General features: G+C 42.9%; 2 protein-coding genes across 2 annotated transcripts; one reads left to right on the top strand and one right to left on the bottom strand.

Moving 5' to 3' along the window:
- Positions 1–27247: 27247 nt before the first annotated feature.
- LOC129864100 (carbohydrate sulfotransferase 3-like) lies at positions 27248–42009 on the bottom strand. Its single transcript, XM_055936704.1, has 4 exons — positions 41521–42009; positions 29932–30169; positions 29408–29587; positions 27248–28528 (listed from the first exon to the last, which is right to left on the bottom strand). The coding sequence occupies exons 2-4, from the start codon at positions 30009–30011 to the stop codon at positions 27451–27453; spliced, it is 1338 nt and encodes a 445-aa protein (XP_055792679.1). The 5' UTR covers positions 30012–30169; positions 41521–42009; the 3' UTR covers positions 27248–27450.
- A 481-nt stretch (positions 42010–42490) lies between these two features.
- On the top strand, positions 42491–66966 carry ghitm (growth hormone inducible transmembrane protein). Its single transcript, XM_055936693.1, has 9 exons — positions 42491–42593; positions 45765–45908; positions 57338–57440; positions 57650–57761; positions 59755–59896; positions 63135–63243; positions 63630–63818; positions 64247–64418; positions 66212–66966. The coding sequence occupies exons 1-9, from the start codon at positions 42492–42494 to the stop codon at positions 66294–66296; spliced, it is 1158 nt and encodes a 385-aa protein (XP_055792668.1). The 5' UTR covers position 42491; the 3' UTR covers positions 66297–66966.
- Positions 66967–72089: the final 5123 nt, after the last annotated feature.

Raw genomic sequence — 72089 nt, 5'->3', positions numbered from 1 at the left:
CATAAAACCCAGTCATATCTAGACTACTACTATTACTACCCCATAAAACCCAGTCATATCTAGACTACTACTACTGACCCATAAAACCCAGTCATATCTAGACTACTACTAATACTACCCCATAAAACCCAGTCATATCTAGACTACTACTACTACCCCATAAAACCCAGTCATATCTAGACTACTACTACTACCCCATAAAACACAGTCCTATCTAGACTACTACTACTGACCCATAAAACCCAGTCATATCTAGACTACTACTACTACCCCATAAAACCCAGTCATATCTAGACTACTACTACTACTACCCCATAAAACCCAGTCATATCTAGACTACTACTACCACCCCATAAAACCCAGTCATATCTAGACTACTACTAATACTACCCCATAAAACCCAGTCATATCTAGACTACTACTGACCCATAAAACCCAGTCATATCTAGACTACTACTACTGACCCATAAAACCCAGTCATATCTAGACTACTACAACTACCCCATAAAACACAGTCATATCTAGACTTCTACTACTGACCCATAAAACCCACTGGAGTGCAGTTTATTCAAGTTAATGAGTCATATATCATCGTTATTTTGTGGTATGTGAGACATATCTTTTGTGTGTTCTTTTTTAATTGGTTTAGTCACATTTTTACACTTTTTTTTTGTCTCCCATTTTTTAATTCCATGATTAAGGTCCTTATAGATACTCAGCTGTTCCTGATTTTTCTACTGTAATAATGCCCCTATTCTATATTCCACCATTTTAACAGGCCTATTGTAGATTATAGAGGATGTTTTAGTGGCCACACCAGATACTGACTGTTACTTTGATTTTGACCACATGTCTTCAGTCAGTCTAGGTCGGACAAGCCCATGACATGTCTTCAGTCAGTCTAGGTCGGACTAGCCCATAACATGTCTTCAGTCAGTCTAGGTCGGACTAGTCCATGACATTTCTTCAGTCAGTCTAGGTCGGACTAGTCCTTGACATGTCTTCAGTCAGTCTAGGTCGGACTAGTCCATGACATGTCTTCAGTCAGTCTAGGTCGGACTAGTCCATGACATTTCTTCAGTCAGTCTAGGTCGGACTAGTCCATGACATGTCTTCAGTCAGTCTAGGTCGGACTAGTCCATGACATGTCTTCAGTCAGTCTAGGTCGGACTAGCCCATGACATTTCTTCAGTCAGTCTAGGTCGGACTAGCCCATAGCATGTCTTCAGTCAGTCTAGGTCGGACTAGCCATGTCTTCAGTCAGTCTAGGTCGGACTAGTCCATGACATGTCTTCAGTCAGTCTAGGTCGGACTAGTCCATGACATGTCTTCAGTCAGTCTAGGTCGGACTAGTCCATGACATGTCTTCAGTCAGTCTAGGTCGGACTAGTCCATGACATGTCTTCAGTCAGTCTAGGTCGGACTAGTCCATGACATTTCTTCAGTCAGTCTAGGTCGGACTAGTCCATGACATGTCTTCAGTCAGTCTAGGTCGGACTAGTCCATGACATGTCTTCAGTCAGTCTAGGTCGGACTAGCCCATGACATTTCTTCAGTCAGTCTAGGTCGGACTAGCCATGTCTTCAGTCAGTCTAGGTCGGACTAGTCCATGACATGTCTTCAGTCAGTCTAGGTCGGACTAGCCCATGACATGTCTTCAGTCAGTCTAGGTCGGACTAGTCCATGACATTTCTTCAGTCAGTCTAGGTCGGACTAGTCCATGACATGTCTTCAGTCAGTCTAGGTCGGACTAGCCCATGACATTTCTTCAGTCAGTCTAGGTCGGACTAGCCATGTCTTCAGTCAGTCTAGGTCGGACTAGTCCATGACATGTCTTCAGTCAGTCTAGGTCGGACTAGTCCATGACATTTCTTCAGTCAGTCTAGGTCGGACTAGTCCATGACATGTCTTCAGTCAGTCTAGGTCGGACTAGCCCATGACATTTCTTCAGTCAGTCTAGGTCGGACTAGCCATGTCTTCAGTCAGTCTAGGTCGGACTAGTCCATGACATGTCTTCAGTCAGTCCAGGTCGGACTAGTCCATGACATTTCTTCAGTCAGTCTAGGTCGGACTAGCCATGTCTTCAGTCAGTCTAGGTCGGACTAGCCCATGACATGTCTTCAGTCAGTCTAGGTCGGACTAGTCCATGACATGTCTTCAGTCAGTCTAGGTCGGACTAGCCCATGACATGTCTTCAGTCAGTCTAGGTCGGACTAGCCATTTCTTCAGTCAGTCTAGGTCGGACTAGCCCATGACATGTCTTCAGTCAGTCTAGGTCGGACTAGCCCATGACATGTCTTCAGTCAGTCTAGGTTGGACTAGCCATTTCTTCAGTCAGTCTAGGTCGGACTAGCCCATGACATGTCTTCAGTCAGTCTAGGTCGGACTAGCCCATGACATGTCTTCAGTCAGTCTAGGTCGGACTAGTCCATGACATGTCTTCAGTCAGTCTAGGTCGGACTAGCCCATGACATTTCTTCAGTCAGTCTAGGTCGGACTAGCCCATAGCATGTCTTCAGTCAGTCTAGGTCGGACTAGCCATGTCTTCAGTCAGTCTAGGTCGGACTAGTCCATGACATGTCTTCAGTCAGTCTAGGTCGGACTAGTCCATGACATTTCTTCAGTCAGTCTAGGTCGGACTAGTCCATGACATGTCTTCAGTCAGTCTAGGTCGGACTAGTCCATGACATGTCTTCAGTCAGTCTAGGTCGGACTAGTCCATGACATTTCTTCAGTCAGTCTAGGTCGGACTAGTCCATGACATGTCTTCAGTCAGTCTAGGTCGGACTAGTCCATGACATGTCTTCAGTCAGTCTAGGTCGGACTAGCCCATGACATTTCTTCAGTCAGTCTAGGTCGGACTAGCCATGTCTTCAGTCAGTCTAGGTCGGACTAGTCCATGACATGTCTTCAGTCAGTCTAGGTCGGACTAGCCCATGACATGTCTTCAGTCAGTCTAGGTCGGACTAGTCCATGACATTTCTTCAGTCAGTCTAGGTCGGACTAGTCCATGACATGTCTTCAGTCAGTCTAGGTCGGACTAGCCCATGACATTTCTTCAGTCAGTCTAGGTCGGACTAGCCATGTCTTCAGTCAGTCTAGGTCGGACTAGTCCATGACATGTCTTCAGTCAGTCCAGGTCGGACTAGTCCATGACATTTCTTCAGTCAGTCTAGGTCGGACTAGCCATGTCTTCAGTCAGTCTAGGTCGGACTAGCCCATGACATGTCTTCAGTCAGTCCAGGTCGGACTAGTCCATGACATGTCTTCAGTCAGTCTAGGTCGGACTGTCCATGACATGTCTTCAGTCAGTCTAGGTCGGACTAGCCATTTCTTCAGTCAGTCTAGGTCGGACTAGCCCATGACATGTCTTCAGTCAGTCTAGGTCGGACTAGCCCATGACATGTCTTCAGTCAGTCTAGGTTGGACTAGCCATTTCTTCAGTCAGTCTAGGTCGGACTAGCCCATGACATGTCTTCAGTCAGTCTAGGTCGGACTAGCCCATGACATGTCTTCAGTCAGTCTAGGTCGGACTAGCCCATGACATGTCTTCAGTCAGTCTAGGTTGGACTAGTCCATGACATGTCTTCAGTCAGTCTAGGTTGGACTAGCCATTTCTTCAGTCAGTCTAGGTCGGACTAGCCCATGACATGTCTTCAGTCAGTCCAGGTCGGACTAGTCCATGACATGTCTTCAGTCAGTCTAGGTCGGACTAGCCCATGACATGTCTTCAGTCAGTCCAGGTCGGACTAGTCCATGACATGTCTTCAGTCAGTCTAGGTCGGACTGTCCATGACATGTCTTCAGTCAGTCTAGGTCGGACTAGCCATTTCTTCAGTCAGTCTAGGTCGGACTAGCCCATGACATGTCTTCAGTCAGTCTAGGTCGGACTAGCCCATGACATGTCTTCAGTCAGTCTAGGTTGGACTAGCCATTTCTTCAGTCAGTCTAGGTCGGACTAGCCCATGACATGTCTTCAGTCAATCTAGGTCGGACTAGCCCATGGCATGTCTTCAGTCAGTCTAGGTCGGACTAGCCCATGACATGTTTTCAGTCAGTCTAGGTTGGACTAGTCCATGACATGTCTTCAGTCAGTCTAGGTTGGACTAGCCATTTCTTCAGTCAGTCTAGGTCGGACTAGCCCATGACATGTCTTCAGTCAGTCCAGGTCGGACTAGCCCATGACATTTCTTCAGTCAGTCTAGGTCGGACTAGTTCATGACATGTCTTCAGTCAGTCTAGGTCGGACTAGCCCATGACATGTCTTCAGTCAGTCTAGTTCGGACTGCCCATTTCTTCAGTCAGTCTAGGTCGGACTAGCCCATGACATGTCTTCAGTCAGTCTAGGTCGGACTAGCCCATGACATGTCTTCAGTCAGTCTAGGTCGGACTAGGCCATGACATGTCTTCAGTCAGTCTAGGTCGGACTAGCCCATGACATGCCTTCAGTCAGTCTAGGTCGGACTGCCCATTTCTTCAGAACAGGGCACATTCAGTGTGTGTTCTGGTCTCTAGGTGTTGACTCTGCACCCAGATGCGTACGTTGTGTTATCTTCGCCGTTCCCAGCCATTCCTCAGGAAACCAGCCAGGAAAACTTCACACACTCATGTTCCAGACACGTCCCTGGGCCTGTATCCATGAATCGTCTCAGAGCAGGAGAGTTGACCTTGGATCAGGTCCCCCCCTCTGTCCATGTAGTCTCATTCATTAAGATCTCAAATACAAAGATGATCCTAGATCAGTGCTTCTGCTTTGAATTGCTTTATATGAATACATGCTCTTGTCAATACCTGATTTTGTAGCACATTAACAATCAAATCCTTTGTAACCGAGTTACTTCCTCTGTAGTTCTCTTAAATCGGTTTAGAGTCATTTTTGGTCTATCATACATTTTATATCACTGAAGGTTTGTATCTTAAGCAGGATATCATGATAGTTAAATCCACTTGTACCAGCCAAATACAAGAGATAAAAGCCCTCAGTCTCCTTCTGTTTATTTTGCAGGTATTATAAATAACAGTCTAAAGAGAATGCAGTGTTTCTAAAGGACACAATGTAGTGCAGCTTTTCCAGCCTGGCGTGGAGTTTGTTTAAGAAACGTTTCCTGCACTCTGCCGGGTCTGTGAGCTGATACAAAGCTTCAGTCTTTTCCCTTTACCTAGGAGCCCAGCACCTCAATGCCATCTGTTGTGTGTACAGTAATGCATGCTGTAGACAGGAGAGGGGCCTTTTAAAAGCCTTGTAGAAATGTGCTGCTCCTGTAAAGCTAATTCTCTCTATCCCACGCTACTGTGGGATAAAGACAACTCAACTGTAGTTTCATCTGTCCACAGAATATATTTCCTGTAGCGCTGTGGAACATCCAGGTGCACTTTTGCAAACTTCAGACGTGCAGTAATGTTTTTATTGGACAGCAGTGGCTTCTTCCGTGGTGTCCTCCCATGAACACCATTCTTGTTTAGTGTTTTACGTATCGTAGACTCGTCAACAGAGATGTTAGCATGTTCCAGAGATTTCTGTAAGTCTTTAGCTGACACTCTAGGATTCTTCTTAACCTCATTGAGCATTCTGCGCTGTGCTCTTGCCGTCATCTTTGCAGGACCGCAACTCATAGGGAGAGTAGAAACAGTGCTGTAATTTATCCATTTATAGAAAATTTGTCTTACCGTGAACATCAAGGCTTTTAGAGATACTTTTGTAACCCTTTCCAGCTTTATGCAAGTCAACAATTCTTAATCTTAAGTCTTCTGAGATCTCTTTTGTTCGAGACATGGTTCACATCAGGCAATGCTTCTTGTGAATAGAAAACTCACATCTTGTGAGTGTTTTTTATAGGGCAGGGCAGCTCTAACCAACATCTCCAATCTCGTCTCATTGATTGGACTCCAATTAGTGTTTGGAGAAGTCATTAGCCAAGGGGTTGACATCATTTTCCCAACCTACACTGTGAATGTTTAAATGATGTATTCAATATAGACAAGAAAAATACAATAATTTGTGTGTTATTAGTTTTGGCACACTGTGTTTGTTTATTGTTGTGATTTAGATGAAGATCAAATCACATTTTATGACTAATTTATGCAGAAATACATACTTTTTATTGCCACTGTATGTGACTTTTGATGACGTATCACATTGAGACAATGTGAACTCGTCTGGAAATCCTTCCAGAGACTGAATCACTTTACTTAGACCACCTTGGTCGCTGTTCAAAATGTTTGTTTCTGTTAAAAATAAATGTGTGATTCAGACATCTGTGTGACAGAGGCAGCGCTGAAAATATGCTGCTATTGGCTGAGAGAGAGCTGGAAGGAACCACAGTTTAGTTAGAGTTGAAGTTGAATAATAATTACAGACTGTAATGGCATGTCAATGTCGCTCCACATTGTGTTGTCATAATAAAGGAGGCAATGGGCTTTGTAATCCGTCCCACCGAGCCTTAGATGGTTTGACTAAGTCAATGGTTGCATTGCAAAATTGCACCCTATTCCCTATATATTGTCTAAAGGAAAGTCTTGGAAAGAATGAGTAGAGTTCAATGCATCTATTTTGAAAGTGTGTGGGCACCAATCACTCTGTAAATACAGGGCAGAGAATTGGTAGGAAAGCCACACGTGCAAATAACTTTCAGCAACACACGCCGTTTGGTTTTGGGTGCCGAGATAGAATAAGAGAATGTCATGGACATTTTATTGGTATGAGACCCAGAAATCCAGCATCAGTATGTCCATGACTATCACTACATGTTTCTGGCTATCGACAGCTCCATTAAGATAATAATGACTAGCTCCATTAAGATAATAATGACTAGCTCCATTAAGATAATAACGACTAGCTCCATTAAGATAATAACGACTAGCTCCATTAAGATAATAACGACTGGCTCCATTAAGATAATAACGACTAGCTCCATTAAGATAATAACGACTAGCTCCATTAAGATAATAACGACTAGCTCCATTAAGATAATAACGACTAGCTCCATTAAGATAATAACGACTAGCTCAATTAAGATAATAATGACTAGCTCCATTAAGATAATAATGACTAGCTCCAATAAGATAATAACGACTAGCTCCAAAAAGATAATAACGACTAGCTCCATTAAGATAATAACGACTAGCTCCATTAAGATAATAACGACTAGCTCCATTAAGATAATAACGACTAGCTCCATTAAGATAATAACGACTGGCTCCATTAAGATAATAACGACTAGCTCCATTAAGATAATAACGACTAGCTCCATTAAGATAATAACGACTAGCTCCATTAAGATAATAACGACTAGCTCCATTAAGATAATAACGACTAGCTCAATTAAGATAATAATGACTAGCTCCATTAAGATAATAATGACTAGCTCCAATAAGATAATAACGACTAGCTCCAAAAAGATAATAACGACTAGCTCCATTAAGATAATAACGACTAGATCCAATAAGATAATAACGACTAGCTCCATTAAGATAATAACGACTAGCTCCATTAAGATAATAACGACTAGCTCCATTAAGATAATAACGACTAGCTCCAATAAGATAATAACGACTAGCTCCAATAAGATAATAACGACTAGCTCCATTAAGATAATAACGACTAGCTCCATTAAGATAATAACGACTAGCTCCATTAAGATAATAACGACTAGCTCCAATAAGATAATAATGACTAGCTCCATTATGATAATAACGACTAGCTCCATTATGATAATAACGACTAGCTCCATTAAGATAATAACGACTAGCTCCATTAAACTATCCTCTACAATCTACAATAGGCCTGATAAAACATACTCTATAACCTACAAAAGGCCTGTTCAAACATCCTCTATAATCTACAATAGGCCTGTTAAATACTGCAGTGCATCTCCTCCTCATGGACTGCACCAGATTTGCCAGTTCTTGCTGTGAGATGTTACCCCACTCTTCCACCAAGGCACCTACAAGTTCCCGGACATTTCTGGAGGGAATGGCCCTATCCCTCACTCTCCGATCCAACAGGTCCCAGACGTTCTCAATGGGATTGAGATCCTGGCTCTTCGCTGGACATGGCAGAACACTGACATTCCTGTCTTGCAGGAAATCACGCACAGAACGAGCAGTATGGCTGGTGGCATTGTCGTGCTGGAGGGTCATGTCAGGATGAGGCTGCAGGAAGGGTACCACATGAGGGAGGAGGATGTCTTCCCTGTAACGCACAGCGTTGAGATTGCCTGCAATGACAACAAGCTCAGTCCGATGATGCTGTGACACACCGCCCCAAACCATGACGGACCCTCCACCTCCAAATCGATCCCGCTCCAGAGTACAGGCCTCGGTGTAAATCTCATTCCTTCGACGATAAACGCGAATCTGAACATCACCCCTGGTGAGACAAAACCGCGACTCGTCAGTGAAGAGCACTTTTTGCCAGTCCTGTCTGGTCCAGCGACGGTGGGTTTGTGCCCATAGGCAACGCTGTTGCCGGTGATGTCTGGTGAGGACCTGCCTTACAACAGGCCTAAAAGCCCTCAGTCCAGCCTCTCTCAGCCTATTGCGGACAGTCTGAGCACTTATGGAGGGATTGTGCGTTCCTGGTGTAACTCGGGCAGTTGTTGTTGCCAACCTGTACCTGTCCTGCAGGTGTGATGTTAGGATGTACTGATCCTGTGCAGGTGTTGTTACTCGTGGTCTGCCACTGTGAGGACGATCAGCTGTCCGTCCTGTCTTCCTGTAGCGCTGTCTTAGGCGTCTCACAATACGGACATTGCAATTTATTGCCCTGGCCACATCTGCAGTCCTCATGCCTCCTTGCAGCATGCCTAAGGCACGTTCACGCAGATGAGCAGGGACACTGGGCATCTTTCTTTTGGTGTTTTTCAGAGTCAGTAGAAAGGACTCTTTAGTGTCCTAAGTTTTCATAACTGTGACCTTAATTGCCTACCCTCTGTAAACTGTTAGTGTCTTAACGACAGTTCCACAAGTGCATGTTCATAATACGTTTTATGGTTCATTGAACAAGCATGGGAAACAGTGTTTAAACCCTTTACAATGAAGATCTGTGAAGTTATTTTGGATTTTTATGAATTATCTTTGAAAGACAGGGTTCTGAAAAATGTACATTTCTTTTTTTGCTGAGTTTATATGTGGTCCAACAAAGACAGAAAATAAGATTCACACTTATTTTTAATATGCGTTAAGTTAACAAAGTGGTTGGGTTTATATAATAAAGGAGTTAGCACTGAAAGAGAGATCAAAAATAAGTTTCAGCAACCACTTATTGTTAAATATACAGTAAGCATACCTATAGTAGTTATTATGTGTGCTTCATGGCGTCAGCAGTTAAAGGGTTTGATATAGTTCTACAGTCCTTTCTGCACGCACGACAGACACTGAGAGGTGGCCTATGTTAACATCCTGTTGTAAACCCTATATCTGATATTCACATGTTCACCTAAGCACTGTGCTCTCACTCTCTGTTTCTCTGTCTCTGTCTCTCTCCTAGTCTCTCTCTCTCCTATTCTCTCTCTCTCTCTCCGTATCTCTCTCTCTCCCTGTATCTCTCTCGCTCTCTCTCTCTCCCTCTCTCTCTGTATCTCTCTCTCTCTCTCCCTCTCTCTCCCTGTATCTCTCTCTCTCCCTGTATCTCTCTCTCTCCCTGTATCTCTCTCTCCCTGTATCTCTCTCTCCCTGTATCTCTCTCTCTCTCTCTGTATCTCTCTCTCTCTCTCTGTATCTCTCTCTCCCTGTATCTCTCTCTCCCTGTATCTCTCTCCCTGTATCTCTCTCTCCCTGTATCTCTCTCTCTCCCTGTATCTCTCTCTCTCCCTGTATCTCTCTCTCTCCCTGGATCTCTCTGTATCTCTCTCTCTCCCTCTCTCTCTGTATCTCTCTCTCTCGCTTGCTCTCTCTCCCTGTATCTCTCTCTCCCTGTATCTCTCTCTCTCCCTGTATCTCTCTCTCCCTGTATCTCTCTCTCTCTCCCTGTATCTCTCTCTCTCTCCCTGTATCTCTCTCTTTCTACCTGTATCTCTCTCTCTCCCTGTATCTCTCTCTCTCTCTCTCTCTGTATCTCTCTCTCTCCCTCTCTCTCTGTATCTCTCTCTCTCGCTTGCTCTCTCTCTCTGTATCTCTCTCTCTCCCTCTCTCTCTGTATCTCTCTCTCTCACGCTCTCTCTCTCTCTCTCTCTCTCTGCATCTCTCTCTCTCTCTTTCTCTGTTTCTCTGAAGTGATTGCAACCACAACAACACTTTCTTTTCCTGTTTATGCCACAAATCAGGGCTGCAACTCTGCAACTGAAAGAGGTTGATTCTGTTTTTACAGTCCTCAGACATTGAGAGTGACTGAAAATGAAAGTGTGAAACAATGTAACAGTGATAACTGCATTTCTAGACATTTGATTTAAGAGTAGTCTAATGAGATATTACTGTAATGAGTTACTATTGTCATGTCGTTTTTTTAAAGCGGTGTAACAATAATTAAAGATTGGTCATTCCGGCTCCGACAGGGATTTTAACTTACAGTACTTTATAACAATAATCAAAGATTGGCCATTCCGGCTCAGACAGGGATTTTAACTTACAGTACTTTATAACAATAATCAAAGATTGGCCATTCCGGCTAAGAAAGGGATTTTAACTTACAGTACTTTATAACAATAATCAAAGATGGGCCATTTTGGCTCAGACAGGGCTTCTAACTTACAGTACTTTATAACAATAATCAAAGATGGGCCATTTTGGCTCAGGCAGGGCTTCTAACTTACAGTACTTTATAACAATAATCAAAGATGGGCCATTTTGGCTCAGGCAGGGTTTCTAACTTACAGTACTTTATAACAATAATCAAAGATGTGCCATTTTGGAGCAGACAGGGATTTTAACTTACAGTACTTTATAACAATATTCAAAGTTTGATTCCTTTGAAGATTTAACAGAGTTTCTGTAAACAAATACCATTTCATTTCCAGGCTTAACATCAAATTGGCCTGTCTGGCTTTAATAACATGTTACCATTAAGACAGTAGCTCTGAGTCTGAGTGGTAAAGCGATAATGAAAAACAGGTTTCATTGCAGAAAACATGATTTAAAGCTACAAAATGCCAGCCAACAATGACATCACATGTAAAGTGTCCATAAAAGGCACTAGCCTACAGATTTCTAAACTCAAAGCGTCATAGTCTGATTCTGTCTATTCAAACATGACTTTATCATTTTTATCAACCTTCAATTAGCAAAATATTCTTCAAACAGCAATTATCTAATAAAAGAACAGGCCCCTGTCCTTGAATTAGGTGACGCAAGTATTTGTCTGTCTAGCCAAGTCTAGATTTCCCCTCCATTTAGTATCGCTGTGACACAGATGCCAGAGGATGCTATGACTTTGATCTAATCCGCCCACTGCTCCTCCTCCTTTTCATCCTCTAGTAACTTTGAGGAGATATAATCATATAACAAGGAGGAGATATAACCATATAACAGGGAGGAGATATAACCATATAACAGGGAGGAGATATAACCATATAACAGGGAGGAGATATAACCATATAACAGGGAGGAGGAGGAGATATAACCACATAACAGGGAGGAGGAGATATAACCATATAACAGGGAGGAGATATAACCATATAACAGGGAGGATGAGATATAACCATATAACAGGGAGGAGATATAACCATATAACAGGGAGGAGATATAACCATATAACAGGGAGGAGATATAACCACATAACAGGGAGGAGATATAACCATATAACAGGGAGGAGATATAACCATATAACAGGGAGGAGGAGGAGATATAACCATATAACAGGGATGAGATATAACCATATAACAGGGAGGGGGAGGAGATATAACCATATAACAGGGAGGAGATATAACCATATAACAGGGAGGAGGAGGAGATATAACCATATAACAGGGAGGAGATATAAAAATATAACAGGGAGGAGATATAACCATATAACAGGGAGGAGGAGATATCACCATATAACAGGGAGGAGATATAACCATATAACAGGGAGGAGGAGGAGATATAACCATATAACAGGGAGGAGGAGATATAACCATATAACAGGGAGGAGGATATATAACCATATAACAGGGAGGAGATATAACCATATAACAGGGAGGAGATATAACCATATAACAGGGAGGAGGAGGAGATATAACCATATAACAGGGAGGAGGAGATATAACCATATAACAGGGAGGAGATATAACCATATAACAGGGAGGAGATATAACCATATAACAGGGAGGAGATATAACCATATAACAGGGAGGAGATATAACCATATAACAGGGAGGAGATATAACCATATAACAGGGAGGAGATATAACCATATAACAGGGAGGAGATATAACCATATAACAGGGAGGAGGAGGAGATATAACCATATAACAGGGAGGAGATAAAACCATATAACAGGGAGGATATAAAACCATATAACAGGGAGGATATATAACCATATAACAGGGTGGCGCCACCCGCCTCCCGGGTGGCGCAGTGGTCTAGGGCACTGCATCGCAGTGCTAGCTGCGCCACCAGAGTCTCTGGGTTCACGCCCAGGCTGTGTCGCAACCGGCCGCAACCGGGAGGTCCGTGGGGCGACGCACAATTGGCAAAGCGTCGTCCGGGTTTGGCCGGTAGGGATATCCTTGTCTCAGTATGTGAATGTAATAAAATGTATGCACTCTACTGTAAGTCGCTCTGGATAAGAGCGTCTGCTAAATGACTAAAATGTAAATGTAAAATGTAAACAGGGAGGAGGAGGAGATATAACACTATAACAGGGAGGAGGAGATATAACCACATAACAGGGAGGAGATATAACAATATAACAGGGAGGAGGAGATATAACCACATAACAGGGAGGAGATAAAACCAAATAACAGGGAGGAGATATAACCATATAGCAGGGAGGAGGAGGAGATATAACCATATACCAGGGAGGAGGAGGAGATATAACCATATAACAGGGAGGAGGAGGAGATATAACCATATAACAGGGAGGAGGAGATATAACCATATAACAGGGAGGAGATATAACCATAAAACAGGGAGGAGATATAACCATATAACAGGGAGGAGGAGATAAAACCATATAACAGGGAGGAGGAGATATAACCATATAACAGGGAGGAGATATAACCATATAATAGGGAGGAGATAAAACCATATAATAGGGAGGAGATAAAACCATATAACAGGGAGGAGGAGATAAAACCATATAACAGGGAGGAGATATAACCATATAATAGGGAGGAGATAAAACCATATAACAGGGAGGAGATATAACCATATAACAGAGAGGAGATATAACCATATAACAGGGAGGAGATATAACCATATAACAGGGAGGAGATATAACCATATAATAGGGAGGAGATAAAACCATATAACAGGGAGGAGGAGATAAAACCATATAACAGGGAGGAGGAGATATAACCATATAACAGGGAGGAGATATAACCATATAATAGGGAGGAGATAAAACCATATAACAGGGAGGAGATATAACCATATAACAGGGAGGAGGAGATATAACCATATAACAGGGAGGAGATATAACAATATAACAGGGAGGAGATATAACCATATAATAGGGAGGAGATATAACCATATAATAGGGAGGAGATATAACCATATAACAGGGAGGAGGAGGAGATATAACCATATAACAGGGAGGAGATATAACCATATAACAGGGAGGAGATATAACCATATAACAGGGAGGAGATAAAACCATATAACAGGGATGAGATATAACCATATAACAGGGAGGAGGAGATACAACCATATAACAGGGAGGAGATATAACCATATAACAGGGAGGAGGAGATATAACCATATAACAGGGAGGAGGAGATATAACCATATAACAGGGAGGAGATATAACCATATAACAGGGAGGAGATATAACCATATAACAGGGAGGAGGAGATATAACCATATAACAGGGAGGAGATATAACCATATAATAGGGAGTAGGAGATAAAACCATATAACAGGGAGGAGGTGACATAACAATATAACAGGGAGGAGATATAACCATATAACAGGAAGGGGGATGAGATATAACCATATAACAGGGAGGAGATATAACCATAAAACAGGGAGGAGGAGATATAACCATGAAACAGGGAGGAGATATAACCATATAACAGGGAGGGGGATGAGATATAACCATATAACAGGGAGGAGGAGATATAACCATGAAACAGGGAGGAGATATAACCATATAACAGGGAGGAGATATAACCATATAACAGGGAGGAGGAGATATAACCATATAACAGGGAGGAGATATAACCATATAACAGGGAGGAGGAGATATAACCATATAACAGGGAGGAGATATAACCATATAACAGGGAGGAGATATAACAATATAACAGGGAGGAGATTTAACCATATAACAGGGAGGAGGAGATACAACCATATAACAGGGAGGAGATATAACCATATAAAAGAGAGGGGGAGGAGATATAACCATAAAACAGGGAGGAGGAGATATAACCATAAAACAGGGAGGAGGAGATATAACCATAAAACAGGGAGGAGATATAACCATATAACAGGGAGGAGATATTACCATATAACAGGGAGGAGGAGATATAACCATATAACAGGGAGGAGATATTACCATATAACAGGGAGGAGATATAACCATAAAACAGGGAGGAGGAGATATAACCATATAACAGGGAGGAGATATAACCATATAACAGGGAGGAGGAGATATAACCATATAACAGGGAGGAGGAGATATAACCATATAACAGGGAGGAGGAGGAGATATAACCATATAACAGAGAGGGGGAGGAGATATAACCATATAACAGGGATGAGATATAACCATATAACAGGGAGGAGGAGATAATACAATATAACAGGGCAGGGAGGCAGGGGGGGGGGGGTTTGGATTGCGATTCCCTTATTTCACTGGAACTCGTTCTAAGGAGTAGGAGAGCTTTAATTCAGTGGAAAGTGGTAGTTTCTGTGCTATATTTGCCCCACCCGACCTTCCAGAGGAGGACTCCACCCTCCCTGCCTCCCCACATAAAGCCACGGCTGCAATATAGGAGTTTATGAATGCCCTGCTTCACCTCAGTACGTTTCTCCCAAGAGGACTCAGATCTCTGATTCCACGGAAAGGGTGTGGTGTGTGTGTGTGTGTGTGTGTGTGTGTGTGTGTGTGTGTGTGTGTGTGTGTGTGTGTGTGTGTGTGTGTGTGTGTGTGTGTGTGTGTGCGTGTGCGTGTGCGTGTTTGTGTGTGTGAGCTAAGGGAGAGATGCATAATCAACCAGTCTACTTGAGATAGACCTACAAAAGGACCAGTGATTTTGTGAATGTGTGGTTGCGTTGATTTAGGGGTGTTGCTGTGGTAGCCTACATATGTTATGGTGTATACAGGAACACGCTGTTTATGACTCCATGTGTGTGTGTGTGTATGTGTGTCCTTGCCTGAGTGTGTGAGCGTGTCTGTGAGAGTGTGTGTGCCTCTAATTGTGTCGGTGCCCCTGCATCTGTGTCACAGACGATAGGCTCCCCTTGGTTTATGTAGGCAGGCGTTGTCAGGTGGAGGCAAAAATCACTCTGACCATATTATATGTAAAGCTGGAGGAAATTGCTAGGTTGGGAAGACTTAAATAGCTAGGCCAGCACCATTGTAAACATGCTGTTAGCTGAGCAGCTGGCTCCTACAACCACCGTGCTTCCAGCTTCCTCCAAGGCAAGGTTGGTGGGTTGGTTGGAGGGTTGGGCTATGTACAAGCACATGCTGTGGACAGAGGTCAAGGGTTGGGCTATGTACAAGCACATGCTGTGGACAGAGGTCAAGGGTTGGAGAGTTGGGCTATGTACAAGCACATGCTGTGGACAGAGGTCAAGGGTTTGAGGGTTGGGCTATGTACAAGCACATGCTGTGGACAGAGGTCAAGGGTTTGAGGGTTGGGCTATGTACAAGCATATGCTGTGGACAGAGGTCAAGGGGAAGTAAAAATGGGATACGCTCAATGAAATTCATTCTCTGACTGGAGAAAATGAATAAGTCACACTTATTAAACAGAAGTGTGCCACAAACCCCAAACTGTCAAGTCTCCTGTCCCGGTTCTCACAGACCTCTTGGTTGGGGGTTCTTTCATAGAGCTTCCATGAAATGACCAGTCATTCAAAAAGTAGGCTACTGTTTGATTCTACTGTTAAGTCATAATAGAAAATGAATTGCATGTCTGAAACAGAACCATATATCTAGAATGTATATTCACATTCTAAACATATTGCTCTGATTCAGGGCTCTCCGACCGAGAGGTGAACAGTACTACATTGTTTCAGAGTGCGTGGCAAGGAATAAGTTAGTCCTAAATATTTCCAAAACTAAAAGCATTACATTTGGGACAAAAATCATTCACTAAAACCTAAACCTCAACTGAATCTTGTAATAAATAATGTAGACATTTAGCAAGTTGAGGTGACTAAACAGATTGATTCAACAGTAGCTAAGATGGGGAGAAGTCTGTCCATAACAAAGCACTGCTCTGCCTTCTTAACAACACTATCAACAAGGCAGGGCCTACAGACCCTAGTTTTGTCGCACCTGGAATAATGTGTGATCAAGTACCACAAAAAGACTCAGGAAAATTGTAATTGTCTCAGAACAGGGCAGCACGGCTGGCCCTTGGATGTACACAGAGAGCTAATATTAATGACATGCATGTCAATCTCTCCTGGCTCAAAGTGGAAGAGAGATTGACTTCATCACTACTTGTATTTATGAGAGGTGTTGACATGTTGACTGCACCAAGCTGTCTGTTTGAACTGCTGGCGCACAGCACGGACACCAACGCATACCCCACAAGACATGCCATCAGAGGTCTCTTCACAGTCCCCAAGTCCAGAACAGACTATGGGAGGTGCACAGTACTATATAGAGCCATGATTACATGGAACTCTATTCCACATCAGGTGGTTCGACCGTGATCTAGCAGAGTTACTCCACCTCAAGAACTGCATTTGGTGAAAGGCTCGGCACACGCATACTCAGGCTGACTGGCTCTCCTTCAGGCAAATCAGAAATAAGTGCACTCGGCCTATCAGGAAGGCCAAAGTTAGTTACTTTAAGGAGCAGTTCTCTCTCTGTGGGTCTAACCCCAAGAAGTTCTGGAAAACGGTTCAAGAGCTGGAGAATAAACCCTCCTCCTCACAGCTGCCCATGTCCCTTAATGTTAACGATGTGGTTGTTACTGACAAGAAGCACATGGCTGAGCTCTTTAATCACCACTTCATTAAAAAACTTCTTAGGGATAGGCGTCCCGTCAACTGTCCCGTCAACGGGACAGTTGTAAATCATGCTGCGCCTTGTGTCAAGATCGCAGATTCTAGAGAAACAACAAATGTCTGTGCATATAAGTGTCTTATATCGGCTGAAAGGTTAAATTATTGTTAATATAACTGCACTGTCCAAGTTACAGTAGCTATTACTGCAAAAAAAATGCCATGCTATTGTTTGAAGGGAGCTCCTAACAACAAAACACTTTTTCCACCGCAATAGGTTTGATAAATTCACCTCTGAAGGTGAAATGCATACTTACATTCTGAAATCTTGCTCATATCCTAAAAAGGGTCCATATAGCATGCACAATCGATTTTGTATTTCCACTCGTTCAATCTGCAAAGAAAGTAATCTGTGAAAATATAACCCTAAACGTTGTTTCAACCGGTCACATCATGTCCGTAAGTATTCCTCAGAGATCCTAGAATGTAACCAGATTTCACTATATCATTAGGGGTGTAGTATATCCTATAGGACACCGTATTTGGTCAGAGAGCGATGCCTTCATGGCACGCCGATGACATGGGTGGTCTTCATTTGACCGACTGTATCTTTGTCAAATAAGCACCAATCGGGGTCAAACAAAGCTAGCTAAATAGCCAATGAGTTGGGCTTTATGGGAGTATCCTGAAACCCTGTGTCTGTTGCGAAATGCAGGTGCTAACCTTTTGCGACAGCATGCATTTTCCTTTTGGACAAAATTTATAAAAGATTTATGAAGTAATGAAACTGGTTGTTTTGCAAATGTTGAACTTATAATATGGCTACTAATACTGGAAAAGCTAAATCAAAGTCCAAGTATACAGATTTGACCATATTCTTTCAGAAAAATGTAATATGAATGTAAAGGTCTCCTTCACGATTTGCCCAAAATTACCTGGGTGACTTCGCACTAAATGTCATGGAGAACGCTCGTACTTCAAGTTATCCTTCTGATCCTTTGCACATACACTGCTGCCATCTTGTGGACACCATCGGAATTACAACCAGAGTGATGGCTAGAACTTGGACCTTTCTTTTGCATTTCAAAGCCGGTGGAAGAAAAAAAACAGTTTATTCTGTATTTTCTTCTACCAGATCTATTGTGTTATATTCTCCTACATTCAATTCACATTTCCACAAACTTCAAAGTGCTTTCTTTCAAATGGTACCAAGAATATGCATATCTTTGCTTCAGGTCCTGAGCTAAAGGCAGTTAGATTTGGTATGTCATTTTAGCCGAAAAAAGGGGGCTATCGCTAAGAAGTCAGGATTCCTATTTGACTCAGCCATGCCGCCAACATTTCCTCATCTCCCATCCCTTCTAATGCGACTATCCCCGATGCTTCTCCCTATTTTTCTCCTGCCCCGCTACAAAGTTTCTCCCAGCAGGCAGTCACTGAGTCCAAGGTAATAAAGGAGCTCCTTAAACTTGACCACCAAAAAACATCTGGGTCAGATGGTTTAGACCCTTTCTTCTTTAAGATTGCTGCCCCTATCATAGCCAAGCCTATTTCCAACCTTTTTAAGTTGGGAGGTTCCCATTGCTTGGAAGGCAGCCACTGTTCATCCTTTATTTAAAGGGGGAGATCAAGCTGATCCTAACTGTTACAGGCCTATTTCTATTTTGTGCTGTTTATCAAAACTGTTGGAAAAACTTGTCAATAATCAACTTACTGGCTTTCTTGATGTCTATAGTATTCGTACTAGTACTTGGGAGTATGGCTAGACAGTACACTGTCCTTCTCTCAGCACATATCAAAGCTGCAGGCTAAAGTTACATATAGACTTGGTTTCCTCTATGTAATCACTCCTCTTTCACCCCAGCTGCCACACTAACCCTGATTTTGATGACCATTCTACCCATGCTAGATTACAGAGACATCATTTATAGATCGGCAGGTAAGGGTCCTCTCGAGTGGCTAGATGTTCTTTACCATTCAGCCATCAGATTTGCCACCAATGCCCCTTATAGGACACATCACTGCACTCTATATTCTTCTGTAAACTGGTCATCTCTTTAAACCCGTCGCGAGACCCACTGGTTCATACTTATTTATAAAACCCTCTTAGGCCTCACTCCCCCCTATCTGAGATATCTACTGCAGCCCTCATCCTCCACATACAACACCCATTCTGCCAGTCACATTCTGTTAAAGGTCCCCAAAGCACACACATCCATGGGTCGCTCGTCTTTTCAGTTCACTGCAGCAAGTGACTGGAAAGAGCTGCAACAAACACTCAAACTGGACAGTTTTATCTCAATCTCTTCATTCAAAGACTCAACCATGGACACTCTTACTGACAGTTGTGGCTGCCTCACGTGATGCAATGTTGTCTCTACCTTCTTGCCCTTTGTGCCGTTGTCTGTGCCCAATAATGTTTGTACCATGTTTTGTGCTGCTACCATGTTGTGTTTCTACCATGTTGTGTTGCTACCATGTTGTGTTGCTACCATGTTGTGTTGCTACCATGTTGTGTTGCTACCATGTTGTGTTGCTAGCATGTTGTGTTCCTACCATGCTGTGTTGCTACCATGTTGTGTTGCTACCATGTTGTGTTTCTACCATGTTGTGTTGCTACCATGTTGTGTTGCTACCATGTTGTGTTGCTAGCATGTTGTGTTCCTACCATGCTGTGTTGCTACCATGTTGTGTTGCTACCATGTTGTGTTGCTACCATGTTGTGTTGCTACCATGTTGTGTTGCTACCATGTTGTGTTCCTACCATGTTGTGTTGCTACCATGTTGTGTTCCTACCATGTTGTGTTCCTACCATGTTGTGTTGCTACCATGTTGTGTTCCTACCATGCTGTGTTGCTACCATGTTGTGTTCCTACCATGTTGTGTTCCTACCATGTTGTGTTCCTACCATGTTGTGTTCCTACCATGCTGTGTTGCTACCATGTTGTGTTGCTACCATGTTGTGTTGCTACCATGTTGTGTTCCTACCATGTTGTGTTCCTACCATGCTGTGTTGCTACCATGCTGTGTTCCTACCATGCTGTGTTGTTGCCTCGCTATGTTGTTGTCTTAGGTCTCTCTTTATGTAGTGTTGTGTTGTCTCTCTTTATGTAGTGTTGTGTTGTCTCTCTTGTCATGATGTGTGTTTTGTCCTATATTTATATATATTTTTTATCCCAGCCCCCATCCCCGCAGGAGGCCTTTTGCCTTTTGGTAGGCCGAAGAATGTGTTTTTAACTGACTTGCCAAAGTTAAATAAAGGTTAAATAAATAAATACAATAAATACAAAGTAACTGATGCAAGCAGTAGGGAGGAGGAGATATAACCATATATCTCCTCTAACCAGATTTATAAAACAGATAAAAATACATTTTATGGAACAGCGTGAAGCAACACAAACATAGGCACAGACACATACATACACACACACAATAACACATGCATACACACAAACACTACATAGATTTTGTATCGTATATGTGTGGTAGTGGAGTAGGGGCCTGAGAGCACACAGTGTGTTGTGAAAGCTGCGATTATATTGTAATGTTTTTAAAATTGTATAACTGCCTTAATTTTGCCGGACCCCAGGAAGAGTAGCTGCTGCCTTGGTAGCAGCTAATGGGGATCCATAATAAACCCCAGGAAGAGTAGCTACTGCCTTGGTAGCAGCTAATGGGGATCCATAATAAACCCCAGGAAGAGTAGCTGCTGCCTTGGTAGCAGCTAATGGCCAGGAACAGGGTTGGAGAGTCCTGCTCTGGCCAGAAACAGGGTTGGAGAGCCCAGCTCTTACCAGAAACAGGGTTGGAGAGCCCTGCTCTGGCCAGGAACAGGGTTGGAGAGCCCTGCTCTTACCAGAAACAGGGTTGGAGAGCCCAGCTCTGGCCAGAAACAGGGTTGGAGAGTCCTGCTCTGGCCAGGAACAGGGTTGGAGAGCCCTGCTCTGGCCAGAAACATGGTTGGAGAGCCCAGCTCTTACCAGAAACAGGGTTGGAGTCCTGCTCTGGCCAGAAACAGGGTTGGAGAGCCCTGCTCTGGCCAGAAACAGGGTTGGAGAGCCCAGCTCTGGCCAGAAACAGGGTTGGAGAGTCCTGCTCTGGCCAGGAACAGGGTTGGAGAGCCCTGCTCTGGCCAGGAACAGGGTTGGAGAGCCCTGCTCTGACAAGAAACATGGTTGGAGAGCCCAGCTCTTACCAGAAACAGGGTTGGAGAGCCCTGCTCTGGCCAGGAACAGGGTTGGAGAGCCCTGCTCTGGCCAGAAACAGGGTTGGAGAGCCCTGCTCTGGCCAGAAACAGGGTTGGAGAGCCCTGCTCTGGCCAGGAACAGGGTTGGAGAGTCCTGCTCTGGCCAGGAACAGGGTTGGAGAGCCCTGCTCTTACCAGAAACAGGGTTGGAGAGCCCAGCTCTGGCCAGAAACAGGGTTGGAGAGTCCTGCTCTGGCCAGGAACAGGGTTGGAGAGCCCTGCTCTGGCCAGGAACAGGGTTGGAGAGTCCTGCTCTGGCCAGAAACAGGGTTGGAGAGCCCAGCTCTGGCCAGAAACAGGGTTGGAGAGTCCTGCTCTGGCCAGGAACAGGGTTGGAGAGCCCTGCTCTGGCCAGAAACATGGTTGGAGAGCCCAGCTCTTACCATAAACAGGGTTGGAGTCCTGCTCTGGCCAGAAACAGGGTTGGAGAGCCCTGCTCTGGCCAGAAACAGGGTTGGAGAGCCCAGCTCTGGCCAGAAACAGGGTTGGAGAGTCCTGCTCTGGCCAGGAACAGGGTTGGAGAGCCCTGCTCTGGCCAGGAACAGGGTTGGAGAGCCCTGCTCTGGCCAGGAACAGGGTTGGAGAGCCCTGCTCTGGCCAGAAACATGGTTGGAGAGCCCAGCTCTTACCAGAAACAGGGTTGGAGAGCCCTGCTCTGGCCAGGAACAGGGTTGGAGAGTCCAGCTCTGGCCAGAAACAGGGTTGGAGAGCCCAGCTCTGGCCAGAAACAGGGTTGGAGAGCCCAGCTCTTACTAGAAACAGGGTTGGAGAGTCCTGCTCTGGCCAGAAACAGGGTTGGAGAGCCCAGCTCTGGCCAGAAACAGGGTTGGAGAGCCCAGCTCTGGCCAGGAACAGGGTTGGAGAGCCATGCTCTGGCCAGAAACAGGGTTGGAGAGCCCTGCTCTGGCCAGAAACAGGGTTGGAGAGCCCTGCTCTGGCCAGAAACAGGGTTGGAGAGTCCTGCTCTGGCCAGGAACAGGGTTGGAGAGCCCTGCTCTTACCAGAAACAGGGTTGGAGAGCCCTGCTCTGGCCAGAAACAGGGTTGGAGAGCCCAGCTCTGGCCAGAAACAGGGTTGGAGAGTCCTGCTCTGGCCAGGAACAGGGTTGGAGAGCCCTGCTCTGGCCAGGAACAGGGTTGGAGAGCCCTGCTCTGGCCAGGAACAGGGTTGGAGAGCCCTGCTCTGGCCAGAAACAGGGTTGGAGAGCCCAGCTCTTACCAGAAACAGGGTTGGAGAGCCCTGCTCTGGCCAGGAACAGGGTTGGAGAGTCCAGCTCTGGCCAGAAACAGGGTTGGAGAGCCCTGCTCTGGCCAGAAACAGGGTTGGAGAGCCCAGCTCTTACTAGAAACAGGGTTGGAGAGTCCTGCTCTGGCCAGAAACAGGGTTGGAGAGCCCAGCTCTGGCCAGAAACAGGGTTGGAGAGCCCTGCTCTGGCCAGAAACAGGGTTGGAGAGCCCTGCTCTGGCCAGAAACAGGGTTGGAGAGTCCTGCTCTGGCCAGGAACAGGGTTGGAGAGCCCTGCTCTTACCAGAAACAGGGTTGGAGAGCCCAGCTCTGGCCAGAAACAGGGTTGGAGAGTCCTGCTCTGGCCAGGAACAGGGTTGGAGAGCCCTGCTCTGGCCAGGAACAGGGTTGGAGAGTCCTGCTCTGGCCAGAAACAGGGTTGGAGAGCCCAGCTCTTACCAGAAACAGGGTTGGAGAGCCCTGCTCTGGCCAGGAACAGGGTTGGAGAGCCCTGCTCTTACCAGAAACAGGGTTGGAGAGCCCAGCTCTGGCCAGAAACAGGGTTGGAGAGTCCTGCTCTGGCCAGGAACAGGGTTGGAGAGCCCTGCTCTGGCCAGAAACATGGTTGGAGAGCCCAGCTCTTACCAGAAACAGGGTTGGAGTCCTGCTCTGGCCAGAAACAGGGTTGGAGAGCCCTGCTCTGGCCAGAAACAGGGTTGGAGAGCCCAGCTCTGGCCAGAAACAGGGTTGGAGAGTCCTGCTCTGGCCAGGAACAGGGTTGGAGAGCCCTGCTCTGGCCAGGAACAGGGTTGGAGAGCCCTGCTCTGGCCAGAAACATGGTTGGAGAGCCCAGCTCTTACCAGAAACAGGGTTGGAGAGCCCTGCTCTGGCCAGGAACAGGGTTGGAGAGTCCAGCTCTGGCCAGAAACAGGGTTGGAGAGCCCTGCTCTGGCCAGAAACAGGGTTGGAGAGCCCAGCTCTTACTAGAAACAGGGTTGGAGAGTCCTGCTCTGGCCAGGAAGAGGGTTGGAGAGTCCTGCTCTTACCAGAAACAGGGTTGGAGAGCCCTGCTCTGGCCAGAAACAGGGTTGGAGAGCCCAGCTCTTACCAGAAACAGGGTTGGAGAGCCCTGCTCTGGCCAGGAGCAGGGTTGGAGAGCCCAGCTCTTACCAGAAACAGGGTTGGAGAGCCCAGCTCTGGCCAGGAACAGAGTTGGAGAGCCCTGCTCTGGGCTTAATGAATGTCTCCAATGTTCGTGGCTAGTTTGCTTCAAATCGGTTTGAGATTTCTCCATATGAATAAGCAATGCTACACTAGACATAGAACATATATTTGAAAAAAATGTCACCTTACAGTTTCAAACACATCTGACAGCAAAACAAGGAAACAACAAAAGTAGACTTGTCAGTATTCCATTTACTTGTACAGCCAAACAACCACATACAACAATAGTGAACTCCACTGAAATGAAAAGCAAAGGATTTAACTTAACACCAGAATGAGAAAAGGCATAGGCATACACATAGACAAAACCATAACGCCTCCCAATGGGCAACCTGTTCCCTACATAGTGCACTACCTATGACCAGATCCCTATGGGGCAGTGATCAAAAATAGTGCACAATATACGGAATAGGATGCCATTTGGAACGTAGACCCAGTCTTTTAGTCCCCTGGTCCTCTTCTCGTCCATCATCACCAGCCAGGAGACTTGTGTCAAAGGACAGAAAGCTGCTGATAAACACACAATTCTGCAAACCAGCTGCAGGAGGAATGTATGTGTCTATTCCCTATGGTGCATTATGGGGAACGGGGTGCCTTTTGGGACGCACATTGTCTGTACATACAGGACCGCTGAAGACATCTGTTTTTACAGAATGAGTCGCTACGCTCACCATCCACTTCCACCACGTGAAACACTAACAGCCAATTCAAACTAAAACAGTAACATGCATGTACAGATACTCGCTCACCTGGCTGATGTGGTCACGAGGCAGGCCTGGGTTCAAATAGTATTCGAAATCATTTCAAATACTTTAGCTGGTGTTATTAACCAATAGAATAATCTCAAAACAAGCCAACCCCGCCCATATGGCACTGCCGGCAGGCTAAAGCAAGTGCTAAAACCGTATGAAAGATTTCTACTACTGTTTGAACCCAGGTCTGGAAGTAAGTGGTCCCATCAGTTAGCGGGGAGAAAACTATCCATCTATGTAGCATGTGCAAAAGCCATAGCCATAATCTCTCAATCTCAATACAAATAAAATAATATATTAAATTAACATGAAAGAACATCCCTTCTTTATAGGCAAATGCTATAGAAAATACAAGACCAAAACATTGGAATGTCCTGCTACTGTCTTGCTATCTACACACACAGAGCAAGACATTCATTTAACTCCCTTCTCTACAGCTCAGTTCAAAATCAGCTACTGTTATTAACCCGTGGCTTGCTTGACAGAAAAAAAAATACACTTCAACAGGGAAACTGTTCAAGGACTCAAGCTTGGCCACCCTACAACCAGATTTAAAAAGCTTGAATTAGTTGGGGTAAGAAGGTGGCAAAGGTGCATAACAAACAACTTTACTACCATGTAGTACTCATATAACAAGGGGTTTTCTACCATGTAGTACTCATATAACAAGGGTTTTCTACCATGTAGTACTCATATAACAAGGGTTTTCTACCATGTAGTACTCATATAACAAGGGTTTTCTACCATGTAGTACTCATATAACAAGGGGTTTTCTACCATGTAGTACTCATATAACAAGGGGTTTTCTACCATGTAGTACTCATATAACAAGGGTTTTCTACCATGTAGTACTCATATAACAAGGGTTTTCTACCATGTAGTACTCATATAACAAGGGTTTTCTACCATGTAGTACTCATATAACAAGGGTTTTCTACCATGTAGTACTCATATAACACGGGGTTTTCTAACATGTAGTACTCATATAACAAGGGGTTTTCTACCATGTAGTACTCATATAACAAGGGGTTTCTACCATGTAGTACTCAAATAACAAGGGTTTTCTATTATGTAGTACTCATATAACAAGGGTTTTCTACCATGTAGTACTCATATAACAAGGGGTTTTCTACCATGTAGTACTCATATAACAAGGGTTTTCTACCATGTAGTACTCATATAACAAGGGTTTTCTACCATGTAGTACTCATATAACAAGGGGTTTTCTACCATGTAGTACTCATATAACAAGGGTTTTCTATTATGTAGTACTCATAGAACAAGGGTTTTCTACCATGTAGTACTCATATAACAATTGTTTTCTACCATGTAGTACTCATATAGCAAAGGTTTTCTACCATGTAGTACTCATATAACAAGGGTTTTCTACCACCGTATTACTCATATAACAAGAGTTTACTACCATGTAGTACTCATATAACAATTGTTTTCTACCATGTAGTACTCATATAACAAGGGTTTTCTACCACCGTATTACTCATATAACAAGGGGTTTTCTACCATGTAGTACTCATATAACAAGGGTTTTCTACCATGTAGTACATTTACATTTACATTTAAGTCATTTAGCAGACGCTCTTATTCAGAGCGACTTACAAATTGGACTCATGTAACAATTGTTTTCTACCATGTAGTACTCATATAACAAGGGTTTTCTACCATGTAGTACTCATATAACAAGGGGTTTCTACCATGTAGTACTCATATAACAATTGTTTTCTACCATGTAGTACTCATATAACAAGGGTTTTCTACCATGTAGTACTCATATAACAAGGGGTTTTCTACCATGTAGTACTAATGTAACAAGGGGTTTTCTACCATGTAGTACTCATATAACAAGGGGTTTTCTACCATGTAGTACTCATATAACAAGGGGTTTTCTACCATGTAGTACTAATGTAACAAGGGGTTTCTACCATGTAGTACTAATGTAACAAGAGTTTTCTTTTGTTAAATGTCCCTGTAAAAAGTTAAGGTAGTACTCGCTTTTGTATTCATTCATTTTTATTACTGTAAGAAATTGTATTAGATATTGGTAACTTGTTCTAACAACTTCTCAACATTACCTATAAGTTGACACAACATACACACCCCCTCTTTCTCTTGGACATATGCTGGACACATAGGACATATACACGGCACCCACAATTCCCCTCCCCCATGACAATCACACAGACACACCCAACCCATGGTTGGACCTCAGGACAAAGAACTCTCAGGAACCAATGGAACGTGGACACCAGGCCTGATCAGGACTACCCAAGACCCAGACCGACCAATCGGAAGGCCAGACTCGCAGATCAACCTACTTTGCTTGTTGTCTATATATAAAACTGTATGACTGTGGAAACTCCCTCTTTTCCAAATGACCCCATACGGATCGGATAGAAAAGAGCCGTGCTGCACGCTTTGCATAATATTTTTACACTTGAATAAACCTGCCTTATTATAAAATTATCCACCTCGTCCTATGTCTCCACTTGGTCTCCTGTCTCAAGTAAAAAGAATTATCATCAACATTACACACAAAAATGTGTATTTCCTTCTACACCGTGGAGTGTAACATGTTATCATTTAATATGTATCTATAAAGGGTCTTATACATTACTCTGTTGTATACTAGTACAGTCCCCAATAAATATCCTCACAACTATCACTTCATAATCGCATCTGTTTGTCCACTTTGTCTGATGAGCATAGTTCAGAGTTACCGTAAAATGTCTATGAAAAATTTTGTATGAAAATCTTTTCTTCGATCAAACTGATAGACTTGTCCGTCAGCATCGCCTCACTGTTCACAAACCTGTACCCAAACAGTTTCATCGTGGGTCCACAAACTCTCTGCACCACCTGGGCCAGTTTGTACGGTATGCTGAACCTCCATTTCTCTACTTGCTCGGAGGAGTTCTTCTGTGTTGAATAAACTCCACTCGCCTCATTAGAAGCCTGGGTGTTCTTTAGTACCCAGTCCTTCACCTGCGGAGTGAACGGGATCCCCGTGAACTTGTACATCTCCGCTGCCTTCCTCATAGGGAATCTGGCGATGTCCTCGTAACGTACTAGCATGTACCTCCGCCTCAGCCACGACGGCTGTCTCAGGCCAACCTCCGCAGACATCCTGATGTTGTCGCAGTTCCCTTTCAGCTTCCTCACCTCGTCGTCGTCAACGGGCACGTCTCCGTCCACGGCCCACTTCTTCCAGTTGTTGTACTTGGCGGAGAAGGCCACCATGCGGGAGGCCAGAACCGCCCTGGGGTCCCTCACCAGCTGGATGAACTTGATATCCAGACGAGGGTCCTCAGCGAGGGGTCTCAGGGTCTCCAGCTGACGCACCCGGACGGATTTAATGGCCCTGTGCTCCTTCTGCTGGCATGACTCGGACGCCATGGTCAGGTTGAGGGGACCACACTTCCTGGTCCTGCAATGGTAGCGTTCAAAGACTTTCTTAACGAACGGGCTACAGACGGACTCCTCACAGAGAGAGCTGCTAGATTCTCTCCTGAACAGGGCTGAGGTGACGTGGTCGACAGGAAGTGGGTCAATAAAGCTCTCCAGAGGGGTGAAGTCACACAGGAAGAGCCCCTGGAGGACTTCCCGGTAGGCCCGGGCGGCGGCTGTGGCGTTGGTCCCGCCGCCCTCTAACGTCAGCGACCTCTCGACGTGCCACAGCGGCTCGAACAGGTAGAACATGTTGTCTCCCTGCTGGTTGAAGAACTCGCCCACGAAGGAGGAGCCTGTCCGCGTGGTGGCCAATAGGAGGATGTGTTTTCTGTTTCCTGCTGACCCCATGACGTCTGACCTACAATACAGTACAAATTACAAAACTTTATTGTCCAATGTCAATCAGATCGGATACATTATTTTAACGTTATTCCAAACCACTTGGACATCACACATACAAATACTGATGAGGAGTGGGGACACCATTATGCTAGCTTTAGGAATGTCTTTACTGAGATCAAACATGATTAGTTACACACAGCATTATAGGTACTGTAGTATCAATCAATCAATCACATATATTTTATGAATCCCTTTTTATATCAGCAGTTGTCACAAAGTGCTTTTCAGAAACCCAGTCTAAGAAACCAGAGAGCAAGCAATGCAGAGGCAGAAGCACAGTGGCTAGGAAAAACTCCCTGGAAGGCAGGAACCTAGAAAGAAACCTAGAGAGTAACCAGGCTCTGAATGGTGGCCAGTCCCCTCCTGGCTGTACTGGGTAGAGAGGAACCAGGCTCTGAGGGATGACCAGTCCTCTCCTGGCTGTACTGGGTAGAGAGGAACCAGGCTCTGAGGGGTGGCCAGTCCTCTACTGGCTGTACTGGGTAGAGAGGAACCAGGCTCTGAGGGATGGCCAGTCCTCTCCTGGCTGTACTGGGTAGAGAGGAACCAGGCTCTGAGGGGTGACCAGTCCTCTCCTGGATGTACTGGGTAGAGAGGAACCAGGCTCTGAGGGGTGGCCAGTCCTCTCCTGACTGTACTGGGTAGAGAGGAACCAGGATCTGAGGGATGGCCAGTCCTCTCCTGACTGTACTGGGTAGAGAGGAACCAGGCTCTGAGGGATGGCCAGTCCTCTCCTGGCTGTACAGGATGTAGATTTAAGAGTACATGTGGCCATTAAGGCCAGACTGTTTGTCTTATTGTATGATAAATAGTATATCATGCTACACACACAGACCTCTGCTCGGTGTAGTTCTCCAGGCGTCTCTTCATGAGGCTGAAGACAGGGTCCAGCTTGCTCAGGGTAGTGAAGGAGGAGTCATTCAACTTCAGGAGACCCAGGGCTGAGGCTGGGGCAGAGTTACTGGGCTGGAGGGGTGTCTGGGGGGTCTGCTTTGGGGTGAGCTTGTCTGAAACCCTACAAGACAGGGTTGGCAGTGTTAAACAACATGTTTTAGACTTTTACAAGACCATCTTATCCACAGACAGTGGAATCAATTAAAGTCAGTAAACAATCAATGCAATTGAAATCGAGACAACATGACTACTTCATCCAATCAGACTGCTTGGAAAACACAGCATGACACTTGATACCGCTTTGTGAGTAGCTGAAACGAATGTCCCAAACACACCGCTCTGAATAATGGTGAGTCTGTTCCAATCTGAGGGAGATCAGTACAGACAGACAGGCCTAATGCACACACACACAAACACACACACAAACACTCTCTCTGTTGATCATGGAGATGGGCTTAGGTTTACCGTGAGATAATGTTGTTTTCCTTCTCAATGATGACCAGTGCCACAATGAAGACAAGGGAGATTGTGTATTTCATCCTCATTCTGTGATGTAGCTGTGTCGGGATCTGCTGCTGTCACGGAATGTCTTCTTAATAGCTTCTGCCAATCTTCTTCTCTCCTCCAGACTCCCGCTGCCTATTCAAAGAGTCCTCCAGTTGTTCGTTGTTGTGTTTTCCATCGTCTACACGGCTGCTTCATTCTGCAAAATGAGATTAGCATTACTAAACTGTCAGTCACACTTTCACGCTACAGTACTGTAAACAAGAACACAATCTTTAAAAACTACTTAAACTGTTATAGTATAGAGGACTTCAATTGTTATAATATAAATTACTTACATTGTAATAGTATAGATGACATAAATTGTTATAGTAACGTTTACATAAATTGTTATAGTATAGTTGTGTTAGATTAAATCTTCTGAAAACGAATCTGTTGATAACCAGTCAAATAGAGGAGAAAGTATCACAGGTTCTACATACAGTATGCTATAGTATAGCTTGATGTAAACGTATCAGTGCCTTGTCGCTTAGTCAGCATGTTGGTGGTTTGAGGTGGGAGTTTAATAGCTGTGTTTATGGGTCATTCTAGCTTCCCGTCAATTGGAGTAGGACCCATTTTCAGAGACGATAATATCATTTCATACCACAGTGGTGTAAGAATAGAAAGCGTCAGAGTGGTTTCACAGGGGGAATTTAATCTGCTACTTCCCTTGGGCATGCCTGTGTTTTCTTTAGGGCTACAGGGGGATTTCAAGAACCCAAGCACAATGTTAGTGTTAAAAGCTGGTGTCCCTCTAGAGATAAAACAGTGTTTGCTCAGACTGAGCCTCTCTCTGTCTATCTAACCAATTACAATAATATTTAATATTGCATATAGGTCGATCGTATTGCATCTACATGGCCAAAATAGCATAAAAATGTGTTGTAACATGACCCATACACAGAGGAACAACATATCTAGGCTTTGAATGCAACCAATACTGTCAAACATTACATGGCCAAAGGTATGTGGACCCCTGCTCGTTGAACATCTCATTCCAAAATCATCGACAAACCATTTCTGTGTGGACCTCGCTCTGTGCACGGGGGCATTGTTATACTGAAACAGCCGTTGTTGCTCCTACACATTTCCACTTCACAATAACAGCGCTTACAGTTGACCGGGGCAGCTCTAGCAGGGCAGAAAGTCACTGAGCTCTTCAGTATGGGCCATTCTACGGCCAATGTTTGTCTATGGAGATTGCATGGTTGTGTGCTCGAGTTTATACACCTGTCAGCAACGGGTGTGGCTGAAATAGCCTAATCCACATACTGTTGGCCATGTAATGTATGTCACCAAGGTACCCAATCCACCAGCTGCTCCTTTATGTCAGCACTCAATGAGGTATTTTAAGCGAAGACTCAAGAGCACTCAGTGACATGTCCAGGAGGCTACCGAAACAAACCACTGTCTGGTGAAGACAGTACTGTAGCCTGGTCTCAGATCTGTTTGTGCTGTCTTACCAACTCCTAATCATTTATTCAATGATGGAGATAGGAGTTCACAAGTTAACACAAACAGATCTGGGACCAGGCTATTCATGGGTTGTTGATTTCGTCACAATATTGTTTTGAACGATTGTTTAGGACTGAGCATTCTACTCAATGCATCGTCAATGAGCGCTGATAAAGATTTCATCAAAAAGTGCATTACAGTGGCTTGTAAATACTATGACATTCAAAAGGAGGCAAATAATTAGTAGGAAAACTTTTCGTCATAATTTTGATGTCGCCCGATTAACATTAGATGCAATATAACGTTAGCTATCTAGCTAAGATTGAGGGGAGGCCACCGGATTTTAGCTAGCTAACGTCAGCATTGCCAGCTATTCTTTAAGAACTTTGCTAGCTAATGACAACATTGACATCTGTCTAAAGTCAATTTGACAACATGATAATGCTGGCAAAGATATTTCCTGCTAAATATTTGACTACTATTGTGTAGTTTAGAATAAATATAATTTAGCCTCCGTCCAGAATGATTAGGCTTATCACCACTTTAAAAGGATCCGCCCCCTTTTCTTTTAAATACCCGCCCCTTTTTTAAATATTTAAATATAAATTACATACCCAAATCTAAGTGCCTGTAGTTCAGGACCTGAAGCAAGGATATGCATATTCTTTGACCACTGTTCCTTTTATAGTGCACTACTTTTGACCACTTTTCCCTTTATAGTGCACTACTTTTGACCACTATTCCTTTTATAGTGCAGTACTTTTGACCACTATTCCTTTTATAGTGCACTACTTTTGACCACTATTCCTTTTATAGTGCACTACTTTTGACCACTATTCCTTTTATAGTGCACTACTTTTGACCACTATTCCTTTTATAGTGCACTACTTTTGACCACTATTCCTTTTATAGTGCACTACTTTTGACCACTATTCCCTTTATAGTGCACTACTTTTGACCACTATTCCTTTTATAGTGCAGTACTTTTGACCACTATTCCTTTTATAGTGCACTACTTTTGACCACTATTCCTTTTATAGTGCACTACTTTTGACCACTATTCCCTTTATAGTGCACTACTTTTGACCACTATTCCTTTTATAGTGCACTACTTTTGACCAATTTTCCCTTCACAGTGCACTACTTTTGACCACTATTCCTTTAAAAGTGCACTACCTTTGACCAGGGCCCATTGTATGGAATAGGGTCCCATCTGGGATGCGTCCCTAGCTGTACCTGGCTTGCAGAGTGAGTAGAGTCTATCCATTGAAGACAAAGATGGATGTAATGAGGCCTATTTAGGGATATCCTGCCCATTCTGCTGCAGGATTACTATAATGTTACTGTTGGGATAATGTCAGCTTGGCTTTAATCCCTGACTAATGATCCAAGATGAAATGGGCAATCTGGGATTTAAACTCAACCAAAGCGGTCAACCCACCACTCTTTTTTTTCTGTAAACAACTGAAGGATGTGGCTGGAGAAATGAAACCACTCTTAAATTAAGTTATATTCTTCAAATATCAATGGCTATTATATCATTCATAAAAATAAATGGATGTACCAATCCCAGATTTCCCCTTTAAACTCACTGCCTGCCATTAGAAAGGGTATCTTACATGACGAGAGACTGTGGCTATTCACCCACAGTAACAATTACTACATTGATTGAGGTGATGATTGAGGTGAAAATGTACATCATTATTGAACTGGTTTGATATAATGGCCCATTCAATGAAAAGAGACAGGTTAACCCGTTGTCTATGTGTCTGCCACCACAACTGCCATCGTTTAGTGACAAACCAGCTGTCGGCCTACTACACTATGGTCTCTTTCTATTCAAATGTCTATCGAATATCGATTTCAGGAAAAGTGTATAGACATGAATCAGAACTTGTAAACCATCTGATTTGAATCGTATAGCTGGCTAAAACGTGTATACTGCAAGCGGCAGTAATAAGCTTGTAGAAAGTTTTTGTAAGTTTGTAGAAAGAGATTCATACTTGAGTAAAAGTAAAGATACCTTAATAGAAAATGACTCGAGTAAAAGTGAAAGTCACCCAGTAAAATACTACTTGAGTAAATGTCACAATCGTTAGGCGAGACGGACCAAGGCGCAGCGGATGTTGAGTTCCACATATTTTATTAGAAAGTGAAACTAAGCAATGACAAAAACAAACAAACAACAAACGAACTGTGACTACAGAGATGCTACGTGCACTAACTCAAAACAATATCCCATCACACACAGGTGGAAAAATTCAACTTAAGTATGATCCCCAATTAGAGACAAAGATAGCCAGCTGCCTCCAATTGGGAATCATACCAAAACTTCAACATAGAAAAAACAAACTAGAACCCCACATAGAAAATATAAACTAGACTAAACCCCTAGTCACGCCCTGACCTACTCTACCATAGAAAATAAAGGCTTTCTATGGTCAGGACATGACAGTAAAAGTGTAAAAGTATTTGGTTTTAAATATACTAAAGTATCAAAAGTAAATGTCATTGATAAAATATATTTAAGCATCAAAAGTAAAAGTATAAATCATTTCAAGTTCAAATATTAAGCAAACCAGGCGGCATCAGTACATTTTTTATTTTTTATATTGAAGGATAGCCAGGGGCACGCTCCAACACCCAGACATCCTTTACAAACGAAGGATGTGTTAGTGAGTCCACCAGATAAGAGACTGTAGGGATCACCAGGGATGTTCACCAGGGATGTGTGTGAATTAGACAATTTGTATTGTCCTGCTAAGCATTCAAAATGTAATGAGTAATTTGGGTGTCAGGGAAAATGTTTGGAGTAAAAGCTACATCATTTTCTTTAAGAGTGTAGTGAAGTAAAAGTAAAAGTTGTAAAAAATATAAATAGTAAAGTAAAGTACAGATACCCCAAAAAATGACTTAAGTAGTACTTTCAAGTATTTTTACTTAAGTACTTTACACCACTGCTCCTGAGCAATCAGTTCCCTCTGCCAAAACTATAGCTGCCTAACTATTGGCTGGATTGTTTCATCAATCAAATCTCAGGAAGTAGCTAACCACATCAGCAAGAGAGGATGAGGTAAACACAACCAAAACGTTATACTATCTCTCTTATCTGTGTACATACATTTTTTTGGTGTAAAGGCAAGGCAGTAGTTTGTTTATCTTGTGAAATACAATGTACATTTCAGATGAACTCCAGACAAACCATAGCATTGACAGCTGATATTGTGTTAACTAGCTGGCCTCTGACGTTCATCCTAGCTTTACTATCAACTGGCTAGCTTAATCAGGCAGTTTTAGATGTGAGGGGAAAATGTAAATATTCTTTGTTAACCATCTGATTGATGTAAAAATCTAGCCAATGGTTAGGTTTTGGCAGAAGGAACTGATTGGCCAGGAGTAAAAGGTCCTTCCCTCAGAGCTGCTCAAATCAAAAATGTTTTACTTGCGAATCTCTTTCTACAAACGTACAAAACTTTCTACAAGCTTAGGAATGTCTTGGTAACGTGACAACATTGAGAGAACTTAGAGCGTGTGCAGATTCAAATTCTGCAAGTGTATTTTTGATTCACAGCAGAATAGTCATACTCGTGAATGAATAAAAACATGAGCTGGTGCACACCCAGAAAAATTATTTTATGTCGAGGTGCTGACTAACGGCGAAAAAACTATAAGCTATGGAAATAAAGAGAGTCGCACTCTACAGTTGTGGCCAAAAGTTTTGAGAATGACACAAATATACATTTTCAAAGAGTCTGCTGCCTCAGTTTGTATGATGGCAATTTGCATATACTCCAGAATGTTATGAAGAGTGATCAGATGAATTGCAATTAATTGCAAAGTCCCTCTTTGCCATGCAAATGATCTGAATCCCCCAAAAACATTTCCACTGCAATTCCCGTAGTCCCGTGTAGCTCAGTTGGTAGAGCATGGCGCTTGCAACGCCAGGGTTGTGGGTTCGATTCCCTCGGGGGGCCAGTACAAAAAAGTATGAATGTATGTACTTGTAAGTCGCTCTGGATAAGAGCGTCTGCTAAATGAATTAAATGTAAATGTAAATTTCAGCCATGCCACAAAAGAACCAGCTGACATCATGTCAGTGATTCTCTCGTTAACACAGGTGTGAGTGTTGACGAGGACAAGTTTGGAGATCACTCTGTCATGCTGATTGAGTTCGAATAACAGACTGGAAGCTTCAAAAGGGGGGTGGTGCTTGGAATTATTGTTCTTCCTCTGTCAACCATGGTTACCTGCAAGGAAACGTGCCATCATCATTGCTTTGCACAAAAAGGGCTTCACAGGCAAGGATATTGCTGCCAGTAAGATTGCACATAAATCAACCATTTATCGGATCATCAAGAACTTCAAGGAGATTAGTTCAATTATTGTGAAGAAGGCTTCAGGGCGCCCAAGATAGTCCAGCAAGCGCCAGGACCGTCTCCTAAAGTTGATTCAGCTGCGGGATCGGGGCACCACCAGTACAGAGCATGCTCAGGAATGGCAGCAGGCAGATGTGAGTGCATCTGCACACACAGTGAGGTGAAGACTTTTGGAGGGTGGCCTGGTGCCAAGAAGGGCAGCAAAGAAGCCACTTCTCTCCAGGAAAAACATCAGAGACAGACTGATATTCTGCAAAAGGTACAGGGATTGGACTGCTGAGGTCTGGGGTAAAGTCATTTTCTCTGATGAATCCCCTTTCCGATTGCTTGGGGCATCCGGACAAAAGCTTGTCTGGAGAAGACAAGGTGAGCGCTACCATCAGTCCTGTGTAATGCCAACAGTAAAGCAACCTGAGACCATTCATGTGTGGGGTTGCTTCTCAGCCAAGGGAGTGGGATCACTCACAATTTTGCCTAAGAACACAGCCATGAATAAAGAATGGTACCAACACATCCTCCGAGAGCAACTTCTCCCAACCATCCAGGAACAGTTTGGTGACGAACAATGCCTTTTCCAGCATGATGGAGCACGTTGCCATAAGGCAAAAGTGATAACTAAGTGGTTCGGGGAACAAAACATCGATATTTTGGGTCCATGGCCAGGAAACTCCCCAGACCTTAATCCCATTGAGAACTTGTGGTCAATCCTCAAGAGGCAAACAAAACCCCACAAATTCTGACAAACTCCATGCATTGATTATGCAAGAATGGGCTGCCATCAGTCAGGATGTGGCCCAGAAGTTAATTGACAGCATGCCAGGGCAGATTGCAGAGGTCTTGAAAAAGAAGGGTCAACACTGCAAATATTGACCCCTTGCACCAACTTCATGTAATTGTCAATAAAAGCCTTTGACACTTATGAAATGCTTGTAATTATACTTCAGTATTCCATAGTAACATCTGACAAAAATATCTAAAGACACTGAAGCAGCAAACTTTGTGGAAATTAATATTTGTGTCATTCTCAAAACTTTTGGCCACGACTGTATATATAAACTCTGCGTAATTGATTAGATAAATCATCAACGTTTCAGCATGACTGTGCCTTCTTCAGGGCCGCCTGTATGGTGACACACTTCTGCTTCAAGCTGCCTGCCTGAATACGGAGGCCTTCAGTAGTACCTTCCCTTTGATTACAGCAAGAGTCTCATTATCTCTGTCTCGTAACCATTTAACATGTACTGTATGTAACCACTCAGATTCATACAAACTGCAGCAAACACAACAACTGACCCGTATTCACTTGTCTCTGGCTGCGTTTAGACAGGCAGCCTAATTCTGATATTTTCCCCACTAATTGGTATTTTTTTCAGATCAGATCAGAGCCTATGTTTCGAAAGCAGTGCACTATACAGGGAATAGGTGCCATTTGGGACACAACCCCAGAGAGACGGCAGCTCCCATTAAAGCTGAGGATGAAGCTCTTGTTGTAACTCCTGACCCAATGACACTGCAGCCTTGGTGTATTTTAGACATTTTCACTCTGACACTATAGCCTTTGACATTAGGTTAGTGCTTTGTCATGTAACACACTGTACTTTACTATGACCGTGATATGTGGTTGTCTCACCCAGCGACCTTAAGATGAATGCACTAACTGTAAGTCGCTCTGGATAAGAGCCTCTGCTAAATGACTAAAATGTCAAACAAATGTACTCTACACTGTATCAACCATGGAGGTATATGGAAATGAAGAAAGACTAACAAGTCCAAAGCCTGATTGCAGATGACCGGTTGTTCAGAGTAAACCACACTTAAAAGGATACTTCAGGATTTTGACAATGAAGCACTCATATCTACCTTCCTGGAGTCAGAGGAACTCGTGGATACCATTTTTACGTCTCTGCGTACAGTTTGAAGGAAGTTGCTAACTAGCGTTAACGCAATTGCTAGCTAGCGTTAGTGCAATGATTGGAAGTCTATGGTAACTGCTAACATGCTAGTAGATATCATAGACTTCCAGTCATGGTGCCATCGCTAGTTAGCATTAGCTTGCGAAACTACCTCTAACTTATTTTATACTGGATGCAGAGGCATAAAAATGGTATCCATGTATTCATCCAAAACCCCAGTATCCCTGATGTTCCCCCCTTTCTGTCTTCTGAATTCCCATGATGCCACAGATTTCCTAACTATTTTTTTGGTGCTATGAAGGCTGAGTTCCAACACCCTGTTGCAACCTCTGTCTGCTACTGTAGCCTGTCCAAAACACTGCAAATCTTAACTCCCAAAATGATTAGACAAATCCTGTGAAATTCTCTGAAAAAGTGAATGAGTTATAGGACTTAGAGTAAAAGTTTTGAATTGGAACTAGACCCAGCACTCACTGTTGAAGTGGACTAGTTGGTATTCCCAAGTTGGACTTGGAATACACTGAGTCTGTGTTTTCCCCAGAGAGGAAATCTCCCTCTGACCATCTCCGTCTTACACCGTCTGCCCGCATGACAGACACAAAGGTCACAGAGTTCAGACTGTAAAAAAACTTCTGGCCTGAGAGCACAGCATTGTTGTCACGACTCCCGCCGAAGTCTCCTCCCCCGCCTGTTCGGGGGGTGCTCGGCGGTCGTCGTCACCGGCCTACTAGCCGCCACCGACCCCTTTTTCCTTTTCTGTTAGTTTTGTCTTATTAGTTGCACCTGTTCCGATGTGTGTTTTCTTGATTTGCTTCCCTATGTAAGCGTGTGGAACCCGCCCTTTGTTGTGCGGGATTATTTTGTGCTCCGGACCGTGTTGACCCTGTGTTTGGGTTGGTCAGTGTTTTGTGCCCTGTGTTTTGGGCATTACCATTTTCGGTGCCGGAATAAAGTGCATTTTTCCCCTGGAACTCTCTGCACCTGATTCCTTCTCTTCTAACACACCTAGTCAGTCGTGACAATTGTGATATTTTTTAGCTTCAGAGGGGCGCAGTGGTCTAAGGCACTGCATCCCAGTGCGAGAGGCATCACTACAGTCCCTGGTTCAAATCCAGGCTGTATCACATCTGGCTGTGATTGGGAGTCCCATAGGGCACTGACAATTCGCCCAGCGTTGTCTGGGTTTGGCCGTCATTGTAAATAAGAATTTGTTCTTAACTAGGCAAGTAGTTAAATAAAAAAATATATAAATGGATTTCAAGTCTATAAGCAGGCCTTGTTTAATTCACTCCGTGGCTCTTTCCCAATTCATCCTTTCTCAATTCCCTGCATCCTTTCTCCTCAAAACACATTGCAGGATTAGGTCAGAAGGGACGGACCTTGGATCTTTTCCCCCAACGCTGTTTCAGAAGGAAGAGGACGCGAGGAATCATGGAAAGACTAATCGAGGAGGACATTTGAGTGCATGCACTCAGCATTGTATAGCCATAGACCACAGCCAATGGGAGACATACCATCCTCATATAGCCACCGACCACAGCCAATAGGAGACATGCCATCATCATATAGCCACAGATCACAACCAATGGGAGACATGCCATCATTATATAGCCACAGACCACAGCCAATGGGAGACATGCCAGGGGAAACGAGAAGGGAAATGCATTAAGAGCTTCCTGACGATTGCTTAACAATTGCCCATAGCGGGATGAAGATTGGTTCATTTGTTATTTGTCATAAGGGTGATTTTTGGCATAGTTCAATAACACCATGTAACTGTGTGGGGTCCAATGGTTGTTCTCTAACATGTATTTTTACCTTCAGTGAAAACTCTACTACACTACATGTACAACATTGTCGCTAAGTCTCATAGCATGAGCTATAGAATGGAATAGCTTTTTATAAATGTAACCTTTATTTAACTAGGCAAGTCAGTTAAAAACAAATTCTTATTTTCAATGACAGCCTACCCTTGGACAAACCCGGACCAATTGTGAGCCGCACTATGGGACTCCCAATCCTAGCCGGATGTGATACAGCCTGAATTTGAACCAGGGACTGTAGTGACACCTCTTGCACTGAGATGCAGTGCCTTAGACCGTTGCGCCACTCGGGATCATAGATTACTGTGAAAACCATCAAAAGAACATCTAGGAAATAGTATTTTCTTTCCAATGGTTTCATGATTGATAATGTAAGCCAGTACACACCAATTATCTGAGCTTATTATCCCATAGAAGCGTGGTGTCACAAAGAGCTCATCTTTATAGAGCTGCCATGGAAACATTCACAACCCACTGAGGCGTAGGACACATTTGATGATCAGCTCATGAAGGAACCACCATCTCCCCATTTATCAGCATGTTACAAATGCTTTTAATGGATGCCTCCTTCTTATGGCTCAAATATGATATATATATATTTTTTTTTTTTAATGAAAGAGGACTGAAGATAGAAGAGCCAGCATGACAATCACATTTGTAACCATTTCTCTGTGTGAAATTTCAATTAATGCAGTCAGCGAAGCTTGAAGAACATATGGTTTTATTTTCACCTGTTCTGGCGGTGCAAAGCAGTGTATCAAGTGAAATCTTGAATCATTTCAGAATAGAAGATATCAGCTGTTTTTTTTTTTTACCCTACCTTGACAAAGTAATTAACAGTTTACCATTGCAGGTATATTAGGCTACCATAGGCACCACAGACATATAGCAACATGACTTCACCTCAGGTGATTTTGCCTCACTATCAACAAATGTTTAGCTTAACATACTGTAATACTGTAATCACACAGGGCTTTTAAAGCATGATACTCTAGTCGACGTGCATGATAAAGTAGAGGCTGTGCCCCATGCCCCTATGGCAGGTTGTCTCATATTTACAGAGAGCAGTTCAGTGGTACGCTTGAATGGATCTAGCCTGGACTAAGATCTGTTTGTGCTGTCTTGCCAAACCCTATGGCCAAGAAAGTACAAACAGATATGGAACCAGGCTAAGATTAAGATCAAGATTACTTTATTGGTCAATTGCACACAAGGTCCGACTGACACTTCTGACTTTAACCAACCCCTCCAAAAGAAACACATACATGGACAGGTTTTGGAGCGGTGCAGGGGCTGCCACACTGGGTGTCCGGGAGATGTTGTTGAGAGGGGTCAAGAGCACAACGGCAGATAATGCATCTAGGATTTGAAACCAGCAACCTTCCGGTTGCCAGCTCACTTCCATAAAGATTTGTCCTATCAGACCCGGGATTCAAACCAGCAACCTTGCAGCCACTGGACCGCCTCTAACCACTAGGCTACCTGCCGCACCAGGCTGTATTGGATCCTGACAGGCGGGCATATTGACAGAGGGCAGCGCTGGTATCATATCACTGTGGGTTGTTTGATACCCTAGAAGCTCTCATCCATTGGTGGTCCTTCCAGCTCATGCAGGTATATGCCAGTGGTTTTTTAGAAATCAATAGCCAAGGGCTATCAGGTGAGATACAGCACAAATATTGTCTAGTCATCCACACTGGATACAGTACATCATTTATACAGAAGGAAGTCCTCATACAGTAATTTGTAAATAGGCTATTAATAAAGTAGGCATACGTCATCAATAAATCATCAATAGACCATGCCATGTTATTTGTTCTCAAATAATGAAAAGTAGCAGACACTTTTTTAAAATAATGAAAACACTAAAGCAACAACTTAAAAAAATAAATGAAAACATTTCTTTAAAAAGAAATTGGTTTAAAACGGAGCATTCCTTACCATTTTATTTTGACGCTCTCAAGCAACCAGTCGCCTAATCGACAGTTGTGCGCTCGATGGGTTCCCTCATGGTCTAGTCTTCCAAAAGCACGCTGCCTTATTCACGAACAAAAGGCACCTTGTGTGGGAAAAGTTGATAAACTCCTCCATGTCCGTTAGGCTATTTCTAATATCCCCAAGAAGATTCCATAGACGAAGGTAGGCTACAAAAACACGCGAGCAAACTTTGACATTTTAGAAAGAAAAGTTTAGAAATAAAAATTATATCTCAAAACGTCCACACGAAAAATAAAGGGGGGAAAATCCGATCAATAATGAGATTAAACAAACTGGGGAAGATATATGTAACAAACTAAAAAAAACGTATTAACGGTTGAATAATAATTATTTTACATCTCTAATCCCAACTAAAGGGCAAGAACTCCAACCGTGACTGAGTGTGCCGATCTTCCTCTAAAAATGGACACTGTAGTCACATGTGGAGAGGTTGGCCCCTCACCCATCGCTGTTTTTACATAGCCGAATTATAGAGGGCCACTCTTTCTCGGTCTCGCTCGCTTTCGCCTCCCTCGCTCCATCTTTCCCTCTCTCAATTCAATTCAGAGGGCTTTATTGGCATGATAAACATATGTTTACATTGCCAAAGCAAGTGAAATAGATACAAGTTAAATAAACAATCAGAAATGACAGTAAACATTACACTCACAGTAAACATGTATTTCTCTATCAACGTAAATGTGCAAAGACCCATTTAAAACAAATTTGATTTCCAAAGAGTCATAAGCAAGTTGAAACTGAAAGATATGCTATCCTAAAAAGTTGACTTGCAAAGGTTGCAGCACTTTTTGGTGGATGGAGATGTGCCGCCACCTGTTGGAATTAATTTTACACGTCTTTAGAATCTCTAGAAATAAAAAAAACGACCGAAGAACTACAAGTCACATAATTTCACTGAAATTCGTCCCTTGATTATGATGACATCGGTCAGAATGTTCACGAAACTGCGTCATATTACGTCAGTGAAGTGCGCACTTATCTCAAGGAAGGTGAACAGAAATCTAGCTACACGCTTGGTATGTAATATATAGCGATTTGACTTGTCTTTTAAACATTGTAAGTAGGATTACTGTGTTTTATTGTTGACATGATCAATCGATGTCTATTTGTAGCAACGCGTTCAAGGAGGAAACGAGGTTAACTTGTCAACTCGATATGATTCACAACAGCGATTAGCTACTATAGCGAGCAAGCTGCTAAATTAACTGACTTACGCAATGGTTACAAAACAAGGAATATTCTCTGCCAAATTCAATCAAATATATATTTTTTATGACTATGAAAGATAGTTTTGGTACTTTTGTGTTCATGATCCTGGTTATTTAATTAAACTTTTCCAAGCTTTGGGATTCTGTAGTTAGCTAATGTTAGCTAACATACTGTGTTATGAAAACCAGAATGATCAGCTTGTAAACTAGCTATGTTTATCACTCGCCTTTGTATACTGAACAAAAATATAAAAGCAACAGTTAAAAGATTTTACTGGGTTACAGTTCTTATAAGGAAATCAGTTAATTTAAATAAATAAATTGGGACCTGATCTAATGATTTCAAGTTTCTGGGCAGGGGCACAGCCATTGGTGGGCATGGGCCCACCCACTAGGGAGCCAGGCCCAGTCAATCAGAATTAGTTTTTCCATAAAAAAGGGCATTATTACAGACAGAAATACTCCTTAGTTTCTTCAGCTGTTCGGGTGGCTGGTCTCAGACAATCCTGCAGGTGAAGAAGCCGGATGTGGAGGTCCTGGGCCGGCGTGGTTACATGTAGTCGGCGGTTTTGAGGCTGGTTGGACTACTGACAAATTCTGTAAAACGATTTTGGATGCGGCTTATGGTAGAGAAATTAACATTACATTCTCTGGCAACAGATCTTGTGGATATTCCTGCAGTCATGTCAATTGCACGCTCCCTCAACTTGAGACATCTGTGGCATTGTGTTGTGTGACAAAACTGCACATTTTAGAGAGGCCTTTTGTCCCCAGCACAAGATATGCCTGTAATGATCATGCTGTTTAATCATCTTCTTGATATGGAGAACAATGGAGAAATGGAGAACTGCTCACTAACAGGGATGTAACCAAATTTGAGCACCAAATTTGAGAGAAATAAGCTTTTTGTGCATATGGAACATTTCTGGGATCTTTTTTTCAGCTCATTAAACATGGGAACAACACTTTACATGTTGTTTATATTTTGTTCCCTATAGAAAACGAGCTAGTTGCCTGACAATGACTGTGATAGAAAATATTTTTTATAACTAACCCAAGATAGGCCAGAAACTGTCGTTTCCAATGGGAGCAAATTAATCATAGTTTTGGAAATGAACTGTATGGAGATCAAATATTTCATTGATGAGAAAATTCCGTCCACTGGGCATCCTCTCATCACCATATTTGGTATTGAGTGGAAACGCCAACTGGATGCTTCATATTTACACATCCTTTAAAATATCTGTCTCATTGTTCTATCTGTGGTGATACCTCTGGTTCACAGTCTGAGATTATTGGCATATATTTGTCTGGAAAATTTCTTCTCACAAGCTCTACAAGCCACAATGTTGAATACAATTATATTTTAACTTACTTTACCAGTTGTCTGTGCGGTTGCTCCTTTTGCAGGTTGGGATGTGAGACAGTATATCCACAGGAAAGTTTAATTACAAACTTTTCAGAGCGCTGGTATTGAGTTAATATTTCTATCAACTGAGGCCTGTGCAGAACCATGTATTCACATGGACGAACTCTGCAAGCAAAGACCTACAGTATAGAGACAGGCAGAGACTGCTTTTTCAATAGAAATCCCAGATCAGATGGCGACGTTCATTAGCTCATACGCAGAAACGTCATCGGCCCGCGCCAAACTGCGGATGTGTAGGCCGTCAAATCAAAGGCACGCCTTCGATTTAAAGTTGTTTTTGAAGAAAATGAAAACGTGTCAGTTTGTCACTTTCACGAGGTTGAAGTAATAACATGTTCAACTACTGAAGACATCGGCTCCGATGGAGGTTGTGCCTTTTTAGATTGAGAAAGTTAACAACTAAGGAAGAATTGTTCACTTCTCTCGTTGACTTCTCAAACCCCGGCCTGGCCTGCTTGGTCTGTTTCGCAAGTGTTCCCGGAAGTCTTGTGACGTTGCTACAAGTATCCATGCTTCTCCTGCCTGTATTTTCAAGTATCCATGCTTCTCCTGCCTGTATTTTCAAGTATCCATGCTTCTCCTGCCTGTATTTTCAAGTATCCATGCTTCTCCTGACCCCTATTTTCAAGTATACATGCTTCTCCTGACCCCTATTTTCAAGTATCCATGCTTCTCCTGCCCGTATTTTCAAGTATCCATGCTTCTCCTGACCCCATTTTCAAGTATCCATGCTTCTCCTGACCCCATTTTCAAGTATCCATGCTTCTCCTGCCCATATTTTCAAGTATCCATGCTTCTCCTGACCCCATTTTCAAGTATCCATGCTTCTCCTGCCCTTATTTTCAAGTATCCATGCTTCTCCTGCCTGTATTTTCAAGTATCCATGCTTCTCCTGCCTGTATTTTCAAGTATCCATGCTTCTCCTGACCCCATTTTCAAGTATCCATGCTTCTCCTGCCCCTATTTTCAAGTATCCATGCTTCTCCTGCCTGTATTTTCATATTGTGCTCATGCTTCAGGTGATAGAAATGTGAACTCACTACGAGCGCTTTGAAAAGTTGACGTAATTATACTTTCCTGTAGAGATATTATATCACATTCCTAAAAAGGAAAGTAAGTTAAAATATATTATGTTTTTGACATTCTGGCTTGCTGAGGTCGTGAGAGGAAACTTTCCTGATCCAAACGCTCATTAATGCCCGACGTAGAAATCAATACAATTCAACATTTGGTTTTCAAGTTAGTGAGCTAAAGTTAGCTGCTTTTAGCCACACGGTTGTATTTACATAGACAAGCAGTGCTCCCTATTGTATTGGTTTGCACAAAAACAGTCAGTGTGAAGCCAGATATTAAATACAATTCAATCAACTTACTGTGCTGGTGGGCAGGACAGTTGGTCATTATGACGGGGAATTTGAGACAAAATATCTAAAGAAACGTTTCCAAACGTGTATCTGTTGTAGACTGTGTCTGTTGTAGACCCATTTCCTCTCTGCTTACCTCATGCTTCAGGTGATAGAAATTGGACTGTTTTCCGATTGTAATTCCAGAGCTTCATCATGACCATGTTGGTGAGGCTAGCATGCCTGCGCAGTCGCCCTGTGTCCGGGCTGCGTCCTATGTTGACCCAGGGCTCTCCAGCCCTGAGGAGCTCCACCCTGAAGAGCTGCCCGCCCCTCCTCAAGGTCCACCAGGTAACACATCAGGGATGGGCTTTTGACATTGTTGGACTGTTCCAGCACTCACATTTTTACTAAAATTAAACAAGGCATTTTTAGAACACAAGGCCTGCACTGGGGAAAACATATGTGCACATTTATCTATATGCCAACAGTTTGTAAAAATGCCTTATTGATCATAACCAGTACAGACAACACATCCTAATTGCTAAATTGCCTCATATTTAAGCAATAAAAGACAAGTACAATTTGTTAATTTATTGAAACCGTAATATCAACTGGTTAAATTGTATTGTGGAACAACAATATTCAAAAAGGCAGTAATCTCAGAAGTGGCGCTTGCTTGTAGAAGCCTATGGCTGTGCAATGGTATTGTTTTGTTCATTTACCAGACGATATGCTCTTATTTCTCGAGGCCTTATCAGTCAAGACGCCTATTTTATAGTAAAAAACATTGTAATATAACAGAATAAAATATAACAGAATAGTGTGACGTCATCTCACATCTGGAACAGTTACACTCAGTGATCATTTGAAACGGGGATCAATTTGGTAAATATATTTTTTTTAAATTCAGGGTTACAAAACACAATTGTTCTTTTCGATATACAGCCGTTCAATGTAGTTTATTCCACCTGCACTTTGGAATTTTCTAAATGGATTAGCAATTCCACATTGAGCACTGCATGGGGGTGAATTACGGCTACGACATCTGTTTGGTGAGTAGGCCTAGGCTTAATGATTCTGATTTTAAAATACGCTCTTTATAAATCTAATGTTTTGGCGTATTTTCAGTGTGAAAGCTGTCTATGTTTACCCCTGGCCTAGGCTATAACCCTGCTATTCAATCCTGTTCATCCTGTTACCTACGCACTGCAGGAGTTTGTTCCAACTAGGCACCACACCTTTTTATTTATTTTATTTAACCTTTATTTAATGAGGCAAGTCAGTTAAGAACAAATTCTTATTTACAATGACTGCCAAACCCGGACAACGCTGGGCCGATTGTGTGCCGCCCTATTGGACCCCCAATCAATTGATCAGTTCAGTGATTCCCTGAATGAAACACAAGGTCTTCCAGGTCAGTGAAATCCAAAACGTAAGGCCAGGGGGGGGACTAGCAGTTCACAAAGTAGGGTCATCACTAGTTACCACAGCCACAAAGTCATAAACCCCGCCTATTTCTACAATTTGACAACCTAACCCTAGACCATAACCGCACTGCTAACCTTATGTCTAACCCTAACGAAGACCAAAAGCACTTATTTTTTTTAATGAATTTTTACTATATAGCCAATTTGGACTTTGTGGCTGTGGTAACTAGTGACAACCACAAAGTAGCCTGAGAGGAAAATAGACTGGACGCACTTATTACCAACCTGCAGGTCGTTGCTGGAACACATATTTCCCTACTTCAGTCAACCAGTCCAGTTTGAGTTTGTGATAAGGATGTTGACATTTATTTAGCTTGTGGATCAATTAAATGTTTCGATCAAATGTATTTTTTTAATTTAATTTTTAATTAATATTTAACAAATATCAACAAACAAAAGAGGAATAGTCACATGCAAACAAGCATACATACAAACTATTTACATGGCCAGGAATCCTACACAAACAAATCATATTCATTAATAATACAAGTTTTAATAGCCTTTTAGTTTTTCATTTTAGTTAAAGTAGTGCCATATTGTTTAAATTCATTTATAAAGTGAAAAAAGTTAGGTTTTGAATTAGACCATTTGCATTTGTGAATATGAAATTTACCTAGTATTATTAGCAGTTTAATTAAATATACTACATCTTTATCTATGTCAGAATTTCTGAAATAAATCATTATATCAAAACCATTAAATAGTACAACCGGTCCTGTTTTTTTTGTAACAAAATTCTGTATGTTAATCCAAAATATTGTACTATAAATACAGGCAAAAAACAAATGCAAAATGGTCTCCTTCTCCATTCCACAGAAATCACATTAGTCAGCTTGAATCTTTCCAAGACATGTTTCACTGGATACATTCTATGTAACATTTTAAATGAAAATGTATTATTTAAAAATGTGTTTATGAAGCCCTTTTTACATCAGATGTCACAAAGTGCTGTACAGAAACTCAGCCTAAAACCCCAAACGACAAGCAATGCAGATGTAGAATCAGTTAGATTAGTTTTTCTAGGCATTTATTTTGCGTGTTTAGAGGGAAACACAGTTGAATGAGTGAGACACCGAGTGGAAAGGGAATTTAGGGAGAAGAACTGTGGGATGCTTGGCTTGTTTTATTTTTTTTAGTTTTGTCCCGCAAATGTACGTGTACCAATGGAACGCTAGAGTCAAAATAATTTATTTCTTTATCAAATAGTTTTGCAGTATTTAAAGAACAAAATGGATCTCTGGTTAAAGATTTAGTTTGGATGTCTATTCGGGTACACAATTACTCTTCCCCATCCCTAACACACACACACATATACACACACACACACACATACATACATACACACATACACACATACACACATGCATACTTGCTTAAGCCTCATCAGGTACAGTCATCTCTGACAGAGAAGTTGAATAAGACACACTTTACCAGTCAGAGCTCAAAACTGCGACCAAAACACTTTCATTTGACTTGGCAGTGCGACACTCATTTTCTTTTTTTGGTCGCTAGGTTGCCAATTATTATTTATTTATTTTAATTTTTTGTTCTGGACACAGTACTTTTTGGTTCACAATTAGATTTTTTTTAATCAAGGTTTATTCAAACAGCAATGGGTATGCAAACCAGATATTCAAAAATGTTGGTCCAAAGTGAATCTTCAGTCATCACACGCTGTTCAAGTGCACGTTTCTAAAGGCTTTTGTTAGCAGTCGATGCTACTCTTCAATAACACAAACCCCAAAGCAAATCAAGGGGAGGAAAATAGGTTTATTCAAAGAGGTTAAATCATAGATGTTATGCTGAGAAGTAGATGGTCATTCTCCCCTGTCCTCAGTGATTCTCTCCAGTGGTTCTCTCCACAGAACAAAGTGGAGACAGAATGTAGTTTTATAATCCAGCCCTAGCCTGTGTTTGACCAATTAGAATTCCTTTCAATAAAACTGGCCAAATACCAAGGATCCTATTTCAGAAGACATATCCCTCCCATGTCTCTGAACCATTGATCAATAATTACAGATAAAACACTATTTCCCTTCATCGGTATTACTCTATTGACCTCTCGTCCTTTTGACCTCTCGTCTTCTGTCTCTGTGTATTTATCTTCAACATATTCTTGCACTTTTTCCCCAAAAACCGTCCCAATTAAATGTTGACTGCAAAGTACGTCTACCTGGCAGAATGATATCCTGATGACTTGTATCAATTCTGCAGCATTGGTTTTCCAAACTCTGCCATCACATATAAGCCAACATTGTACAGTACAAAAACACTGCTAGCCAAATACAACAGTCTCAAATCAAAAATGTATTGTTTACGTGCTTGGTAAACAACAGGTGTAGACTAGCAGTGAAATGGTTACTGACGGGTCCTTACCAATAATACAGATAGACATAAAATAGAGAAATAAGTCATAAGATAACAAAGTTAATAATAAACACTAGATTAATTAATTACACTACATGAAGACACACGGTTGGAATTGATTGAGCCATACAGAACCACTCTGTCTGTATGTAGTTGCTATATATCTGAGTTTTCTCTGAGAGGGGAGATGAAGAGAGATCAGGCTCTCTGTAGCTGGTGGCTCCCTGCCCTGGTTTGTTATGCTGCTGATTTACTCCTTGGTTACCTACTTCTCCAGGTTCAAATGTTTTGGCCCCAAAGCGTGACGGTTTCTATAGCTACTTCACGTCACACACATTCCCATGCAGTCACAATGCTGGCACAGGCTCAATGAGATCTTGAATCTCTCCTAAGGCGGCAAATATTTGGATATGTAAGTCGCCTAAGGCGGCAAATATTTGAATATGTCAGTCAGTGTAGCTTGTTTTGGAGGTGTGTGCTTTTTCATATTTTCTCTGGTATTGTCTCTGTCATGTGTTGGCACCCTCCAATGCCCCCTTCTTTGCCTCAGGGTCTTTAGTATGTCATGTTTCAGCTGGCATGTCTCAGGGTCTTTAGCATGTCATGTTTCAGCTGGCATGTCTCAGGGTCTTTAGCATGTCATGTTTCAGCTGGCATGTCTCCGGGTCTTTAGCATGTCATGTTTCAGCTGGCATGTCTCAGGGTCTTTAGCATGTCATGTTTCAGCTGGCATGTCTCAGGGTCTTTAGCATGTCATGTTTCAGCTGGCGTGTCTCAGGGTCTTTAGCATGTCATGTTTCAGCTGGCATGTCTCAGGGTCTTTAGCATGTCATGTTTCAGCTGGCGTGTCTCAGGGTCTTTAGCATGTCATGATTCAGCTGGCGTGTCTCAGGGTCTTTAGCATGTCATGATTCAGCTGGCATGTCTCAGGGTCTTTAGCATGTCATGATTCAGCTGGCATGTCTCAGGGTCTTTAGCATGTCATGTTTCAGCTGGCATGTCTCAGGGTCTTTAGCATGTCATGTTTCAGCTGGCATGTCTCAGGGTCTTTAGCATGTCATGTTTCAGCTGGCGTGTCTCAGGGTCTTTAGCATGTCATGTTTCAGCTGGCGTGTCTCAGGGTCTTTAGCATGTCATGATTCAGCTGGCATGTCTCAGGGTCTTTAGCATGTCATGTTTCAGCTGGCATGTCTCAGGGTCTTTAGCATGTCATGTTTCAGCTGGCATGTCTCAGGGTCTTTAGCATGTCATGTTTCAGCTGGCATGTCTCAGGGTCTTTAGCATGTCATGTTTCAGCTGGCATGTCTCAGGGTCTTTAGCATGTCATGTTTCAGCTGGCATGTCTCAGGGTCTTTAGCATGTCATGTTTCAGCTGGCATGTCTCAGGGTCTTTAGCATGTCATGTTTCAGCTGGCATGTCTCAGGGTCTTTAGCATGTCATGTTTCAGCTGGCATGTCTCAGGGTCTTTAGCATGTCATGTTTCAGCTGGCATGTCTCAGGGTCTTTAGCATGTCATGTTTCAGCTGGCATGTCTCAGGGTCTTTAGCATGTCATGTTTCAGCTGGCATGTCTCAGGGTCTTTAGCATGTCATGTTTCAGCTGGCATGTCTCAGGGTCTTTAGCATGTCATGTTTCAGCTGGCATGTCTCAGGGTCTTAAGTATGATGTCATGTTTCAGCTGGCATGACTCAGGGTCTTTAGCATGTCATGTTTCAGCTGGCATGACTCAGGATCTTTAGCATGTCATGTTTCAGGGTCTTTTGCATGTCATGTTTCTTGAATCTTTGACAGCTTTTAGTTTCTTCCTTTGACACCGCCTGGTATAGACGTCCTGGATGGCATGGGTCTCGGCCCCAGGGATGCACTGGGCAGTATGCACTACCCTCTGTAGTGCCTTACGGTCAGATGCCAAGCAGTTGCCATACCAAGCGGTGATGCAGCCAGTCAATATGCTCTTAATGGTACAGCTGTAGAACTTCTTGAGAATATGAGGGCCCATGCCAAGTCTTTTCAATCTCCCAAGGGGGAGCTGAGCAAACTTAATGATGGTGTTGGAGCTATGCGTGGCCATGCAGTCATGGGTGAACAGGGAGTACAGGAGGGGACTAAGCACGCACCCCTGAGGGGCCCCTATCTTCAGTGTCAGTTTGGATGTGTTGTTGCCTACCCTCACCACCTGGGAGAGGGCAGTGTGAAGTGCGATAGAGATTGTGTTAGCTGTGGATTTGTAGGGGTGGTATGCAAATTAAAGTGGGTCCAGGATGATGGTGTTGATGTGAGCCATGACCAGCCTTTCAAAGCATTTCATGGCTACAGATGTGAGTGCTACAGGATGATAGTCATTTAGACAGGTTACCTTGGCATTCTTGGGCACAGGGACTATGGTGGTCTGCTTGAAACATGTTGGTATTACAGACTGGGTCAGGGAGAGGTTGAAAATGTCAGTGAAGACACTTGCCAGCTGGTCAGCGCTTGCTCTGAGTACGAGTCCTGGTAATCTGAATGTTAACCTGTTTTTAAAGGTCTCACATCAGCTACGTAGTGCATGATCACACAGTCCGGAACAGCTTGTACTCTCATGCATGATTCAGTGTTGCTTGCCTCGAAGCAAGCATAGAAGGTTTTTAGCTTGTCCGGTAGGCTTGCGACAATGGGCAGCTTGCCGCTGGGTTTCTTTTTGTAATCTGTGATAGATTGCTAACTCTGCCACATCCGACGAGCATCAGAGTAGGCGTAGTAGGATTCAATCTTAGTCCTGTGTTGAAGCTGTTTGATGGCTCGTCGGAGGTTGTACTGGAATTTCTTATAAGCATTAGTGTCCCACTCCTAGATAGCAGCCATCGATTACAGCTCTAGCCTGTAATCCATGGCTGCTGTTTGGGATATGTACGTACAGTACCTTGCAAAAGTATTTACCCCCCCCTTGGTGTTTTTCCTATTTTGTTGCACTACAACCTGTAATTTAAATACATTTTTATTTGGATTTCATGTAATGGACATACACAAAATAGTCCAAATTGGTGAAGTGAAATGAAAAAAATAGCTTGTTTAAAAAATTTTTTTTTTAAAAATGGAAAAGTGGTGCGTGTGTATGTATTCACCCCCTTTGCTATGAAGCCCCTAAATAAGATCTGGTGCAACCAATTACCTTCAGAAGTCACATAATTAGTTAGATTTCATACAGGTGGACTTTAAGTGTCAGATGATCTGTCACATGATCTCAGTATATATACACCTGTTCTGAAAGGCCCCGGAGTCTACAACACCACTAAGGTCAGGGACAAAGTTGTGGAGAAGTACAGGGCTGGGCTAGGCTATAAAAAAAATCCTAAACTTTGAAGATCCCACGGAGCACCATTAAAACCATTATTAAAATATGGAAGGAATATGGCACCACAACAAACCTGCCAAGAGAGGGCCGCCCACCAAAACTCACGGACCAGGCAAGGAGGGCATTAATCAGAGAGGCAACAAAGAGACCAAAAATAACCCTGAAGGAACTGCAAAGCTCCACAGCAGAGATTGGAGTATATGTGCACAGGACCACTTTTAAGCAGTACACTCCACAGAGCTGGGCTTTATGGAAGAGTGTCCAGAAAAAAATAACCGAACATGTTTGGTGTTTGCCAAAAGACATGTGGGAGACTATCCAAAAATATGGAAGACGGTACTCTGGTCAGATGAGACTAAAATTGAGTTTTTTTGGCCATCAAGGAAACACTGTGTCTGGCGCAAACCCAACACCTCATCACCCCGAGAACACCATCCCCACAGTGAAGCATGGTGGTGGCAGCATTATGCTGTGTGGATGTTTTTCATCTGCAGGGACTGGGAAGCTTGTCAGAATTGAAGGAATGATGAATGGTGCTAAATACAGAGAAATTCTTGAGGGAAACCTGTGTCTTCAAGAGATTTGAGACTGGGACGGGGGAAACATTTTAAATGTCTTGGAATGGCGTAGTGAAAGCCCAGACTTCAATCCATTTGAGAATCTGTGGTATGACTTAAAGATTGCTGTACATCAGCGGAACTCATCCATCTTGAAGGAGCTGGAGCAGTTTTTCCTTGAAGAATGGGCAAAAATCCCTGTGGTTAAATGTGCCAGGCTTATAGAGACATACCCCAAGAGACTTGGAGCTGTATTTGCTGCAAAAGGTGTCTCTATAAACTATTGACAAATTGTAGACCTCCACAAGTCTGGTTCATCCTTGGGAGCAATTTCCAAACTCCTGAAGGTATCACGTTCATCTGTACAAACAATAGTACGCAAGTATAAACACCATGGGACCACAGAGCCGTCATACCGCTAAGGAAGGAGACGCGTTCTGTCTCCTAGAGATGAACGTACACAGTAAAACGAGTCCTATATCGACATAACCTGAAAGGCCGCTCAGCAAGGAAGAAGCCACTACTCCAAAACCGGCATAAAAAAGCCAGACTACGGTTTGCAGCTGCACATGGGGACAAAGGTTGTACTTTTTGGAGAAATGTGGTCTGGTCTGATGAAACAATAATGGAACTGTTTGGCCATAATGACCATCGTTATGTTTGGAGGAAAAATGGGGATGCTTGCAAGCCGAAGAACACCGTCCCAACCGTGAAGCATGGGGGTGGCAGCATCATGTTGTGGGGGTGCTTTGCTGCAGGAGGGTCTGGTGCACTTCACAAAATAGATGGCATCTTGAAGGGAAATTATGTGGATATATTGAAGCAACATCTCAAGACATCAGTCAGGAAGTTAAAGCTTGGTCGCAAATGGGTCTTCCAAATGGACAATGACCCCAAGCATACTTCCAAAGTTGTGGCAAAATTGCTTAAGGACAACAAAGTCATGGTATTGGAGTGGCCATCACAAAGCCCTGACCTCAGTCCTATATAAACTTTGTGGGCAGAACTGAAAAAGCGTGTGCGAGCAAGGAGGCCTACAAACCTGACTAAGTTACACCAGCTCTGTCAGGAGGAATGGGCAAAAACTCACCCAACTTATTTTGGGAAGCTTATGGAAGGCTGCACAAAATGTTTGACCCAAGTTACACTATTTAAAAAACAGTGCTACCAAATACTAATTGAGTGTATGTAAACTTCTGACCCACTGGGAATGTGATGAAAGAAATAAAAGCTGAAATAAATCATTCTCTCTACTATTATTCTGACATTTCACATTCTTAAAAGAAAGTGATGATCCTAACTGACCTAAGACAGGGGATTTTTACAATGATTAAATGTCAGGAATTGTGAAAAACTGAGTTTAAATGTATTTGGCGAAGGTGTATGTAAACTTCCGACTTCAACTGTATTAATGAAGCCGGTGACTGATGTGGAAATCTGATGTCCAGAAGCTCTTTTCGGTCATAGGAAACCCTGTATAAAAAAAGTTACAATCAAAGCCCCCAAAAAATACACAAAATGGAAGAATCGGTCAAGAGCCTGTAATTCGATCAAGAGCCTGTAAACTGTAAGCCACTATCCATTGCAGCGCCGTTTTCTTGCTAGGCTCGCAATTGAACTAAAGGGCAACTACATCTGCCATATATATATATATATATACTGCTCAAAAAAATAAAGGGAACACTAAAATAACACATCCTAGATCTGAATGAATGAAATATTCTTATTAAATACTTTTTTCTTTACATAGTTGAATGTGCTGACAACAAAATCACACAAAAATTATCAATGGAAATCAAATTTATCAACCCATGGAGGTCTGGATTTGGAGTCACACTCAAAATTAAAGTGGAAAACCACACTACAGGCTGATCCAACTTTGATGTAATGTCCTTAAAACAAGTCAAAATGAGGCTCAGTAGTGTGTGTGGCCTCCACGTGCCTGTATGACCTCCCTACAACGCCTGGGCATGCTCCTGATGAGGTGGCGGATGGTCTCCTGAGGGATCTCCTCCCAGACCTGGTCTAAAGCATCCGCCAACTCCTTGACAGTCTGTGGTGCAACGTGGCGTTGGTGGATGGAGCGAGACATGATGTCCCAGATGTGCTCAATTGGATTCAGGTCTGGGGAACGGGCGGGCCAGTCCATTGCATCAATGCCTTCCTCTTGCAGGAACTGCTGACACACTCCAGCCACATGAGGTCTAGCATTGTCTTGCATTAGGAGGAACCCAGGGCCAACCGCACCAGCATATGGTCTCACAAGGGGTCTGAGGATCTCATCTCGGTACCTAATGGCAGTCAGGCTACCTCTGGCGAGCACATGGAGGGCTGTGCGGCCCCCCAAAGAAATGCCACCCCACACCATGACTGACCCACCGCCAAACCGGTCATGCTGGAGGATGTTTCAGGCAGCAGAACGTTCTCCACGGCGTCTCCAGACTATGTCACGTCTATCACGTGCTCAGTGTGAATTTGCCAATCTTGGTGTTCTCTGGCAAATGCCAAACGTCCTGCACGGTGTTGGGCTGTAAGCACAACCCCCACCTGTGGACGTCGGGCCCTCATACCACCCTCATGGAGTCTGTTTCTGACCATTTGAGCAGACACATGCACATTTGTGGCCTGCTGGAGGTCATTTTGCAGGGCTCTGGCAGTGCTCCCCCTGCTCCTCCTTGCACAAAGGCGGAGGTAGCGGTCCTGCTGCTGGATTGTTGCCCTCCTACGGCCTTCTCCATGTCTCCTGATGTACTGGCCTTTCTCCTGGTAGCGCCTCCATGCTCTGGACACTACGCTGACAGACACAGCAAACCTTCTTGCCACAGCTCGCATTGATGTGCCATCCTGGATGAGCTGCACTACCTGAGCCACTTGTGTGGGTTGTAGACTCCGTCTCATGCTACCACTAGAGTGAAAGCACCGCCAGCATTCAAAAGTGACCAAAACATCAGCCAGCAGTGTATATATATATAGTTCCCAGACCTCCAAAACTGGTCTCCTGGTGTGGTTTAAGCATTGTTGACTTAGAACATCCATTGTTTTTAGTTTTTCTCTAAAAAGTGGGATTTGAGAGTGAAAACCTGAAAAAACTAGGAAACCTTGAAAAACTAAACTGGGGGAACTAAATTTACCCAAAAAATAAAACTGATTTTATAGGGCCCTACATCTGTAGACTGACTGTTCAAAATTGCTAACAATAAAACTATTTTCGAGATGGTTCTAAACAGTCAATGTAAATATGATATTTCCAAGTTGAAATGTAATTGTTTGTGTGTGTGGATAGGCTACTTGCTCAGCCTGCAGATTAAAGATGTGCTTTCTGTGCCGCTATTCGTTTCATTCAGGACAGTAGTTTTCCGTTGCTACTGGCGCGGTGTGCCACTGGCAAATTTACCTGAATGCCAAGCCCTGCAAGGTCATGCTAATTAAAGTTGGCTAGTCATTATTAGCCTGGTTCTGTATGTAATGCAGGCACATTATGGGACACAGGTAATGACTAGAGCCGTGCCAGTACAGATGATGATGATGATGATAAATGGATCAGTTTTAGACCATAGTGAATGCATTACGGGGGGGGGGTTCTACTAAGCTAACATATGGCGTTGTTTTAACATGGTCATACCATGGATCATTTAGCTATTTCATTGAGTTTTAGGACCCTTAAGATATCAAAAAATAAAATATATATATATAAAATATTTCATGAAACATTGAATTGAGCCTTACTGCTATTAGCCCATAGAAACACATTGAATATTACCTTAATACATGGTTAAACAGATAACCCTTACATCTCTAGCTTAAACTGACACATTTTATGGCGATTTAAAAAATATATATATTTCTTGGGGGGGAAATAATTTTTATTTATTTATTATGGTAATAAGATTTCTGCGGGGCTACGGACATCGACCCGTTTTTCTTTGAAAGACCCTACCTGTGGACAATTTGTATGTCTTCCATTGTAGGTCAACATGCCGTAATAATAACTGATTCTGTGTTATATTAACCTTTTTATTTTCCTCTTTCATCAGGGCTATTCCACCAAATCCAGATTTGGTTTCCGTCGTGGGAAAACGGCCAAGGACCAGCTCCAACAGGCCGCGTTCGAGCCAGCGACTGATACTGCCATCAGAAGTGAATATATTGACTTACTAAACCACTTTTATATAAATGTCACCTCGCAACACAAACGTCTGCTTGCTAGGGGGGGGCAGGAGAATGATGGACCTGTCATGTAAAAACAGGCCCATCTCACACCCCTCTGTTACTGCAGGAAGTCAGTACCTTGTGCCGGTCAGCAGCAGGTTTTAACTGCTGTATGTGTGCTATGTATTCCCTCACAGTGGATTCCATGGGCAGGATGTTCCTGGCTGGAGGGGCTGCTGTAGGCCTGGGAGCTCTGTGCTACTACGGACTAGGCATGTCCAATGAGATCGGTGCCATCGAGAGGGCTGTGTAAGTGCTGATGCTTCCGTTGGTAGTGTGTGTTGTACTGGTATTATCACATGGTAGTGTGTGTGTTGTACTGGTATTATCACATGGTAGTGTGTGTGTGTGTTGTACTGGTATCAAGTACATATGTCATTGTTATTACTGCAGCTATTTCTGTGTAGTTCCATAGGTTTCACCACAACTCAAAGGAAAGTGTTACTTTATCTGTGTCAAATGGCACCCTATTCTCTACAGAGTGCACTCACTCAGAGCACTTACGATTCCTGGTTGAGTATAGTGCCCTATGTTGGGAACAGGGTGCATATTGTGCAGGTATATCAACTAGAGGTCAACCGATTATGATTTTTCAACACCGATACCGATTATTGGAGGACTAAAAAAAGCCGATACCGATTAATCAGCAGATTTTTAAAATAAAATCTATATAGTCTCAAATAAATAATGAAACATGTTCAATTTGGTTTAAATAATGCAAAAACAAAGTGTTGGAGAAGAAAGTAAAAGTGCAATATGTGCCATGTAAGAAAGCTAACGTTTAAGTTCCTTGCTCAGAACATGAGAACATATGAAAGCTGGTGGCTCCTTTTAACATGAGTCTTCAATATTCCCAGGTAAGAAGTTTTAGGTTGTAGTTATTATAGGAATTATAGGACTATTTCTCTCTATACCATTTGTATTTCATATACCTTTGACTATTGGATGTTCTAATAGGTACTTTAGTATTGCCAGCCTAATCTCTGGAGTTGATAGACTTGAAGTCATAAACAGCGCAAAGCTTGAAGAACAGCGAAGAGCTGATGGCAAACGCAGTAAAGTGCTGTTTGAATGAATGTTTACGAGCCTGCTGCTGCCTACCACCGCTCAGTCAGACTGCTCTATCAAATCATATACTTAATTATAATATAATAACACACAGAAATACGAGCCTTAGGTCATTAATATGGTCAAATCCGGAAACTATAATTTCGAAAACAAAATGTTTATTCTTTCAGTGAAATATGGAACCGTTCCGTATTTTATCTAACGGGTGGCATCCATAAGTCTAAATATTGCTGTTCGATTAAACAACCTTCAATGTTATGTCATAATTACGTGAAAATTCTGGCAAATTAGTTCGCAACGAGCCAGGCAGCCCAAACTGCTGCATATACTCTGACCCTGCGTGCAGTAATCGCAAGAGAAGTGACACAATTTCCCTAGTTTAATATTGCCTGCTAACCTGAATTTCTTTTAACTAAATATGCAGGTTTAAAAAAATATACTTCTGTGTATTGATTTTCAGAAAGGCATTGATGTTTATAGTTAGGTGCGATTGTGCTTTTTTTTCGCTTATGTGCTTTTGTTAAATCATCCCCCTTTGGCGAAGTTGGCTGTCTTTGTTAGGAGGAAATAGTCTTCACACAGTTCGCAACGAGCTAGGACGGCCCAAACTGCTGCATATAGCCTGACTCTGTTGCACAGAACGCAAGAGAAGTGACACAATTTCCCTAGTTAAAAGAGATTCATTTTAGCAGGCAATATTAACTACATATGCAGGTTTAAAAATATATACTTGTGTATTGATTTTAAGAAAGGCTTTGATGTTTATGGTTAGGTACACGTTGGTGCAACGACAGTGCTTTTTTTCGCGAATACGCACCGCATCGATTATATGCAACGCAGGACACGCTAGATAAACTAGTAATATCATCAACCATGTGTAGTTAACTAGTGATTATGTGAAGATTGATTGTTTTTTATAAGATGCGTTTAATGCTAGCCAGCAACTTACCTTGGCTCCTTGCTGCACTCGCGTAACAGGTAGTCAGCCTGCCACGCAGTCTCCTCGGAGTGCAATGTAATCGGCCATGATCGGTGTCCAAAAATGCAACATACCGATTGTTATGAAAACTTGAAATTGGCCCTAGTTAATCGGCCATTCCGATTAATCGGTCGACCTCTAATATCAACACGTGTTGTCCTCTGTAAATGTTTATTTTCCCTGTGTCTCCTCCAGTATCTGGCCCCAGTACGTGAAGGACAGGATCCACTCGACCTACATGTACTTTGCAGGCAGTGTGGGGATGACAGCTCTGTCAGCTGTAGCCGTCAGCAGGACCCCGGCCCTCATGGGTGTCATGATGAGAGGATCCTGGCTGGTAATTCACATTGTATTATTTCACCTGGATTTAACCAGTCAAGACAGCTTGTATTATTTCACCTGGATTTAACCAGTCAAGACAGCTTGTATTATTTCACCTGGATTTAACCAGTCAAGACAGCTTGTATTATTTCCCCTGGATTTAACCAGTCAAGACAGCTTGTATTATTTCCCCTGGATTTAACCAGTCAAGACAGCTTGTATTATTTCACCTGGATTTAACCAGTCAAGACAGCTTGTATTATTTCACCTGGATTTAACCAGTCAAGACAGCTTGTATTATTTCACCTGGATTTAACCAGTCAAGACAGCTTGTATTATTTCACCTGGATTTAACCAGGCAAGACAGCTTGTATTATTTCACCTGGATTTAACCAGTCAAGACAGCTTGTATTATTTCACCTGGATTTAACCAGTCAAGGCAGCTTGTATTATTTCACCTGGATTTAACCAGTCAAGGCAGCTTGTATTATTTCACCTGGATTTAACCAGTCAAGACAGCTTGTATTATTTCACCTGGATTTAACCAGTCAAGGCAGCTTGTATTATTTCACCTGGATTTAACCAGTCAAGACAGCTTGTATTATTTCACCTGGATTTAACCAGTCAAGGCAGCTTGTATTATTTCACCTGGATTTAACCAGTCAAGACAGCTTGTATTATTTCACCTGGATTTAACCAGTCAAGACAGCTTGTATTATTTCACCTGGATTTAACCAGTCAAGACAGCTTGTTTTTAAAAGGTAGATTGAGCTAAATGATGTTGTCACGAGCAGCCCCGCAGATATTGAGATGAGAGAGATGCAAGACTTCACTCTCACACAGTTACACAAAGATCTGCCATTTGCATAGATTTAGCTTTACACTGTTATAGCGGGGTAGCCAAGGGACCAAAACAGCAGAGAAGCTGTTACAGCGGGGTAGCCAAGGGACCAAAACAGCAGAGAAGCTGTTACAGCTGGGTAGCCAAGGGACCAAAACAGCAGAGAAGCTGTTACAGCGGGGTAGCCAAGGGACCAAAACAGCAGAGAAGCTGTTACAGCAGGGTAGCCAAGGGACTAAAACAGCAGAGAAGCTGTTACAGCGGGGTAGCCACGGGACTAAAACAGCAGAGAAGCTGTTACGGCGGGGTAGCCAAGGGACCAAAACAGCAGAGAAGCTGTTACAGCGGGGTAGCCAAGGGATCAAAACAGCAGAGAAGCTGTTACAGCGGGGTAGCCAAGGGACCAAAACAGTAGAGAAGCTGTTACAGCGGGGTAGCCACGGGATCAAAACAGTAGAGAAGCTGTTACAGCGGGGTAGCCACGGGACTAAAACAGCAGAGAGGCTGTTACAGCAGGGTAGCCACGGGACTAAAACAGCAGAGAAGCTGTTACAGCGGGGTAGCCACGGGACCAAAACAGCAGAGAAGCTGTTACAGCGGGGTTGCCAAGGGACCAAAACAGCAGAGAAGCTGTTACAGCGGGGTAGCCACGGGACCAAAACAGCAGAGAAGCTGTTACAGCGGGGTAGCCACTGGACCAAAACAGCAGAGAAGCTGTTACAGCGGGGTAGCCAAGGGACTAAAACAGCAGAGAAGCTGTTACAGCGGGGTAGCCAAGGGACCAAAACAGCAGAGAAGCTGTTACAGCGGGGTAGCCACGGGACCAAAACAGCAGAGAAGATGTTACAGCAGGGTAGCCAAGGGACCAAAACAGCAGAGAATCTGTTACAGCGGGGTAGTCACTGGACCAAAACAGCAGAGAAGCTGTTACAGCGGGGTTGCCAAGGGACCAAAACAGTAGAGAAGCTGTTACAGCGGGGTTGCCAAGGGACCAAAACAGCAGAGAAGCTGTTACAGCGGGGTTGCCAAGGGACCAAAACAGTAGAGAAGCTGTTACAGCGGGGTTGCCAAGGGACCAAAACAGCAGAGAAGCTGTTACAGCGGGGTAGCCACGGGACCAAAACAGCAGAGAAGCTGTTACAGCGGGGTAGCCAAGGGACCAAAACAGCCGAGAAGCTGTTACAGCAGGGTAGCCACAGGACTAAAACAGCAGAGAAGCTGTTACAGCGGGGTAGCCACTGGACCAAAACAGCAGAGAAGCTGTTACAGCAGGGTAGCCAAGGGACCAAAACAGCAGAGAAGCTGTTACAGCAAGGTAGCCACTGGACCAAAACAGCAGAGAAGCTGTTACAGCAGGGTAGCCAAGGGACCAAAACAGCAGAGAAGCTGTTACAGCGGGGTTGGCACGGGACCAAAACAGCAGAGAAGCTGTCACAGCGGGGTAGGCAAGGGACCAAAACAGCAGAGAAGCTGTTACAGCGGGGTTGCCAAGGGACCAAAACAGCAGAGAAGCTGTTACAGCGGGGTAGCCAAGGGACCAAAACAGCAGAGAAGCTGTTACAGCTGGGTAGCCAAGGGACCAAAACAGCAGAGAAGCTGTTACAGCTGGGTAGCCAAGGGACCAAAACAGCAGAGAAGCTGTTACAGCGGGGTAGCCACTGGACCAAAACAGCAGAGAAGCTGTTACAGCGGGGTAGCCACGGGACTAAAACAGCAGAGAAGCTGTTAAAGCGGGGTAGCCACTGGACCAAAACAGCAGAGAAGCTGTTACAGCGGGGTAGCCACAGGACTAAAACAGCAGAGAAGCTGTTTCAGCGGGGTAGCCACTGGACCAAAACAGCAGAGAAGCTGTTTCAGCGGGGTAGCCACTGGACCAAAACAGCAGAGAAGCTGTTACAGCAGGGTAGCCACGGGACCAAAACAGCAGAGAAGCTGTTACAGCGGGGTAGCCACGGGACCAAAACAGCAGAGAAGCTGTTACAGCAGGGTAGCCACGGGACCAAAACAGCAGAGAAGTTGTTACAGCAGGGTAGCCACTGGACCAAAACAGCAGAGAAGTTGAACCTCACATTTCAACGCTTTTAGTTGTCTTGGAAATTGACCCACTATTCTGTTTACTTTCTGCATCTACATCATATCGCTGAGTTTACCTTCAAGGGAATATTAGTATTTACGATGACTATTGCCACTGGGCCAGTGACTAATGACTACAAATATATCTGCATCCACAGAATGTTATTAACCCTTAAAAAGGAAAGTAGTGGTTTGAGGGCCCACCTAACCTCATTGTGTTGATACATCTGGTGCTGGTTTTCAAACCATTGTGTATGATTTCCAGACACTTTTCAATAGCCACTGTGGGTATTTTTGTTGTTGTTGAAATAATCTAGACATTTGTCATTTTTTTCACCAGGCTATTGGAGCTACCTTTGCAGCCATGATTGGAGCAGGCATGCTGGTCAGATCTATCTCTTATGACCAGAGCCCAGGAGCCAAACATCTAGCCTGGATGCTTCATGCAGGTGTTGGACTGCTTTACCTTCTCACTGTATCAAGCATTTGTCAATTGAAACGTCCCACTTGCTTATTCTCACCACTAGAGGGCAGTACTATCAAGGTTCAGAATACCCTGACTATGCAGCAGCAGTCGACTTGAATGGAACAGGGTTTTCTAGTACTTACTGACACTGGTGCTGTGCCTGGGAGAATATTCTGAGAAGACTGTTAAATACCAGATCTGTTTTCTTTAAATAGAACATCTTGTGATATATATAACCTCTTTATTTGGACCTCAGATGATAAATAGCCGTGTAGCTAAAATCTGGTGCTTTTTCATGTTTGATGTACATACATGGTCCCTTTTTTAAACTAACCTAATAAATCAATCCATTTGTCCCTGTGTTTCCAGGTGTGATGGGAGCGGTCATAGCCCCCATGACTCTGCTAGGTGGGCCCCTGATGATGAGGGCAGCCTGGTACACAGCGGGCATTGTGGGGGGTCTGTCCACCGTGGCCATGTGTGCCCCCAGTGAGAAGTTCCTCAACATGGGAGGACCCCTAGCGGTGGGCTTCGGAGTCGTCTTCGCCTCCTCCATCGGTTAGTATCTTTAGATCAATAACCCTGGATGTGGGTTTCACTGGTCTCCACCACCACCATCGGTTAGTAGGCATTTTATTATGGTCCAATTCACAAAGGAACATAAAATGCAGGGATGTAAACATCATACTTTTAGAGGACAACTAAATGGTTATTGCCTTTTTTTAAGTGTTTATCAATGAAAAACAAAATGGTGGACAGACATCAATGAAGTCTATTGAACGGTAGGTAACCTTTTGTTCGATCAAACCCAGTGAGTTGTTAGTGGAGTATTCAGCGTACAGGAGTTTCTTCTTTTTCAAACAGCATTATTTAAGATCTGTCTCTCTACTGACAAACACCCTTGACACATCATTTCCCCTCAGTTATTAATTGAGCTTGAGGACATGGTGTTAATACAATGTCCTCTCCACTCTCTCTGTCCCCAGGCTCAATGTTCCTGCCCCCTACCTCAGCGATGGGAGCAGGCCTGTACTCCATCGCTATCTACGGAGGTCTGGTCCTCTTCAGCCTGTTCCTGCTCTACGACACCCAGAAGGTCATCAAGAGGGCGGAGACGTACCCCATGTACGGGATGCAGAAATACGACCCCATCAACTCGTAAGTGACGTCTGCAGAGTAATCCTTACTGCTGTGTCTGATTTCTGTACCTTACTGTTTAAACAGACCGTCAACTAGTCCAGTTCTGTACCTTACTGTTTAAACAGATAGTCAACTAGTCCATTTATCCTGTTTATTTTTTATTTCTTTGTCCTGCTTTGATATATATTGAACAAAAATATAAACGCAACATGTAAAGTGTTGGTCCCATGTTTCATGAGCTGAAATAAAAGAGCCCCAACATCTTCCTTACGTACAAAAAGCTAATTACTCTAAAATGTTGTGCACAAGTTTGTTTTACATCCCTGTTAGTGAGCATTTCTCCTTTGCCAAGATAATACATCCACCTGACAGGTGTGGCATATCAAGAAGCTGATTAAACAGCTTGATCATTACACCGGTGCACCTTGTGCTGAGGATAATAAAAGGCCACTCTAAAATGTGGAGTTTTGTCACACAACACAATGCCACAGATGTCACAAGTTTTGAGGGAGTGTGCAATTGGCATAGTGACTGCAGGAATGCCCATCCGAGCTGTTGCCAGATAATTGAATGTTAATTTCTCTACCATAAGCCACCTTCAATGTCGTTGGCAGTACGTCAGCATTGTTTCAGCATTATAATGCACAGCCCCATGTCACAAGGATCTGTACACAATTCCTGGAAGCTGAAAATGTCAGTTCTTCCATGCCCTGCATACTCACTAGACATGTCAACCATTGAGCATGTTTGGGATGCTCTGGATCAACGTGTACGACAGCATGTTCCAGTTCCCGCCAATTTCCAGCAACTTCGCACAGCTATTGAAGAGGAATGGGACAATCTTCCACAGGCCACAATCAACAGCCTGATCAATTCTATGTGAAGGAGGCGTCACGCTGCATGAGGAAAATAGTGGTCACACCAGATAATGACTGGTTTTCTGATCCACACCCCTACCTTTTTTTAAGGTGTCTGTGACCAACAGATGCATATCTGTATTCCCAGTCATGTGAAATCCATAGATTAGGGCCTAATGAATTTATTTCAATTGACTGATTTTCCTTATATGAACTGTAACTCAGTAAAATCTTTGAAATGGTTCCATGTTGCGTTTTATATTTTTGTTCAGTGTAGAATACCATTATGATGCAGTATAATACTATCAATACCATTATGATGCAATATAATACTGTCAATACCATTATGATGCAGTATAATACTATCAATACCATTATGATGCAGTATAATACTATCAATACCGTCATGATGCTGTATAATACTCTTCTAATGTACTAAATACCATTGATAGAGTATAATACGATCAATACCATTATGATACAGTATAATACCATTATGATACGGTATAATACCATGATGATGCAGTATAATACTCTCCTAATATACTAAATACATTATGAAACAGTATTTTATTCTAAATACCATTGATACAGTATAATTCTGGCCTAGTAGTGTTTATCCTGTCCTGTATAGTGATATATGAAACTGACGGTTGGTGCTCTGTGGCGTTATCCTGTCTTGTATAGTGATATATGAAACTGACGGTTGGTGCTCTGTGGCGTTATCCTGTCTTGTATAGTGATATATGAAACTGACGGTTGGTGCTCTGTGGTGTTTATCCTGTCCTGTATAGTGATATATGAAACTGACGGTTGGTGCTCTGTGGTGTTTATCCTGTCTTGTATAGTGATATATGAAACTGACGGTTGGTGCTCTGTGGTGTTTATCCTGTCTTGTATAGTGATATATGAAACTGACGGTTGGTGCTCTGTGGTGTTTATCCTGTCCTGTAGGTGCATGGGGATCTACATGGACACGCTGAACATCTTCATGAGGATGGTGATGATTCTGTCCGGCGGCGGAAACAGAAAGAAATAAAGACGTTCCAGTCTGACTTCCACGTTAAACCTTCAAACTTCCACAGAGTTGAACAACAACGATGTCTTCTACAATTAGCACCATACACCAGATGTTACATACTTTTAGTTTGAAAACCTATTTTCAACTCACACAATAATAAATGTGTTGCTTTTGTGTGAAGAAGAGGATTGCAATTTCCTAGAACATATTGCCACTCATCCTTGTAAAGGAGACAACTTGCTCTGTTCTATATTCAGAATGTTAAAAATATGCTTTTGTCTTGATTCTGAGGGAGGCATATTTAGAAGTCAGGATTGTTCATGGGGATATCTGTCAACATCACAGGTCGCCCCTCAGTCTCCTTCTCTAATTATTCCTTTATATTTTATATATATTTATTTTCACTTGAGGTGGGTGTTCCCATTCCTGACAAGCAAGACAAAGATGGGAAAACATCAGATATGTCATCCCTCAACCTGACTATGTACTTAACTCCTTGACAGAGACTGAACTTGGATGTGTTGTATCGGGCTGATCCTTGGATGGGTTGGGCTTTGACATGTTGTTTCTGTTAGAATGAAAGTGATCTACACTGTCCTGGTATCATTCAATAAAGTGAAAGAGAATACAGTTTGTGTATTTATGTTGAGTTATTTCATGAAAATAAAATGGACATTTTTGAAGCATATTGATCAGTGTTATTCTCTGAATAATTTGTGTGATACTGTCGAGGCTCGTCTTGACTGTTTCCAGTAACATCTTGGTCAGGAGAATCTCCACTAAGTAACAGGACGAGGAAAATAATCACGGCCACCTTTATTCACCATTTAAATGTAACAGCAGGAAAGACTAACCTGTCTGAGTAAAGATCACTGACAGGAGGAAAGACTAACCTGTCTGGATAAAGATCACTGACAGGAGGAAAGACTGACCTGTCTGAGTAAAGATCACTGACAGGAGGAAAGACTAACCTGTCTGGATAAAGATCACTGACAGCAGGAAAGACTAACCTGTCTGAGTAAAGATCACTGATAGGAGGAAAGCCCTTCTGGATAAAGATCACTGATAGGAGGAAAACCCTTCTGGAGAAAGATCACTGACAGGAGGAAATCCCTTCTGGATAAAGATCACTGACAGGAGGAAAGCCTAACCTGTCTGACGCCAGGCCGTGGACACCACACGCCAGGCCCTGGACACCACACGCCAGGCCCTGGACACCACACGGAAGGCCGTGGACACCAGACGCCAGGCCGTGTACGCCACACGCCAGACCGTGGACGCCACACGCCAGGTCGTGAACACCACACGCCAGGCCCTGGACACCACATGCCAGGCCCTGGACACCACACGGAAGGCCGTGGACACCACACGCCAGGTCGTGAACACCATGGTCGGGGCAAGCACAGTCAGAACCACACTCAGCTTAGCCTGTCTAGGCTGAGGGTGCCGCTAGCGGCACTCCCCCCCCACCCCCACTGAAAAGGCAGAGCCGCGAAATTCAAAAAAAATATATTTTTTAAATATTTAACTTTCACACATTAAAGTCCAATACAGCTAATGAAAGACACAGATCTTGTGAATCCAGCCAACATGTCCGATTTTTAAAATGTTTTACAGGGAAGACACAATATGTAAAGATGTACATCTATTACCTAAAAACACATTAGCATAATCCACCATCTTTTATTTGTCCACCAACACCAGTAGCTATCACCAATTCGGCTAAACTAAGATATTTATAGCCCCTAACCAAGAAAAAAACTAATCAGATGACAGTCTGATAACATATTTATGGTATGGGATAGGTTTTGTTAGAAAAATGTGCATATTTCAGGTAGATGGCATAGGTTACAATTGCACCCACCGTCACAAATGGACTAGAATAACTACATAGAGCAACGTGTTTACCTACTTACTAATCATCAAACATTTCGTAAAAATACACAGCATACACTAATCGAAAGACACAGATCCTGTGAATACAGACAATATTTCAGATTTTCTAAGTGTCTTACAGCGAAAACACAATAAATCGTTATATTAGCATAGCACAGGTGCAAACATTACCCCAGCATTAATTCTAGCCAAAGTGAGCGATAACGTCAACATCGCCAAAATATATTATTTTTTTCACTAACCTTCTCAGAATTCTTCAGATGACACCCCTGTAACATCACATTACAACATGCATATACAGTTTGTTCGAAAATGTGCATATTTAGCCACCAAAATCATGGTTAGACAATGGGGAAAGTAGCCCAGCTGGTGAGAAAATGTCCGTGCGCCATATTAGACAGTGATCTACTCTTATACATAAATACTCATAAACGTGACTAAAAAATATAGGGTGGACATCGATTGATAGACAATTTAATTCTTAATACAATCGCGGAATTACATTTTTTAAATTATCCTTACTTTTCAATACAGTTTGCGCCAAGCGAAACTACGTCAAAAAACATGGCGTCCTAAGCCACTAACATTTTTCGACAGAAACACGATTTATCATAATAAAAATGTCCTACTTTGAGCTGTTCTTCCATCAGTATCTTGGGCAAAGGATCCTTTCTTGGGTCTAATCGTCTTTTGGTGGAAAGCTGTCCTCTTGCCATGTGGAAATGCCAACTGCGTTCAGCATGAACTGGAAGCGTGCCCGGCGATTCACAGCGTTTCAGAAATAAATGTCCCAAAATCGCACTAAACGGATATAAATTGCTATAAAACGCTTTAAATTAACTACCTTATGATGTTTTTAACTCCTATAACGAGTCTTAACATGACCGGAGAAAGATTACTCCCAACACTAATGCTTGGAACAGGTCCGGGTCGGTGTCCTCCACGCGCATAACGCAGCTCCAAAAGACTTACTAGCTACAGGGTTTTTTAATTTATAGTGCCTGTGAACGCGCAATCGACCCCATTCAAATCGTCATCACGTAAAGGCATCCAGGGGAAGACGTAAGCAGTGTCCGTATACTCCTAGCAATAACAGTGGCCTTTTAACTGACTCCAGATCAGGGGCCAACATTTCTGAAATCTGACTCCATGTCAGGGAAATTGCTGTAGAATGGGTTCTGTTCCACTTAGAGACAAAATTTCAACTCCTATAGAAACTATAGACTGTTTTCTATCCAATAATAATAATAATATGCATATTGTACGATCAAGAGTTTTGTAGGAAGCCGTTTCAAAAATTACAAGATTACCATAAATAGTGACAACAGCGCCCCCAGCCTCAACAGGTTAGAGGAGGTGGTGCAACACCAGGGGCTGGTTGCTCGCTGGCCTCTACCACGTTTCCTTGGCCACCTATCTGAAAGGACTGGATAGGTGGAAGCACAGCCTTATTACTATGGACTACTGGAGGGCAATTGACTAATTAGTCATTGTAGGTTTTGTAATGCACACACATTTTTGTGCACAAATGGGAGTTTATCAATTTTACTGTCTGGATTTCATTAATACAATCAGATGGAAGAAAAAGCAGGAAATACACTTACATCACAATATCAGAACATCATAATATCAAAACATCAGAATATCACAACATCAGAATATACTATCAGAACATCACAGCATCAGAACATCACAACATCAGATCATACTATCAGAACATCACAGCATCAGAACATACTATCAGAACATCACAACATCAGAACATACTATCAGAACATCACAACATCAGAACATCATAATATCAGAACATCAGAACATCACAGCATCAGAACATCATAATATCAGAACATGATAATATGAGAACATCACAGCATCAAAACATCATAATATCAGAACATAATATCAGAACATCATAATATGAGAACATCATAATATGAGAACATAATATGAGAACATCATACTATCAGAACATCACAATATCAGAACATCACAATATCAGAACATCACAATATCAGAACATCACAATATCAGAACATCACAATATCAGAACATAATATCAGAACATAATATCAGAACATCATAATATGAGAACATCACAATATCAGAACATCACAATATCAGAACATCATAATATTAGAACATAATATCAGAACATCATAATATGAGAACATCACAATATCAGAACATCAGAACATCACAATATCAGAACATCATAATATGAGAACATCACAATATCAGAATATCATAATATCACAACATCAGAACATCACAATATCAGAACATCATAATATCAGAACATCAGAATATCACAACATCAGAACATCACAATATCAGAACATCACAATATCAGAACATCATAATATCACAACATCAGAACATCACAATATCAGAACATCACAACATCAGAACATCAGAACATCATAATATCACAACATCAGAATATCAGAACATCAGAACATCACAACATCAGAATTTCACAACATTAGAACATCAAAATATTCTGCCAGTGGCAACTATATAATATATTATGATCTGGATTGATAGTTGTGGCCTGCTGTAATTAACCACTCTGGAAACTGTCTCTAGGCACCACTGGTGATGTCAATGCAGATCAGACATGTCACCGTGTTTAGATAGTAGATCATTGTGTGGGTTTTGTTTGGTAATCACCGTCTCTGTCTGTATTGGATACGTCTTGTTTCTGTCAACTTCAACTAACAACTTTTAAAGCCTCCATTGATGTACAGTAGTAATGTCCTGGAAGTTAATTTGGTAACACCCTACATAGCGCTCTCCTTCTGTAGTTCCCTCTGGGGCAGTTGAGATCTTTGTCTCTGAATGCATTCAAAATGGAACCCTATTCCCTACATATAGTGCACTACTTTAGACCAGGGCTGGCACCCTATTCCCTACATATAGTGCACTACTTTAGACCAGGGCTGGCACCCTATTCCCTACATATAGTGCATTACTTTAGACCAGGGCTGGCACCCTATTCCCTACATATAGTGCACTACTTTAGACCAGGGCTGGCACCCTATTCCCTACATGTAGTGCACTACTTTAGACCAGGGCTGGCACACTATTCCCTACATATAGTGCACTACTTTTGACAGAGCCCTATGGGTAATAGGGCACCAATTTTGGAATGTAGACTTGGTCTTAATTCATTACATTCAGCAACAAATTAGTTTGTCCCTCTAATCAAGAGCAGGAAGTAGTGATGTACTGTACACTGGTTCTCCAGGAATGACATCTTTTCATATTTTCCAGAACTTTCCTCTTCTCACCGTCCGTCTGTTGACCAGATTACTGGTGACATTTGTTGAGCTGAGTTTCCTTCTTCCATCTCTTCTTCCATTGTTGATTCAACTCAATTTAAAGAAGTGTGTCAGCCTTCAGCCCGCCTCACGAATCCTCTAGGTCACGTCCAAACGGCACCCTATTCCCTGTGTAGTGTACTACATTTGATGAGGACCAATAAGAAATAGCGCTCCATTTGGGATACATCCCCAGTCTGCTCCTAGGGCCTACAGACATACCAGCATATTGGAAAAATATGGATGTAAGTTTTCTGCCTCTGAAGTCCCTCTCCTTCCTCCATCCCTCCTACTCCTCTATGTGCTCAGTTTAGAAGGCATTAGCTCACTAACCAGGCATTTCAGTAGAAGCACATTTGAACAAACAAACGGCATATCAAACGGCATGAGGTAACAAGCTCCGATCTGGTTCTGCTGTGTTTATTTAACCCGTCTGTTTGGTATAGGAGTGGAGCGCTAGGCTAGCAAACGGCTAGCTACACTGTACTGACAGAGAGGAGGGTTGGGAAATATATTATTTAACCCGTCTGTTTGGTATAGGAGTGGAGCGCTAGGCTAGCAAACGGCTAGCTACACTGTACTGACAGAGAGGAGG

Source organism: Salvelinus fontinalis, chromosome 1 (genome assembly GCF_029448725.1).
Source record: "Salvelinus fontinalis isolate EN_2023a chromosome 1, ASM2944872v1, whole genome shotgun sequence".
Lineage (NCBI taxonomy): Eukaryota > Metazoa > Chordata > Actinopteri > Salmoniformes > Salmonidae > Salvelinus > Salvelinus fontinalis.
Note: the sequence above shows the minus strand (reverse complement) of the source record. Positions and strands in the feature narration are given on the sequence as shown.

What these genes read in the sequence shown, in the direction of transcription:
- LOC129864100 (XM_055936704.1), bottom strand. Translation starts at nt 30,011, where the DNA reads ATGAGGATGAAATACACAATCTCCCTTGTCTTCATTGTGGCACTGGTC. An exon ending in GAAAACAACATTATCTCACG is followed by an intron (nt 29,588 to 29,931) that starts GTAAACCTAAGC and finishes CCTGTCTTGTAG; the next exon opens with GGTTTCAGACAAGCTCACCC. An exon ending in GAGAACTACACCGAGCAGAG is followed by an intron (nt 28,529 to 29,407) that starts GTCTGTGTGTGT and finishes ACTGTATTGTAG; the next exon opens with GTCAGACGTCATGGGGTCAG.
- ghitm (XM_055936693.1), top strand. Translation starts at nt 42,492, where the DNA reads ATGATGACATCGGTCAGAATGTTCACGAAACTGCGTCATATTACGTCA. An exon ending in GAAATCTAGCTACACGCTTG is followed by an intron (nt 42,594 to 45,764) that starts GTATGTAATATA and finishes TTGTAATTCCAG; the next exon opens with AGCTTCATCATGACCATGTT. An exon ending in GACTGATACTGCCATCAGAA is followed by an intron (nt 57,441 to 57,649) that starts GTGAATATATTG and finishes ATTCCCTCACAG; the next exon opens with TGGATTCCATGGGCAGGATG.